The 69,385-nt window shown below is 54.2% G+C and overlaps 1 protein-coding gene and 1 non-coding gene across 6 annotated transcripts; both read left to right on the forward strand.

The window, feature by feature from the left end:
- Positions 1 to 302: 302 nt before the first annotated feature.
- Positions 303 to 55,714, forward strand: SRC (SRC proto-oncogene, non-receptor tyrosine kinase). Of its 5 annotated transcripts, XM_043883415.1 has the most exons (15): positions 304 to 629; positions 22,127 to 22,196; positions 31,887 to 32,022; positions 33,098 to 33,252; positions 34,594 to 34,872; positions 36,556 to 36,655; positions 43,926 to 44,024; positions 44,196 to 44,299; positions 46,392 to 46,541; positions 48,043 to 48,198; positions 50,292 to 50,471; positions 51,929 to 52,005; positions 52,744 to 52,897; positions 53,046 to 53,177; positions 53,480 to 55,714. In XM_043883415.1, the coding sequence occupies exons 5-15, from the start codon at positions 34,605 to 34,607 to the stop codon at positions 53,686 to 53,688; spliced, it is 1,629 nt and encodes a 542-aa protein (XP_043739350.1). In that variant the 5' UTR covers positions 304 to 629; positions 22,127 to 22,196; positions 31,887 to 32,022; positions 33,098 to 33,252; positions 34,594 to 34,604; the 3' UTR covers positions 53,689 to 55,714. The 5 variants fall into 5 exon arrangements, with proteins under 5 accessions (XP_043739352.1, XP_043739354.1, XP_043739350.1 ...); XM_043883414.1 differs by lacking the exon at positions 31,887 to 32,022; XM_043883417.1 differs by lacking the exons at positions 31,887 to 32,022; positions 33,098 to 33,252 and having other exon boundaries at positions 303 to 629.
- Positions 30,471 to 30,543, forward strand: TRNAG-CCC. Its single transcript has one exon. It is a non-coding gene; the product is annotated as a tRNA-Gly (tRNA).
- Positions 55,715 to 69,385: the final 13,671 nt, after the last annotated feature.

A 69,385-nucleotide genomic window follows, 5' to 3' on the forward strand; every position in this document is an offset into this window, starting at 1 on the left:
CCCAGTCCACTTGGTTGGTAGAAATAGATCCTAAAGTTGACCTGAACAGCTTAGCGTGGCACCTAGTAAGGAATGAGTGCTCCATCAGTGCTGCTGTTACTGATTATTAGTAATAATTTCATGAGAGGTAGATTTGGGGTCAGTTGGATGGATGGGTTGGGAGGAGTCGGGGAGGGCATTTTGGCTTGAGAGCTGATGGGTGGGTGCCCCATGGGTAGGGAGCACTCTCAGGGCGGGGTGGGGGGCGGGGCTTCCGTGCCCGGTTCCCCCGCCCTTCCATTCCCTGGCCCCGGGACCCCGGGCGTGGGGAGGCCGCGCGCGGGACTCTCCCAGGTCACCGGCGGGGACCGGTCCCGGCACGCTTCCTCCTTCCTCCCCCTCCCGGCGGCCTGCCGGGCCCCTCCTCCCTGCCCGCGCGCTCCCTCCCTCCTCTTCCCCTCCCCGGGCCGCCGCCTCCTCCTCCTCCTCCGCCTCCCTTTCTCTCTCGATCTGTCTCTCCCGGCCCGGAATCCATTCCGGCCCGGGAGCCGGAGCGGCCAGGCCGCCGTGTGCCCGAACCCCTGGCCGTCCGGCTGTCCGTCCTCCGGTGCGTCTGTCTGCCCGGTGCGTCCGCCTGCCCGCCGGTCCAGGTGAGCGCCCCCCGCCCCTCCGCTGGCCCCGGCTCCCGGCCCGCGTGAGGGAGTCCCCCGGCCGGGGACCACCCTGGCGTCCGATCGCTGGGCCGCGGGGGCTCCTGCCCCCTCCTCCAACCCTCACCCCTCGAGCCGAGCTGCGATCCCGGAGCGCAGGGCGGGCGCACCGGGACTTGTCTGGCGCGGCCTTTTGTTGTGATGCCGCGGGGGGGAGGGGGCTGGGTGGGGGGCGTAGGGGTCTTGTCCGCGCGAGGATCCCCCCTCCCGCTCACCCTCCCTCTGCGGGCCCCCTGAGAGCAGCGAGCCGGGCCTGAGCCCCCAGGCCAGGTCTAGGCCAAATCTGAAATCTGAACCAGTCGGCGCCGCCTCTGGCCGCCGCTACCCAGCCTGGCGCCCCCAGCCTGGGATGGAAGGTGGAGAGGGGCCGGCAGGGTGGGCCTGGGGGGCGCCGGGCAGGGGATGCCTGGCCAGGACACCAGGATCTCCTTGTCCTCGTGGGGCCTTGGGTAGGGCCTGGTGCTGCTGGCCTGGAAAGGACTGGGCCAAACTGTGTTTGGTCCCAGCTGCCCACAGCCCCCAGGCTCGTCTCTGGGCAGGCCCTACCTCTCCTCTTCTCAGAAGTTGGCAAAAGTTTAAGATTTCGCCACCAGGCTGGTCCATCCGCCTGCCTGGGCTGGGGTTGGTGGTGGGTTTGAGTCCCAGCGGGGGCCACCACTTTCTTGCCCTGCTGTGCTTCCTCAAGCAACTGCCTGCCCTCTCTGAGCTGGGGGCCCTCATCAGGTCCAGCGGCGAGCCTGGCTGGGCTGGTGGAAGGACTGGGTGAACAGAGGGGGCCCACCTGTGGGGTAGCAGTTCAGCCTCTGGGGCCTTCAGGCAGACTTGAAAGTGGACAGAGCCGGTGTGGCCTGGGCTGAGGCGTCCCCGGCTTCAGGGACACTGTCCAGCTGGGGCAGTGGTCTCTGGATCACCTGGGGTGACTCCAGGCCTGGCTTCAGTCAGCTGAGATCAGACTTGATTTCAAGAATGGAGCAGGTTGATGCTATTGCTGACCCTTATCTTGGCTTTCTGGCTGGAGAGACAAGACCTAGGCTTCTGGTCACACTGGGTTACCTGGGCCAAAGGACCGCCCCTCTGAGTCCGCTTGTGTGTGTGTGGTGGGTATCCCCAGGGGAAACCAGTAGGCACTTCTGCAGGTAGGGCCTTGGCATGTAGTAGGTGTTCAATAAATGAGCACGGTGCTGGATGAATGGCCTGAAACAGATGGGCATGAGATGAAATGGCTGGCTCTTGTGGGGCTTATCCCAGAAGAGGGTGGATTTGTGTCCCCAAAGCCACCTCCTAACCCCTTGAGGAGGAACCAGCTTCAGTGCAGTCTTGCCGCCCAGCACTTGAGACAACTCGCTTCTCCTTCTGGCTTCAGTTTTGTTCAGTATAAAATGGGCCCATGAGAATGATAGCTGCTAACATCTACCGAGGACCTCCTAGGAGGTGGGGACTTTTGTGTATCCCCTTTTCGCTGGGGAAGAGACTGAGGCTCTGAGAGCGGAAGTGACTTGACCGAGCCACACAGTTTGAAGTTGGAATGAGAGCCTAGAGCCCAGAGTCCCCCGGTCTGGCTGCCCTTGTTCCCTTCCCGTGATGGAGGAATGGGTGTTTCTCAGTATGGGACCAGGCACTCGACAGTGTTGGAAAAGACTCCGATGAGTGATTGTGTGGAGGCCACGAGGCCCTTTGGGTGAGGTGGTGTGCCGTGGTGATGTGGTCTTTCCACCCAAGGAAATGATTTACAATGTGTCACCTCTCTCAGCTGACTGCCTGCCTGGGCCCTCCTGTGTGACCCCTGGGCCTTTGCTCCTGAAGGTGTCCCCGCAGGGAGTGCCCTCTCCTCTAAGAGTTGCTTGTCTGCTTTTGCTCTTTAAGGCTTCGTTTAAGGCCCACCTCTTCCAGGAAGGCCTCCCGGCTTTCTCCTCTCCCCTAGCCTCTTCCCAGGTGTGAAGTATCCCCAGCTCATAGCCAGTTCCTGCTTTGGCTTCTACCCTGATTGTGACCTGGGAGTGGTGGGGTGGTGGGTGGGGGGAGGTTGTCTGGCTCTCTCAAACCCCAGGAGCCAGGAAGGAGATGGTTCAGTGGCCTGTGACCAACCACCCATTCCCTGAACCTCAACTGACCCCGTTTTCCCAAACCGGCTGAGATACAAGCATCCATGGCCCTGTATTGAGTACCTATGATGTTCTAGGAGCTTTGATCTTGAGCTGAGCAGTGTGTGATGGGTTAGCAGTGGGAGCTGTAGGAGACCTTGGGAGGCTTCCAGGAGGTGGTGACCAGGGGTGGGGGGGGAGCAGCATTTTCCTCAACAAGAAGGGGACACAGTTCTCTTTCTTCCTTTCAGTTCAGACATGTCCCAGGGCCCCTGGGGGAGGCTCTGGGACGTGTGTGGGAGTGGTCAGCCTGGGTGGGTCCTTGCTGGGGAATTGTGAACAGTCCTGGCTGCCCAGAAATGTAAGTCTAGAGGGTGAGCCAAGTATAATAGCAAACAAGTTACCAAGTAAATGAATATATAATCACAGAGGTGACAAGGGTTCAGAGAGAGAGGTGTGCGGTGCAGAAGAGTCGTGAAAGAAGCATGGAGGAGTCCGCCAGGCACGGAGTTGGGGGTAGGGCTTACCAGGCAGAGGGAACTCATGTGCAAAGGCCCTGAGGCAGGGAATGTGTGCTGTTCTGGAGAAACAATGGGAAAGCCTGTGAGTCTAGAGCACGGAAAATTAAGGCGAGCAGATGAGAGGTGAAACGAGGGGATATTATCAGCCAGGCTGGGCCATGTGGGGCCACATGGGCCTTGGGAAAGAGTTTGGCCTCCGTCTTCACACGAGGCGCTGATTGGTGTCCCCTGTGCGAACAGCTCCATCTTGGAGACCAGGGGGTTCAGAGCTGACCAGGTCACCTGGGAGAAGTAAATATGTGGGCTGGACTCCATGTATTCTGTGGGGGCCTAGATCAGGTGTCAAGAGGAGGAGGCATTGGAGGCTGGGCTTTGAAAGTAGAGTAGGAGTTCGGTAGCAGGAAAGCAGGAGAGGTTGAGAGCCGGGGTAGGGGCAGTGCCGCGCAGAGTGGCTGGAGGCTGGGAGCAGGAAGGGGTCGGCTGGGGAAATGCAGACTAAGGTGCAGTAAGGACTCAGGAGTCAGACACACCTGCATTCAAGTTCTGACCGTGCCTGCTTGCCACGTGTCCTTGGCTCGTTCATCCTATCTTTCTGAGACTTACCTTCCTTGTCTTGAAAATGGGAAGAATAAATATCTCCCTATGGGTTGAGGGTTCAAGGAGGGCTGTAAGCCTAGTGCCTGGAACCAGCTGGTGCTCAGTGGGACCTGCCTTGTGCGGTGTGAACACTGGGTGGGTCAGTTGCCCTGATGAGTTGACCCCTCCCCAGCTGTCCCGTGAAGGCTTCGAGGGGATGAGCTCGCTAATTCTGAAGGTGCTGACCTCAGAAAGGATATTGGTGGTCAAGGCCATCCGTACACTGGGTGACTAGAGTCCTGCCTTGCCCTGTCTGTGTGAGGAGGCTGAGTTGGGGAGAGCTCTGTGGGTCCAGCCTGTCCCAACTTTTGGAAAGCTTGCCTTCAGTGATATTAGCCCATTTTCCACCTGTGAATACTGAGACCCGGAGAGGGAAGGCACTTGGTAGGGTCTCCCAGTTGCCAAGTGACAGGGCTGAACCTGGGCTTGGGGCTCTGGGCTCCTAGTCCAGGGCAGGGCCTCCCGTGCCTCTGTAGGCCTAAGAGACCCTTCAGAGGCCTCCGCCCCCTGCGCTGGGCCTTTTGACCAGAGCCTCATTTCCTGCCTCAGCTGTGTGGCCACTCGGCCTCTATCTCTCTTGGGTTCCCCCAGCCCTTTACTTCCCCTCTGCTGCTCCTCCCCACTTATCTCCCTGGTAAACCACTCTGGTCTCCAGTTGAGCCCCTAGAGGGTTGGGGGCCACTTCCTTTGGGGGCACCTCAATTTCCTCATCTATGAAGTGGAATGGTATGAGTCACGGCTCCTGGGGTGTCCCAAGGGGACTGAAATAAAGTGTTTAGCACACATTAGCTGGATGAATAGGGGCGGGAACAGCTAGACACATGGTCGAGTCCATCGTTTTCTGGCAGCTAACACCCGCTTCCTGTGCCTCAGTTTCTGAAGCTGTAAAATGGGCATGGGGCTTGCACTTAGTAGGGCCAAAAGGAGGAGGAGGTGAGGCCATAACCTAGGCTCTCACCTGGTGGCTGGCTCTGCATCTCTATTTCTGGGGAGGGTGACCCCGGAGGTACCTCCCCTGTGTTCAAGGCCCCGTTCCCAGCTGTCTGTCCAAAGGCAGATCACTCAGCCTCTCTGAACCTCAGCTTGTGCACACCTCCCTCCTTAGGATTAAATCAACAAATGTCTCCCAGCAGTTGAAACTACTGGATGTCCAGTAAATGTTACGTCTTTCTTCCTTCCCCTCCCTTACGTGCATGCTAAAGTCACTTTAGTCGTGTCTGAGTCTTTGCAACCCTATGGCTGTAGCCTACCAGGCTCCTCTGTCCATGGGATTCTCCAGGCAAGAATACTGGAGTGGGTTGCCATGCCCTCATCCAGGGGATCTTCCTGACCCAGGGATCGAACCCGTGTCTCTTATGTCTCCTGCACAGACAGATGGGTTCTTTGCCACTAGCTCCACCTGTGAAGCCCTCCCCTCCCTTGGGGAGGACTCAGATGTTACCCAATCTAGGAATGGCCCGAGGTCTCAGATCCCCCAGACCTGGACTGCTTTGTTAAAAAACATGCTGAGGCCCAGTCTGAGGCTTCATGGGAAAGAGTGCTGTGATAGATTAGTAACGTCAGATATCACTGTGTATGTGCCGTGCGTTTGTCATTCCTGATCTATTCTGAGCTTCTCTTTTCACAGATGGGGGAATTGAGGCCAGAAAGACCCAGGACATAGTATTCAAGCAGGGTGAAAAATGCACATCTATCTTCATCCAGGGCTCTCCCCACCCAGCCAGCTTGTTCGCAATACAGCCCCACAATACACTGCAGGGGGCGGGGAGGCTGAGTCAAGGAGTAGATGCTTGGGGAAGATCCCGGAGCTGGAAGTCAGAACCCCAATTTCCCCGCTCCTTGCTGCAAGACCTTGAGCAAGTGACTTCCCCTCTAACCTGGGCCTCAGTTCCTCTCCTCCTTTTGAAACTGTCCAGCAAAGTTCCAGAATAAAATGAGAAGCCAGAGAGGAGAAGTAGCCCAGTGATCTTGTCCAAGTCTCTTTGTGATCCGTTCCTCAGGTTCCTTATCTGTCTGGTGAGGGCTCTTCCCTCCTGAGGTTCTGAGACAGGAATCCTAGCCGGGATTCTCCAGGGCCTGGCCCCGGCTGTGTCCTTATTGATGCTGGCTGGGCCTGGGGATGTCAGCGGGGCTGGGGGCTGTTGAGAGGTGGAGGGGGGGGTGGGTCTTTGGGGTCCTCAGACCTGCTGGGCTGTGAGGCAGATGCAGGCAGACTCCTGCTGCTAGGGGATGGAAATTGGGGTTGGAGTGGCATCTGGAAGCTTGGTCTACTCTCTCAGGGTCTGCTTATCTTCTCTCTGTCTTGTTTTGTTGTTTAGTCGCTCAGTTGTGTCCGACTCTTTGTGACCCTACAGACTGTAGCCCGCCAGGCTCCTCTGTCCGTGGAATTCTTCAGGCAAAAATACTGGAGTGGGTGGCCATTTCCTTCTCCAGGGGATCTTCCCGACCCAGGGATCGAACCCATGTCTCCTGCATTGGCAGCAGATTCTTTACCACTGAACCACCTGGGGAGCTCCTCTTTCTGGCTGCTTTATCCAAATTCTCGGTCTTGACTTTTACTCTATCTGATGTCAATGTCCAGGTCACAGCAAGGTGACTCATTCCATCCTTTGTGTCATCCGGGGATGGGAGGAATTTTTGTTTCTATTACACAGAAGAGGAAACTGAGGCTCAGAGAGGCCCAGAGCTGGAGCCACAATCACCCATCCGAGTGTGAGCCCAGATTTCTGGCTTCTGGTTGACGTGTAGCATCTGAGTCCCATTGAATGAGCTCAACTTATCTGAAGTCTTGCCCTGGGAATAGCATGGATGTGTGGCTGGGCTGACAGGCGATCCTGCCTCCCTGAGCTTCCAGCTCTGGCTGGTGGATCTCCACTCAGATCTTGAATCCTGGGACTTGCAGGGATCTCCCAGCTCCCAGGATCAGCATAGCATGGGTGTTCTGTGGACGCTACTTCCACTCAGAGTTTTGGAGCGAATGGGTTCTGGGTTCAAGTCCTGGCTGGGCCCCTTGTCTGCCGTGTGTAATTGCGGGGAAATGATGGCTCTGAGCATGAGTCTCCCCATCTCTGATGTGGGGGTGGCAGGGCCAGTGCAGCTTTGAGCAGGTGGCGTGAGGGTCAGGCGAGCCAATGTGTGTCTGCTCTGGCGCAGGGCCCGCATGCAGTCCCTGCTTACGGTTTCTGAGTGCCTGTGATTGTGAAGGTAATTCCGTGATGAGGCGGGAATTCTGGGTCTCTGCAGGCTGGCGGATCCAGGAACCCTGAGGCCTGAGACTGGACGCCCGTGTCCAGGCTTGTCCACTGGGGCGGGGATGGGGGCGGGGAGGTTAACTATAGACAGACGGGTTTGGTGGCCGCACCAATTGGAAGCCGCCAGCATCCTCCAGCCTCCCTGAGCCCACCTCCCGCCTCAGCGCCTGCCCTCCTGTGGCTTGTGAAGGCCTTTGAGTGTCCTGAGCCCTGGTATTCAAGGACTCGCTTACTGAATGGGTCCATTTCTCCAAAAGTGGCTGCTATTTGAGCGCTGCGTGCTTTGCATCTTTGCCCGCTGGGCCTGGAGTCAGGGACTGTCACCGCTCTTGTGATTTGGGGGAGACACGGCTGAAGCTGAGAGAGGCTGGAGGGGCCCAGGGCCCACAGCAAGGGCTCCTGGACGTGGCGGTGGTCTGGACCGCGCTCTCCCCTCCGTTCCGCCCTGTCGCCTCCCAGTTTCCTCTTTCACTCAGGTGACCCGTTAGCTTTTCTCAACCATCGGCTGTCTTCCTGCCGGCCCCAGGCAGTCCAGCGTCCAGGCTTTGACTCTGCGGGTCCTGCTGCCAAGCGTTCCCGCCCTCTCCCGCCATCTCCATGTGGCTGAGATGTCTCTGCCTCTGGAAAGTTCTGGCTGACCACCCTCTGCCCTAACCCAAGTCTACACTTTCCAAGCTCCTCTGTTCCCCTGCCCCCATTCTCTGTCTTCTCTCATGGCTCTAGCACATTCTACCTTAGATGGCAAGTCACAGGATTCTTCTTGCCTCTGAGGGAGTACAGTGATCGTCATCACTCTCAAGGGTGCCACGCTTTGCGGTTTACCAAGCACTTTTCACCATCACCTTTGATCATCCCCAGCAGGGCTGGGAGGGGGACAGACCATCTAATAATCTTCATTTGGGGAATTCCCTGGTGATCCAGTGGTTCGGACTCTGTCCTTCCATTGCAGGGGTTCAATCTCTGGTCAGGAAATTAAGATCCTATAAGCCTCGCAGCCAAAATAAAAAACCCAGCAGACTTCATTTGGCAGGATGAAGACATGGAGGTCTCAAGGCAGGATCATGCCAGGCACTGCTCTCTCCGCGTAGGCAGGCTGAACTGAGCCGCCCTCCCTGCATACGCTCTCAATCCTTCCAGGGAGGAACTCCTCCCTCAGGGCCCTGTGAAAGCCTTGACTTAGTAGCAAAAGGAGGAGCCAGAAGTTCAGAGAGGTTAAGTGATTTGTCCGCGATCACACAGCCTGGAAAGCTAGCAGGGCTCGGAGGGTTCCCTTTAGGAATTAGAGAAGAGGTAGGCTGTACCCCACTTCCTGCCCCTGCAGAGCAGAGAATCAGATACAACCCAGATCCTGGAGGAGCAGTGAGGTGTCGGCCCAGCCCTGAAGCTTCTTTCCTGATCACAGAGTTGAGCGCTCGCTCAGTGGCAGATGAATGTCCGTGTCCCGTCCCCACAGCGTCCCTGCGAGGCAGCAGTTCTGGCCCCATTTTACCAAAGAGGAAATAGAGGCTCAGAGGAGCAAAAGGACAGTGGCTTGGGTGCGGACCCAGGGCCTCCTGAATACTGCAGGCCTGCCCTGCCCCATCCTCTCTACCTCCTGCCTGACCCCTAACCTCTCCTCCAGCCCCTCCCCACTGTTCCTCTCGGGGCAGCGTGAAGGCCAGGAGACTCCTCTGGAAAGCGCCCCCACCGTCCGCAGCCCCACAGGCCTCTCCTCTGCCTCCATGCTAGCTCTGTGACTTTGTGAGTCAGCTCACCATTCCATGCCTCAGTTTCCCCATTTGAAAAACAGGCCTGATGGCAATATCTGTATCACAGACTTGTTCTAAGGATCAAGTGAGGCATTATGCGTGATGCTCTGAGCAATGCCAGCATGTGGGAAATGCTCAATACGTGTTGGCTGTTGCTTTATTATAATTTGTATCAAGCCTTCCCAGGTGGCACTAGTGGTAAAGAACCTGCCTGCCAATGCCGGAGACGTAAGAAATGCAGATTCGATCCCTGGGTCAAGAAGATCCCCTGGAGGAGGGCATGGCAACCTACTCTAGTATTCTTGCCTGGAATATCCCACGGACAGAGGAACTTGGCGGGCTATGGCCCATAGGGTTGCAAAGAGTCGGACAAGATTGAAGCAACTTAGAACACATGGGGAGGAATCACAGCTCCAGTCTCCAAATAGGAAATCTGAGACTCAGAGAAAGGAATAGTATCCACCAGGTCAATCCATAGAGGAATGTCACAGCCAGAGAGTTCCGGGGGCACATCACACTTTCCAGATGGGGAAACTGTCTACTTGTAGAACTCAGTTTTCTCATCTGTACAGAGGGTCTGTGCATATTTGAGGGGAGACAGTTGTATCACATTGCCCCAGGGTGGTTCCTCAGTCCTCAACCGCCCTAAGGGGAAGGTCAGAAGGATGTAGGGGCTCTTGTTCTATCTGGGGTTCTCTGGCCCTGAGCTATGCCAAGTCCCCAAGGCTGGGCTGACCTAGGAAGGTGAACCAGGCCCTGCCAGGCCTCCTGGGTGGTCCTCTGGCTGCCACCACCCAGGTCCCACCACCTTCCATCTGGGCCGCCTGCCTCCCCTGCTCTGTGTCCTGAGCCAATGGCTTCTCTTTTTGAGCCTCAGTTTTCTTATCTGTGAGATGGGGGCAGGAGTCTCTTCCTCATATGACTGTTGGGAAGATTTGATAAGCTCATTCCCCCCAGGGGCCCGCCTGTGTCAGACTTATTCAAAGTGCCCAGTCGGTGGCCACAGTGCCAAGGAGGGGCAGAATTCTGACTGACAGCCAGAGCAACAGATTCTGGGCAGAGGATGCAAGTGAGCAAAGACTGGGCGGTGGGGCAGTTTAGGGAGCACGTGGTGGGTAGGTGGGGGCAAGTGGGATTGGATTGGGACTAACCCTGCGGGAGGTGGGCGGGGTGTCTGCACCATCTCCGGCTGCTGTGGTGTTGACCTCCCCACCCGCCAAACTTTAGATCTCCCCTTGCAGCCTTGGGAGCAGCCACCTGCCCTCCCCACCCCCACCCCTGCCAGGTGTTCCCGGAGGCCCTGGAACCAGATGAGCCTCCGTTCTATTTGGGGACAATTCTGCTGTTCCCATTTCTCTCGTGTGCCCTAGTTTTAGAAACAACGTGGGTTTGGTTACCAGTTGGCCGTTGGTGGAAAGCCCCCCTCCCCCACTCCACCCCTACCTTAGACCTGTGGGCAGTGTGGGCAAAATAGGAGTCAGTCCTGCTTCTGGGAGTTGCTCCTGGCTTCTGCCCGTAGGTTCTCCAGGCAGGGAGTTGGCAGCTGGCCTTTGGACTATCTGCTGGTGAGATCTGGGCCTTGGGCTGGGTGCCGGGGACCTCAAAGAGGCACTCTGGGAGCACCCTACACCCCGGGGAGCCAGACACAGCCCCTGATCATGGCCCCACAACCAGGTAGATGCTATATGAACTGGGGCAGCTGTTATGATGCCAGAAGGGCTTTACAGAGGAGGTGATACCTGGCCTGAAGCTTAAAGTGTGAGCAGGAGCTCATGAGGGAAAGAGAAGGGTGAGGACCTGCCAGCAAGGAGAGACAGGGTGAGCAAAGATCTGGGGAAGTGGGGAGGTCAGATCCAAGGCAGTTAGATGGTGATGAGGTTGGTCAGGCAAGGCTTCGGACTGCGACTTCTGGGAGCAGGGCCAGCTTCTTACAGGAGGTGTGAAGGGAGGGTGGAGAGAAGGATCAGACTGGGCTACTGTTGCCAAGTGAAGGCAGCCCACAGAGGCTGGGGTTCAAGATAGGGATCAAGAGTCCCTAGCTGGGACAGAAGGGAGGGGCTGGCCTGGGGTCTTGGAGAAGTGAGTCAGGGAAGACTTCCTGGAGGAAGCGATACATATGACATCCCTGGAAGGATGGAATGGTTCTCTGGGAGCAGGTAGAACTTGTGAAAGGCCTGAAGGTACAGTGTGAGTAGCTCTGCTCTTGTTGGAGCTCAGAGGAACGCAGAGTTTTCTCCTGGCAGGTGGCTGGTACCAATCAATGGAGGGCTGGGAGTCCCTCCCTGGGGAGTCTACACACTGCCCATGGGCAGCAAGGAGAAGCCACAGAGGAGGGGGTGGTGGTGGTGATGGGCAGGACTGGTTTGCCTGGCCCTGCGGTTAGCGCCCACTGAGGGTAGGCGTCCCGTTGGCACTGTGGCCTTGGTGAAGTGGCCCTGAGGACTGCCCTGAGAGCAGATGGGCCTGGAGAGAAGGTGGGTGCCAGGGAGGCAGATAGCAGGACTAGGATTGACTGGGGAGCGGCGGGTGAGGGGTGGGGGAAGTCTGCCCCCTGGTCTGTCTGCCTGCCCAGCATTTCCCTGTGGACGCCTGCCTGGCAGGAAGTGGTGGAAACGTGTTGGGGCCTGGCCGGCAGATTGCGAAGACACCCTGGGCATGGGCTGGGCATGGAGCGAGGGTTCCGGGTTCAGAGCCCGACCCCCCCCCCCCCGCCCCCCCCGCCCCTTGTTGGGTAAACCTCGAAAGGGCAGCAGTCTTCTGCTAAGGGTGAAGGACCAGGTGTGGTTGCCCACTTGTACCTCCAAAAAGGCGCCTCCACCCTTCTGAACCCAGAGACAGGGCGAGTTGAGCGCAGGGGCTGAGGATGCTCGTGCCAGGTGGGCTTGGGCCTGAATCCTGGCTTTGCTCTTTGCTGGCTGGGAGACCTTGGCCAAGTGACTTTGCCTCAGTTTCCCCATATGTAAAAATGGGGGTCATCCTAGAATCTCCCTCCTAGGGCTCCCAGGGAGGATTAATGAGATTTTAGAAGGCTGTGCCCAGTACCATGCCAGCCCCTGGGATCTGGCTTTGGAGCTGCTAGCTCAGCTGACCGGGGGTGCTGGGACCTGCTGGATGGCTGAGGGGCAGCTTCCGGTCTGCCCCGGGCTCTCAGCACTGAGGACAAAGCCCCTTTGTGGTGGGACAGATGGAGCCTGGGACCACCCCCCTCTTTGGGAGCCAGGGGGCCATCTGCCCCTCCTCCTCACCCATTCCCCGGGGTGGGGGGAAAGGAGCTTCCTTAGACCGAGAGGATGGGAAATGAAAGTCAGGCTGTGCAGGAGCAGAGACTCCAGCTGCAGGGCCTGGCTGGTGAGCTTGGGCGGGCCCTTCCCTTTTCTGGGCCACCTTCTCAGAGCCCCGGGCATCTCTGGTAAGTCTCAGGCCTACGGTGTGTTCACTTATTCATCCATCCATCCCTCCATCCATCCATCCATCCATCTATCCATCATCCATCCATTCATCCATCTATCCATCATCCATCTATCTATCATCCATCCATCATCTATCCATTATCCCTCCATCCATCCACCATCCCTCTATCCGTCCATCGTCCCTCCATCCATCCATTTGTGCATTCATCCAGTAATTGCCAAGTACCGACTCCATGCTAGGCCCTATGCTTTGGCCAGTGTCCATTCTGACCGGATGGCCCCCAAGCATCCCAGCTGTGAACTGTTGTGACTGTTACACCCACTGCAGAGAATTCGGCTGCGAGTGAGACAGAAGTGGCCCCGGTCCTCCTCCTCAGACATGTACTCATCCAGCGTGTTATGTCATCACAGCCATGGTCCCCGCTAGAAGGAGAAGTTGAAGGTTCTCACTTGGGGGAGGTCAGAGAGGCCTCCTGTGAGGAGGTGGCTTTTAAAATGAGACTCAAAGAGAGAGCGGAATTGGCTGAGTGTGTTGCTGTTTAAACCGGTAGTTGGGACTGGCCTCTCTGAGCAGGAGACGTTTGAGTAAAGCCCCTGAAGGAAGTAGGCGCTGGTGGAGGGAATATCAAGTGCCAAGGCTCCAAGGCAAGTGTGTATTGGGTTCTTAGGAAAAGGGGAAGTGGCCAGTGTGGGTGGAGCAGGAGAGAGGGGGCGTGGGGCGGGCAGTGTCCACGGGGGGACCTTGGAGGCCCCCCAAGCCCACTCCAAGTCTTTCGTCTTGGAGTGAGGGCTGTGAGGGGCGTTAAGCAGGAATGATGGGTTCAGATAGACGTTTCAGAGACACTCTCTGCAGGCAACCGGCCAGCCTAGGGGGTTGACCTGAGGGGTGACTCTGGTGGGAGGGAAGGAGGTGGATTCAGGCTGTGTTTGGAGGTGGGAGTGACAGGGCTTGGAACTGGGTTTCGTGAGGCACAGGAAGAATCATCCTTCCTCTCTTGGGCTGTTGGTGATGCGGGGCTGAGTCTACACCGCACACCACCGGGCTTCCTGTACTTGTTTACTCCTCTCCCCCTGATCCATCTGGAGGCACGGAGGCCAAGCAGCTTCTCCGCCTTGTCCTGAGGGCTGGACTGAGTTTTCCGGCTCCTGAAGCTTTATTTATTTTTATTTATTAGAAGAGGAAATTTATTTATTTTTAAATTTTATTTTAGAAAACATTTTGGCCGTACCATGCGGCATCTTAGTTCCCAGACCAGGGATCGAACCCGTGCCACCTGCAGTGGAAGTCTGAAGTCTTAACCACTAGACCACCAGGAAAGTTCCTCCCTTCTGTGGCTTTAAACAGTGGTGTACCTTAGGCTTGGAGAAGGAAATGGCAACCCACTCCAGTGTTCTTGCCTGGAGAATCCCAGGGACGGCAGAGCCTGGTGGGCTGGCGTCTATGGGGTCGCACAGAGTCAGACACGACTGAAGCAACTTAGCAGCAGCAGCAGCAGCAGTACCTTAGGCTAAACTGGCAGGATCCTACCCATTTTATAGATGAGAAAACTGAGACTCAGAGTGATACACCCATGACCTGGGTTACACAGTAGGGGTAGGGTTAGGGCTTGGCCTCTCAGGATTCAGGAAGGCCTATGGATTATGGAAATATGGACCCTGCCCACCTCCTCCAATTCCAGCTATAGATTTCAGGGGGTACCTGAGATTTCTTTCCTACTTTGAGCTGTCTTCTGGAGAAAGAGGCTGCCTGTGTGACCTCAGGGGTGGGGTTGGGGACCTGGACACCAACTTGCCATGTGATCTGGGCCTCAGTTTCCTCTGCTGGGAAATGGGCACAGTGACAGTCCCTACCTCACAGTGTTGTTGGGAGGACCAGATGAAACAGTGCCAGGCACAGAGTAAAGTGTTCAGTAACTACCAGGTATATTTATTATTGTTGTTTCTGTGGGGAGTAAGGACGTGTGTGCAAGTCTAGGCTCTGGCCATGTCCACCCCAGGGGTGGGCTCTGGGGGAGGGCTGGAGTTGACAAGGTGGCCTCTTCTAGATAACTCTGCAGGTTGGGATGGAAGAGAGTCACTGGAACCCATGCCCAGCGCCACTTTCTAGCTGGGGAAATGGTCTGGACCAGCCCGGATTGGCCGAGAGCTGTGCTGCACCTGGGTGCGGAGCAGGGCTTTACACCAGCTTGCCTGCTGCCTTGTTGAGCTCCGACATCGCCTCCTTCCCCGTTTCGGGCTTCCAGGCTGAGGACAGGTCCTAGGGCTTGGAACTGGGTTTCATGGGGCACAGGAAGAATCGTCCTTACTCTTGGGCTGTTGGTGATTCAGGAAGGGACCCCGCCCTTTACAGAGCAGGTCAGGACCTAGGGTCTGGAAAGGGGGTCTCCTTCCTGTCCAGAAAGAAACCTAAAAGCCGCCTGGACTGGAACAGTTCCGTCTCCACGGGGCCGGGGTTAGTGGGAGCAGCACCATCGCTTGCTGAGCCGTCGTCCTCCCGGGCCGGTGGGTCCCCGCTCAGGCCGCGCCCCTCCGTCTGCCCGCCGTGCCAGCCCGAGCCTGCAGTGCCCACCCCGCCCCGGCCGCACTGGCAGAGCCGGTTTGAGGCCTGACTGCTCGCGCCGGGAACACAGGACCAGACATGTCCTGGCTGCCCTGGCCGGTGGATGGCCCCTGGCTCACGCTTCACTCACCCTGGCTCATGCAGCAAGCATCCTTGGTACCCAGTCTGTGCCTGAGCCGTGCAGGGCGGGGCTCGGGGCCTAGAGCTGTCTCAGCCTCGCGTGCTGTCCCGAGTAACAGAGGCTCAGCCATGGGCACAGGCCAGGCAGTGGCAGGAGAGCGCTTAGTCGGGGCATAGGTTGTGGGGCTGGGCAAGCCTGGGATGGAGGCCTGTATCCCTTTATCTTAGGGGGCACTGGATAGGACCCATTCATCCCTCCCTCCCTCTGATCCTCCCTCCATCCCTCGTTCCATCTCTCCCTCCTTCCATCCCTCCCTCCATCTACCCCTACCTCCCACAAATATTTACTGGGTGCCAGGGGGCTTCCCTGGTGGCTCAGATACTAAAGAATCTGCCTGCAGTGCAGGAGACACAGGTTCGATCTCTAGGTCGGGAAGATTCCCCTGGAGGAGGAAATGGCAACCCACTCCAGTATTCTTTTTTTTTTTTTTTTTCATTTATTTTTATTAGTTGGAGGCTAATTACTTTACAATATTGTAGTGGTTTTTGCCATACATTGACGTGAATCAGCCATGGATTTACATGTGTTCCCCAACCCGATCCCCCCTCCCGCCTCCCTCCCCATCCCCTCCCTCAGGGTCTTCCCAGTGCACCAGCCCTGAGCACTTGTCTCATGCGTCCAACCTGGGCTGGTGATCTGTTTCATCCTTGATAGTATACTTGTTTCAATGCTGTTCTCTCAGAACATCCCACCCTTGCCTTCTCCCACAGAGTCCACTCCAGTATTCTTGCCTGGAGTATCCCATGGACAGAGGAGCCTGGCGGGCTATAGTCCACGGGGTCGTAAAGAGTCGGACCTGACTGAGCGACTAACACACACTTTGTGCCAGACAATGTTCTAGAAGTGGGAGATTCCTTAAAGAAGCAACAAGGCAAAAATATGTGTTCTCACAAAGCTGACATTCTAGTCGGGGAGATAAAAGCAGAGCAAATAAAGAAAATACGCACATGGTCTGTAAGAACTTGATAGGCTCAGTCGTGTCCGACTCTCTGCGACCCCAGGGACTGCAGCACGCCAGGCTTCCCTGTCCTTCACCATCTCCTGGAGCTTGCTCAAACTCATGTCCATTGAATCGCTGATGCCACCCCACCATCTCGTCCTCTGTCGTCCACTTCTCCTGCTTTCAATCTTTCCCAGCATGTCATGGGTCAAACATAAAGCTGGGAAGACTGGCTGGGATAGAGAATGGGTTGTGATTAGCTGATTAGATAGGATGGTGAGGGATGGGGGCACGTGGGGAAGACTTCTCCTAGAAGCTCACATCCCAGGAGGGGAGGGAGGAGACAGGTCGTTCCCCGAGGCAAGAGAATCCAGGTAGAGGGAACAGACAGTGCAAAGACCATAAGGTAGGGGTGCACTGGAGTGTTGGAGAAACAGCATGGAGGCCAGGGGAACAGAGTGAGCAAGGGGGAGAATGGCAGGAGGAAAGGACAGAGGGATGGAGGTTAGGGAGGGTCTCCGGATCCTTCTGATGTTGACTCTTACTCCCAGTGAAATGGGGCTTCGGGAGGCTTTCTGAGGGCATCTGGTTGCTGTGTGGGAACCAGACCGTTGGGTCTGAGGATGGAGCCCCCAGACCAGAGAGACGACTACTGCGTTGGTCTAGTGAGTGGAGAGTGTGACATGGTTGGCCTAGCCTGGGGGCAGTTCATGGCAAGGGGTAGGGGCTCAAACATTGCTTTGCCTTATTTTCTTTCATATTCCTTTTTGGTTTTTTCTTTTGGCCATGCCCCATAGTATGTGGGATCTTAGTTCCCTGACCAGGGATTGAGCCCATGTCCCCTGCATTGCAAGACACATTCTTAACTACTGGACCACTAGGGAAGTCTTGACAGTGGTTGTTTTTAATATCTATTTTATAAGTGAGGAAATGGAAGCACAGAGAGGTAGAGTAACTTTTCCAAGGCCACATAGCTAAGAAGGGTCAGAGCTGGGTTTTGAACCCAGGCAGTCCAACTGTTAATCTCTGTGTGATGGAGGCTATGTGAGCCCAGAAAAATAGGGCTATCTCTCTCAGTTGAAGGCGGGCGGGGTCAAGTGTGGCCTCTTTAGAGGGCACTAGAGTTCATGGAGTTGGCTGGGGCCAGGGATGCGCAGCTTCAGGAGGAAACAGCAGTGTGCAAAAGTCTGGGGGCTGGAGCGTAATTCTGAGTCTAGGGAGGGTCAAGGGGTGGGGAGGAGAGAGCTTGCGGGAGCAAACCGCCACACCACCCCCATCCTTGGCCTTGATCCCATGAACAAATTGTAGGAGCTTTAATGGTTTTGGCCATCTTGCTACCTCTGTCCTTGGCCTCAGGCTTGGATGCCCTCTCCCTCAGAGACCTCCCAGAGGTCCCCATTTCATGGATGAGTAAAAGGAGGCCTGGATCTTCTGGAGGTTACATGTCCAGGGTTGCACCTGCGGGCTCTGAGTGTGGGGGGTTGAGTTCAGGGCCGGCCGTGTGGAGGTGCCTGGCCGCCAGCTGCTCCTGCCCACCCGTGTCCCTGCGGGGGCTGGGGCGGGGGTGGGGAGGAAGGGACACTGTGTGTTCCCAGAGCAGGGATGCAGCCAGAGCTGCTGGCAGGAGTAGCGGGTGCCGTGGGCAGGGGCCGGCTGGCAGCTGTCCCCCCTGAAGCCTGTTAGCCTTCAGCCAGCAGGGCTGGGGGTGCCGGGAGGCATGACCTTGGAGGAGCTGGAACAGAGCAGAACTGGTCCCCTCAGTGTTCCCTGCGGTCACTCTGATACTGGGGGTGGGGGTTTCTGTTAAAGAATCCTCGGCATGCCAGGGCCTCTGCCCAGGTGCAGATGCTAAGGCCTGTGAGTGGGTGGGACTTGCAGAGATCACATGGAGATTCGGAGGGAAGCCTTCTGCTTAGCCACATTGGGGCCAGGCCAGGTGGTACCTGGCTGGGTCCCTGAGACCAGCCTGATGTGTGGTCCTTTGGGCCCAGCATCTCCTCTTCCAGCTCCTCCTCACCCCAGTGCCCTTAGGCCTGGGGTGCCGAGAATCTTCAGTCCAAGCTTAGTCCCACACCATCTTTCGAAGGCCCACCTCCACCTTAATGTGGTCTCCTGGTCTGTCAGCTGCCCTCCCCATCCGCCTGCTTGGCAGCTTGGCCTGGACTGTGGAGTAGAAGGGTAGGGGGCGGTCAGTGAAGCCTCCCAATCCTGCCAGCCTCAAAGATGCTCCCATGGCAGGAGGACTGGGTGCCAGTGACCTTCCTCTCCGGTAGGGGCCTTGGAGAAGGGAGGTGGTAGGAAGTGGGGATGGAGACACCCACTGTGTGCCCATCTTTTCCCCCATTTTGCTGCTGGAAAAACTGAGGCCACATGACTTACACTGACCTGGCTCTTTGCCTTTCTTTAAATGGTCCCACCTCTGGGCCTTTGGTTAAGCAATTGCTTCTGCCTGGATCACGCTACCCCTTCCTCTTTTCATAAACTGCTTGCCTTTGGACCGCAGGTAAGATGTCCCCTCCTCCTGGAAGTCCACCATGATTTAGGTGCCTCCTTGGGAGCTGGAGATCACTGTGCTCTGACAGGATCGCTGTAGGATGAAGTCTTAGTAATCTGCCCCCATCCTGCTCAGCATGCTCCAGGGCCTGAGAAAATCTTCATGGGCTTCCCTCTCAATTTTTCAGGTCTTTCTGACCTAAATTGCTGGACGTGTCCCACTCGGGACCTCCTTCAGACCTCCTCGTGCCTGGGCCTAAAGCCTGCAGCAATCCAGTTAGGCTGGAACCCACTCAGTCTAGACCTCTCACTTAATAACCCCCTGCACATCTGACCTTCCTGCCTCAGGACCTTTGTGCTGTGTCTGCCTCCCGCATGGCCCTTCCCATGCCTCCTTGCAGGTGCAGTGGAGAGAGGGTGGGCTTTGGTATCCTTGGGCCTGGCTTGGCACCCTGGCTCTCCACTTCCTAGCTGGGGCAGCTTCCTGAGCCCCCATGTGCTGAGATGTAAAGTGAGTGATACATAAAGTGGTTCCAGGGCTGTTGGGAGTATGGAAGGAGTACTGTAAACCCCAAGTGGGAGGACATGAACCCCAGGTGGGATGACATGAGGGGGAATGGTGTAGGTCTCCACATCGCCATCAGCACTCCCCGTTCCACCCCACCAGCCCGCATTGGAACAGCCGATGGCGGGATATTTTTTAAAATTACTTATTTGACTGTGCTGCATGGCAGGTGGGATCCTAGTTCTCTGATCAGGGATTGAACCTGTGTCCCTTGCTTTGGAAATGTGGCGTCTTAACCTCTGGACTGCTACGGAAGTCCCAAGAGGTGGGATTTTTAAAAAAATATATTTATTTGGCTGCACCAGTTCAGTTGTGGCACATGGGAATCTTTAGTTGCAGCATGCAAACTCTTAATTGCAGCATGTGGGATCTAGTTCCCTGACCAGAGGTGGAACCCAGACCCCTGCTTTGGGAGCGCGAGTCCTAGCCACTGGACCACCAAGGAAGTTCCTCCCTCCCTCTTTTTTTTTTTCCTTTCTTTAATAAGAGGTGGGATTTTAATCACGTCATTTAACCTTTCTCTGCTTCCACTTCCTCATCTGTAAAATGGGTTGAAAAGCATAGGATACAGTAGGCACTAAATATGTATTAGCTATTGCTTCCCCTGTTATCTTATTAGTGTCATTATTCATATTCCCTTCTCTGAAGCAGGACGTTTTTCTATATTCTGAATCCACTTGTACAAAACACCTCAGGTGAGCAGGTCATTCTTTTGAAAGGCTGAAGGAAAAAAAGAATGAGAAGATTCCTGCTACACGTGGGAGGTCCCTGGGGAGGCAGGAAGGGGTGGCGGCTCCCTTCTGTGAGATCGGCTTGAGAGCTGGCCCCTCTCCCAGGCTCCCCCAGACTCAACTTCCTCCCCTGTGGACACGGCCAATGCTGGTGGTGCCTGCCCCGCCCCTGTAGGGCTGTTGCGAGGAGGCAGGGGGCATCAGCTGGGGACCCAGCCTTGGAGGTTCAGAGGGCTGAGAGGTTCATTCCAAAATAAGGGTTTTTCTTGGGCTGTGTGGACCCACCCACTCCCCGTGTCTTGGCCTCCATTCCCCTAGCTGGAAATGGACTGGCCGAGGGCCCTGCTTAAGTCCCTGGTGTAATAACTCCCTGCGAGAGCCCAGCTGGGACCGGTGCCCTTGGGGAGAGGAGCCACGGTGGCCCGGGGCCAGGAGAGCCAGCGTCCCCAGCTGGTCCTCTGCTGCCTTGGATAGTGGCCTGAGCACCTGGCTTGGCTTTTCTGAGCCTCTCTCTGTTGCCTCGTCTGGGAGACTGGGCTGATCTTCCCTGTAAAGCAGGGTCCCGGTGAGAACTGGAAAACTCAACAGTAACAATGGAAACTGTAAGGTAGCTGTGATGGTTGGAGCCCCGTTTATCCAGCATGGCCCGTGTGCCCAGGGCACATGTGGTTAGCTCCTTTGCCTTTGTAACTGTCCCGGGATCCTTATGGGTTTTCCATGGTACTGAAGAACCAATTCATTAGGAAAGACCCTGATGCTGGGAAAGATTGAAGGCAGGAGAAGGGGATGACAGAGGACGAGGTGGTTGGATGGCATCACTGACTCAATGGACATGAGTTTGAGCAAGCTCTGGGAGATGGTGAAGGACAGGGAAGCCTGGCGTGCGGCAGTCTGGGGTCGCAAAGAGTCGGACACGACTGAGCGACTGAACAATAGCCATGGTTCTGAAGGAGGCTCTGGTTGACTTGTTCGGAGTCCTCCCATGAGGCTCGGCAGGACCCCTCTTAACAAGGATGCTGCAACCCCCGCCTGGCCCCGGTGGGTACCCGATGGGGCTTTTTTTGCTCCCTTCCCTCCAGAAGCACGACTCAGATGGGCTGGGCCCCTCCCCCACTTCCTCCGCCTCCCCGCTCCTCTACCCCCACTTTCCCCACACAACCTCCGCCAGCCACCCCTCCCACCCCTGGTCCTGTTATCAGGACACATTCCTGGGCTGCCTGAGAACAGCTTCCACCCTGGGCCCTTTTGAGAAAGGGTGTGACTGCTGATACAGGCCCTGGCAGTGGCTCCCTTGGGGGATGGGTCCTGGGACCTGAGACTACGGAGCCCAGATAATCTGCCGGCTGATGCGGTCTCTTTTGAGCTCTGTGACCTTAGGCTAGTCACTTGACCTCTCTGGGTCTCAGTTTCCTCATCTGCAAAATGGGACTGACCACGTAGGGCTGCAGAAGGTTCACTTGGGCTTGTGGACTGTATGTACTTCTCAGCCTGGTGCCTGGTACACAGGAGTCTATCCATCAACCAGGTGCTGTTATCATCTGAGAACCAGTTGTCCCTCCTCTTTGTGATGGCATCTGTATCCACCTTTTGCTGAGCACACCATGGGATGGCCCCTGTAGGCTTCCTCTCCTCCGGGCCTCTGAGACACAGGGAGGGTGGAACTGGGAGGGGCCCTTTCCGGAAGTTGAGAAGATGCCGTGTGATCTTAGGTGGCCTCTCTCCTTTTCTGAGCCTCTTTTTCCTGGTCTGCTCTCTGAGCACTTGGACCTGGGTGTGGCTCTGCCCCAGCCCCTTGTCTCCACACACTCTGTAATTCCTCTCTCGGCTGGTCCAGCTACTTGGCTTTGTCTGTCTGTCCCATGACAGTGCCTGGTGCATAGTCAGTATCCAGCTGAGCTTGTTGAAGGAGGCAGTGAGTGCACGATTGAGCAAACACCCAGGGCTTTCTTACTTCCAATCCTTTGCCTGCGTGACTCTCTGCCGGATGCATCATCCCCAGTCATCTCTACTTGTGGACCTCCTTCTGGACTTTGAAGTCCTTCTCACATGCGGCCTCTCCCAGGAAGCCCTTCTGGTTTCTCGCAGGCGGAGGGGATTGCTGATGCTCTGAACACTTGGTCTGAGGCTCTCTGGTGGCACCTGTTACAATCCACCTTGGCGTCCATAGTGACATGTTAACAACCAACGCGGACCACGCACCTACCGCTAGGCGCCAGACACAAACAGTGGGGGCCCTGTGCATGCCTGTGGGGCCTTGTCTTATTTAATCCTTCACCACAGCCTTGCAAGGTGGAGACTATTATTAGCCCTCCCTTTGCAGAATCCAGAGGTTCAGAGAAGAAGTGACTTGCCCAGCTATGAGAGAGAGCGGCACCAGGATCTGAAACCAGGTAAGCCTGTATTTTTTCTTAAAAAGGAAAGAAAAAGCATTAACACACACAGTGAAAAATAATTCAAGCAGTACAGAGGAAGGCAGGGAAAAGCAAAGCCTCTTTGGCACTCAGATCTCCTTGCCGGAGGCAGCCATGGGGAGGCATTTCCAGTATGTCCTTCCAGGGCGTAAATGGAAGCATGTATGTTAAAAAAATAATAAAAAACCACAAATGATCACACATGGTGCAAACTCTAGTCTACACCTGACTGATCTTGACAGGGTGCCTTGGAGATCATTTTGTGTTGCTGCTTTCTTTTCCCTGGTTACATAGTATTCATTGTGTGGATGGAGACAGTGCTTTATTTAATTAGTGAAGATTGCTTTGCTTATTACAGATGATTCTGTGATGCATACCTTCCATTGTGCATTAGTGGCCCTGTGTGAGAAACACTAGATAATCCCAAGTCGCAGGGTCTGAGAATGTGTGCACTTGTAATTTTGGTAAATGTGGCCAGATGGCCCTTCATGGAAGTGATGCTGATGGACCTTTACACCCCACCCTCTGCTTCCCCTAGCTGTCTCCAACACAGGTTGCTCTAGAATTTGGGAACCTGCCAATCTGATAGATGAATCTTAATCGATGGCCTCTGGTGTAGTGTTTTGTTTTTTTTAATATCACACCTCTATTGGACTTCCTTGTGGCTCAGCTGGTAAAGAATCTGCCTGCAATGTGGGAGACCTGGGTTTGATCCCTGGGTTGGGAAGATGCCCTGGAGAAGGGAAAGGCTACCCACTCTAGTCTTCTGGCCTGGAGAATTTCATGGACTGTATAGTCCGTGGGGTCGCAAAGAGTTGGACACGACTGAGCGACTTTCACTTCACTCCGTTGGTACAGAATTCACATACCAGACAATTCACTTATTTAAACTGTGCAGTTTGTGTATGTATTTAAATTTTTATTGGAGTAGAGTTGATTTGCAAGGTTGTGTTAGTTTCCGCTATACAGCAAAGTGAATCAGTTGTACATATATCAGCTCTTTGTTTTAGCTTCTTTCCTCATATAGGTCATTACAGAGTATTGAATAGGGTTCTCTGTGCTATATAGCAGGTCCTTATTAGTTATCTGTTTTATCTATAGTAGTGTGTATATGTCAGTCCCAATTTGCCAATTTATCCCCGGCTGGAAGTGTACCATTTAATGGTTTTTAATATAGTCACAGAGTTGTACAACCATCACTGCAGTAAATTTTAGAACAATTTCATTACCCCTCCCCCCAAGAAAGAGACTGTGTAACCCATTTAGTCTGTCCCCACTGCCCTTCAAACCTGTCTCCCCCAGCCCTGCTGCTATGTCACTTCAGTTGTGTCCGACTCTGTGCGACCCCATCCCTGGGATTCTCCAGGCAAGAACACTGGAGTGGGTTGCCATTTCCTTCTCCAATGCAATAACTAATCTACTTTATGTTTCTATAGATTTGTTTATTCTGAATCTTTCATGTAAATGGAATTATGTAACATGTGGTCTTTTGGGTCTGACTTCTTTCACTTGGCATATTCTGAAGATTCATCCAAGTTGTAGCGTGTATCAGTACATCATTTCTTTTTCTTCCCAAATAATATTCTGTTATATGGATATACCACATTTTATTTATCCATTCATCAATTGATGGACATATGACTGTTTCCACTTTTTGGCTATTATGAACAATGCTGTTATGGACACATTCATGTTTTTATGTAGATATATGTTTTCTTTTCTCTTGGGTATATACCTAGGAGTGGGACTTCTGGATTATATAGCAACTCTGTTTAACCTTTTGAGGAACTGCCAGACTGTTTTCCAAAACAGCTACACCATTTCATATTCCCACCAGCAATGTATGAAGTTTCCAATTTCTCTACATCCTCTCCAACCACTTGTTGTTTTCTGTCTTTAATTATAGCCATCCTAGTGGGTGTGAAGCTATATCTCATTGTGGTTTTGATTTGCATTTTCCTGGTGAGGAAGATGTTGAGTATCTTTTCATGCAGTTATTGACTATTTGTATATTTTCTTTGGAGAAATGTCTATTTGAATCCTTTGCCTGTTTTAAAATTGGGTCATTTTGATGATCTGAGAGAATGGCATCGAAACATGTTATTATCAAGTGTGAAACAGATCGCCAGTCCAGGTTGGATGCAAGAGACAAGTGCTCAGGGCTGGTGCACTGGGATGACCCAGAGGGATGGGATGGGGAGGGAGGTGGGAGGGGGGATCGGGATGGGGAACACATGTAAATCCATGGCTGATTCATGTCAATGTATGGCAAAACCCACTATAATATTGTAAAGTAATTAGCCTCCAACTAATAAAAATAAATGAAAAAAAAAATTGGGTCATTTCTCTTTTTGTTTGTTGAGTTGTAAAACTTATTTATATATTCTAAACACAAGTCCCTTATCAGATACATGGTTTGCAAATATTTTCTCCCATTTGGTGGATTCTTTTTACTTTCTCTCTCTTTTAAAATTAATTTATTTTTAATTGGAGGATAATTGCCTTACAGTGTTTTTTTGTTGGTTTCTACCATCCATCAACGTGAGTCAGTCATAGGTATACACATGTCCCTCCCTCTTGAGTCTTCCTCCCACCTCCCACCCCATCCCACCCTCTAGGTCGTCACAGCACCAGGCTGAGCTCCCTGTGCTATATGCAGTTTCCCACTAGCTATCTGTTTTACACATGGTAATATATTTATTTCAATGCTACTCTCTCAATTCATCCCTTCCCCTCCTTCCCCCACAGTGTCCATAAGTCTGTTTCTCTTTTTTTTCCTTTTAAAAATTTTTTGGTCATGCCATGCAGCTTGTGGGATCCCTGACCAGGGATTGAACCCAGGCCCTCAACAGTGAGAGCATGGAGTCCTAACCACTGGACTGCCAGGGAATTCCCATCTTCCCATCTTTCTGGATGGCCCCCCCCCCTTTTTTTTAATAATTAAATTTATTTATTTTTAATTGGAGGATAATTGCTTTACAATATTGTGTTTGTTTCTGCCAAACATCACCATGAACAGCCATAGTATACCTATGGTTGATGGTGCACTTTGACACACAAAAATTTTAAATTTTGATGAAATCCAGTTTTATCTGTTTTTTCCTTTGGTTGCTTGTGTCATGTTTAAGAAACCATTGTGATCCAAGGTGTTGAAACTTATGCCTGTATTTTCTTATAAGATTTTTAAGGTTTGACCCTGTACATTTAGATTTGTGATCCATTTTGAGTTAATTTTTGTGTAGGGTTTTGAGGAAGGTGCTCAGCCTGAGTGTATCCAGTTGTTCCCGCAGTCTTCACTGAAAAAATTCTTCTTTCTCCATTGAATTGCCAGCCTTGTCAAAAATCAATTGACCATAAATGTGAGTGCTTATTTCTGGACTCTTAATTCTCTCCCGTTGATTTATAAATCTGTCCTCATACCAGTACCAGACCGTCTTAATTACCAGCGCTTTGCAGCAAGTTTTGAAACAGAGATGTGTGGTCCCTCAGCTTTATTTTTCTTTTTCAAGATTGTTTTGGTTTTTCTGGGTCCCTTGACCGTCCGCATGAATTTTAGGATCAGTTTGTCTGTTTTTGTAAAGAAGCTAGCTAGGATTTTTTTAAGGGTTGTGTTGACTCTATAGACTAGTTTGAGGACTATTACCATTTTAAAATGCATAGTCTTCTGATCCATGAATGTGAGCTCTCATTCTGTTTATTTAGTCCTTTAATTTCTTTCAACAATTTTTGTATTTTTCAGAGTATAAGTTGTGCACTTCTTTTGTTAATTTTATTTATAAGTCTTTTTTGATATTATAATTTATTTTCTTAATTTAATATTTGGATTGTTTATTGTGTTAGTCTATACATTTTAATTTTATACATTAATTTTGTACTTTGCAACTTGCTGAACTTGTTTATTCAGTTCTTCTAATCTTTTTAGTGTACTCAGGAATTTTTATATACAAAATTCTGACATCTATGAATAGTTTTACTTTCTTGTCAATCTGGATGCCATTTTTGTGTAGTTTAAATGTGATTGATCTGGAACTTATAGGCATGTGGTGTGAGATTGAAATCTAATATGTTTCCTGAAGGGAGATCATTGGTTCCAACTCCATCTTAAAAATAGCCTGCCTTTTCCTCACTGTTATGAAATGCCACCTTCGTAATATATTAAATTCCCATATGTTTGGGGACAATTTTTGGACCCTCTGTTCTGCTCCATTAATTTGTCTATTTTTGTACTGATATCACACAGTTTTCCTTATGTAACTTTTCAGTAAGTTGTACTCTCTGGTTGGGCTACTTGTTCTTTGCTACTCTTCTTTTTATGATTTCCTGGCTATTCTTATACCTTTACTCATAAACTTGAAAACTGACCTGCCTGATTAGAAAAATAATCCTGCTGGGATTTTCACTGAGATCACATTCAATGTTTAGATTTACTTAGGAAGAATTGATATCTTTGTAATGCTAAGCTTTCTTTATTTTATCTCCTGATTGCTGTTGATGTGTAGCTACGTTATTGACTTTTGGATATTTACATTTAATTTCCTTCCATTTTACTTAATTTACTTTTTCTTCAATAGTTTTATAGCAGATTCTCTTGGATTTCTCAGATATACGTTGATAACATCTGCAAATGATGATACTCATCTTCTGTTTTCCAATTCTCTTTATTCCTTCCATTTCTTTTTCTTAGCTGATTGCACTGGCAAGCATCTTAGACCTAAGTTAACTAGTAGACATGCTTGTCTTTTCTGGACTCTTTCCCTATGAAGTGGCTTCTGTAAGCCTTGGCTCCAATCAGTTCTCCCAGATACTCTGTCCAGGGTCATGCACAGGGCTTGGCACATAGTAGGAATTTTGGAAGCTGTTGCCTAGTTATAAGAGTGGTTAGAAAAGAGAGCAAGGATATGAAAAGAAATCTTCCACAGTAATGATAATAACAGCAAGTATTCAGGAAGTACTTCCTGTGTTCCAGGCACTGGATGAGTATTACCTCATGTTTTCCTCGCAAGCTTAATCACGTAGGTGCCGTTATAGATTCCCTTTTTTGATAAGGAGTAAACTGAGGCCCCTGGCGGCTGTGGGACTAGAAAGTATCAAATCGGCTTCTGAATCTGGCATTCTGGCTCCAGGCCTTCCATAATGCTGCTTCTTCCCTGGAGGATCCAGAGATATGGAGGGTGATGTCAGAGGCTGACCTCTGACCCGAGTTGCCTCTGTGTTAAGGAGGTGGAGTTGGTGGAGTGGTAGGAGCGCCTGGGGTAGTCAGAGCATCAGTGGGGCCCCAGAGGTACCTTCTGACTGCACCGCCCTGAACCTGAGCATCCCAGCTCGGCTGCACTCGCTTGCTGTGTGGCCCCAGGCAAAGTTCCGGCTTCTCTGAACTTTGAGCCCATCTGTAAAGAGGGTGTAGTTGTAGTCCCCCCTTCACTGTGCTGCGTGGACCATCGAGTGTGGACTGCAAGCAGAGTTCTCAGTTCTGCGCTCGGCATTCGGGGCCCTGCCACCCCCTCTTGCTCTGTCTTGCTCTGCTCCCGTCGTCGCCCGTAACGGTAATAACAGCAAATGACAGTGAGTGCTGTTTATTGAGCAATTATTCCCTGCCTGGCACGTGGATTCTCTCACTTAATTCTCAGATATTAAGTTTATTACCACCCCCATTTTATTTTATTTTCTAAAAAGTATTTATATCCAGACTCATCGTGCTGCCCTGGTGGCTCAGATCGTAAAGAATCTGCCTGTAATGCGAGAGACCTGGGTTCGATCCCTGGGTTGGGAAGCTTCCCCTGGAGAAGGAAACGGCCACCCACTCCAGTATTCTGGCCTGCAGAATTCCATGGACAGATCCTTGGTGGGCTACAGTTCATGGGGTTGCAGAGAGTCGGACACGACTAAGCGACTTATTGAGCACTTATTCTCTGCCTGGCACATGGACTCTCTCACTTAATTTCAGATGTTAAGTTTATTACTATCCCCATTTGATTTTTAAAAAAGATACTGATCTATTTATCTTATTTTTGCTGTGTTGGGTCTGAGTTGCGGTGCACGTGCCTCTTTTTAGTTGTGGCGTGTGGGCTCAGCCATTGTGCAGCGTGGGCTTAGTTGCCCCATGACATGTGGGATTTTAGTTCGTGGACCAGGGATCGAACCCACGTCCCCTGCATTGGAAGGTGGATTCTTAAGCACTGGAGCACCAGGGAAGTCCTACCCCCCTTTTAAAGATGAGGAAACTGAGAGGTGAAGTGACTTGCCCGAGAAGATTTAGCTAGTAGGTAGTGGAGCTGGCCCCATTGGGATTTGAATCCAGGTCTGACTGGAGTCCTCACTCTCAATTCCTAAGCTTTTGGCCTTCCTTCCACCCTTGGAGGAGGTGGAGGTGACATTCTTCAGTCAGGAAGGAAGGAGTGGGTATGCCCTGACTGAATTACAGTCTATTTTGGACTCTTCTGGATGTTGTGTCTCTATACGTGGCAGAGGGGCCCGGAGGTGAGAGAGTGTGGTGCCCTCCTGCCGGGGGCTGGGGGGCAGGGCCGCAGCCCCGCTTCAAGGGGCCGCGTGGACTCAGGTGAAGGGTTTAGGCCTCATCCAGAGAGGATGATGGGAAACGCTTATATGTTTCTTTAAGTCTCATTGAAAAAAAAAAAAATGATGAGGGAGTAATTTCTAAATGTCATGTCTGACTCTTTGCGACCCCATGGACTGTAGCCCACCAGGCTCCTCTGCCCATGGGATGCGCCAGGCAAGAATACGGGAGCGGGTTGCCATTCGCTTCTCCCGGGGGTATTCCCAATCCAGAGATTGAACCCAGGTCTCCTGCATTGCAGGCAGATTCTTTACTGACTGAGCCACCAGGGAAGCCCAAGTGATACAACACTTAACATAAAGAAGGGATTTTCCTTTCCCTTTTTCACACCCTTTGGATGAAATTGTGTGAAGAACTTGGACTTCTTCCAGAACTTTCTCTAAACCTCTATAGCACGTGTGTGTGTGTCCGCACATACACATTCACATGGGAATTTTCTTTACAGAAAGAATTGGAGTTTCTGTGTACTACATGCCAGGCACCCCACTAAGCCCTTGCCTGCATTGTGTCTTTAATCCTTCCACCAACCCTCTGACCTAGGTAGCACTATTGTCCCCATTTTCCAGATGAGGAAACTGAGGCCCCTAATGGCTCAGAGGACCTGCTACACTGCCATCTTCCTCTTTTCACTTGATAGTGTGTATCGTGAGCATCTTCCCAGGCCACACAGAGCACTCAGAAATTCTGTTTATTTAGCTGCACAGCTGCACACTCGGTGAATGGACCGTCCCTTATTTATCCAGTCCCCTTCTGATAAACACTTAGGTCGTGTCCGGTTTTCTGTGGACAGTGTTGAACAAAAGCCCCATTTGTTTGTGTGGATTACAGAGATGCCGCTGGCTTTTGGAGGAGGGGTCCCCGCTTCTGACCCAGGTCAGGATGACAAGGGCCTGGCCTCGAGGGAGTGGAGACAGGGTGAGGGGAGGGATGTGTGTGAGGAAGATGGGAAGGAAGGCTGCGTGAACCAGCCCTGAGAAGGAAACATGGTGTGCCGGGCAGTCTTAAAAGAGGATGCTAAGTCAGTTCGGGGCCCACTGAGCATGAAGCCCTGGGGACACTGATGGGGAAGTGCCGTAGGGCAGGGGTCCCCAACCTCCCGGATCTAATACCTGATGATCTGAGATGAAGATAATGTAATAATATTAGAAATAAAGTGCACAGTAAATGTAATGGGCTTGAATCATCCCGAAACCATCCTCAACCCCCCACCGCAGTCCATGGAAAAGTTGTCTTCCATGAAACTGTCCCCTGGACAGTGTTTGGGGACCACTGCCGTAGGCATCCTGGGGCTTGTCACGGTTATTGATAGCGCAGGTCCTCTGTCCTGAGCTTGTGGTCAGGAGCAGGTCCCCAGAGGATAGGGACCGCCTTCTTCTGGGAGCCTCACACATCCTCAGTATGGAGCTCTCCCCACTTCCTCTTGAACCCCAGGGATCTATCTCTGCCTGGGAGTGAGCAAGTGGCGGAAGAGATGTGTGGAGCTGGCCCTTCTCAAATGGGCAGCTCATGGTGACTTAGCGTTTGGGCCCTGAGACAGTGTCCTGCCTCAAGAAAGGAGACCATGGTCCAGAAGGGTGGTCGGTCCCAAGGTGACACAGCCCAGCAGGGACTGGACCCCTCCCTAAATGTGCTGTCCTTCTAGCACACTCTGCTGTGTCAGAGCTTGAAATCTTGGGTCTTCCCTGGTGGTCCAGTGGCTAAGACTTTACACTCCCAATGCAGGGGACCTGGGTTCGATCCCTAGTCAGGGAACTAGATCCCACGTGCCACGACTGAGAGCTGCGATGCAGCCAAATAGATAAATAAAATATATTTTAAAAAAATTTGAAATCTTAGTCTTTCTAGAGGAACGGGGCTCGGCTGCCTTATCCAGTCATGCCCCATCCGCCATGGGCATCTATCTGGCTGTTCGTGTGGAGGAGAGGTCCGGAAGGCAGGAGGTGGACCCCATGAGCAGCCCCTGATTCCTACCTGCTCGATGTGGTTTCATGTCCCCTCTTCTTTTCGTTCTCACCCTCGCTGTGTGACCTCAGGCAGGTGCCTCAACCCTTCTGTGCTTCCGCTTCCACATCAATAATATAGGGACACTATTAATGTCTACCTCCCGATTATCATGGAGATTTGATGAGTCAATATTTGCCAAGTGCTTAGAGCAGGGCCAGTTCAAGGTCCAGGCTCCAGGAGAGTTTGAATGTCTCAGATATTTGGTCTCGACAATGTGGCACTGCAGGAACAAAGCAGGATGCCAAGTGTTTAGTCTTTGCATTTAGTCTTTTGTCTCTTCCGCAAATATTTCAGAACATCTAGTGGGGATACGGAGATGGATCTGACCTGGTCCTGCCTGCAGGGAGCTTGGAGTCAAACACACTAGCTGGGTCCCTGGATTTGGCCTTATGTTTATATGACCCTGGAAGGAAGTCCACCGCCACGCCCAGGGGCCGGTCCTCTGGCGGCACATTGCCAGTGGGCCACAGTGTCCCCAGCATGTTCTGTGTACTTCCTCATGGATCCTCCCAGTGGCCCCATGACTGGTGTTATCCTCAGTTGGCAGGGGAGGAAGCGGAGGCACAGGGTCCCACACTGGGCTTGTGGGCCTGGAATTCACAGATGGTCTTCTCCAGTGTTCTAGCCCTTGACCTCAACCTGCCCACCTCTCTGCAAACACAGGGTACTTGTATAATCATTTGTATAACAAAAACCCAAACCCCGCCAACCATCAAACATTACAGTCAGAGGCCCCAGGCCACCTTAGTCGAGTCTTGAAGGCCCTCTTATGCTTTTTCTGAATGCCCCAATGGGGAGTGGTCCTCTTGGTCAGTGTAAGAACTTAGAGGCCAGGAGCTTTTTTCCTTGCTCCTTCCCAAGAGGGCACATGCATCCTCTTGGTGCTGGAAGGGCCTCTGAGGTGCAGCCCTGGCTGTCCCTCGCCCTCCATGGCACGTCAGTCAAAGGACCCTTTTTCTTGTCCTTGATTACCTCTAGTGACAGCAAGCTCACTCTTTATCATTTAGTTCCTTCTAAAGAAAGTTTCGGCTTTTAGAAAGTTCTTCATTAAAATTAAAAAATTACTTTTATATTTTTATTTCCTCTCAAAGTCCTGCAGACAAGTCCACTGTTAGACCATGCACCCCCCGAGACGGGACCTGGCCAGTCCATCTCTGTGTCCCCCTGTGGTGACTGGCAGAGGGCTTGCTGCACAGTTGGTGCTGTGAATACTGTCCTGGGGAGCAGGTGAGTGGGAGGTATGGTGGTTGGGGCTCAGCTTCCATCAAGCCGGGGGCTGTAGGCAACTGGGTCAGTAGGTCCCACAGGACGGCAACCATATGAGTGCTGCTGGGCATCATGACCTCAAGGGATTGAGTTGCCATAGAAATCAGCTTTCCCAGGCCCATTGGCATGTTGCTCCCCTGGTGATCTTTTGAGCAGGTCTCCCCAGGGCCTTCCCAGCCCCACATTCTCTGAGCTGGTTTGCCCCCAGGGAGCATGCAGGCCACACCCCTATTGTGTAGATAGGCAGCCTGAGTCCCAGAGGGTTAGAGGCACTGGCTAAGGTTCACCTCGGGAGGGGCATCGCACAGCTGGGCTTAGTGCTCAGGGCAAACAGTCTTGCCCAAGGCCCCAGCCAGTCTTGGGGACTTCTCCCCATTCATGGGTTCCCAGAGGAATCCTGGACTGATTCCAGGACCTGCTGCATCCCCGAGGGAGTAATTGGAGCTCACGCCACCAGTGTGTCCAGAATCAGTGTCAGTGATAGCTGGTGTGGCAGGGTGATCTAATGCATTTCCAGCACTCTGCCTTGCCTTCAGTTGTCAGTCATTTCCTGATGAAGAAACAGGGCACACAGAGAAGTCAAGTCATTTGCCTGAGGTCACACAGCCAGTTAGGGGCAGAGCTGGGATCCAAGAGTGGGGAGTCTGGCTTTGGAGCCCACCATGTCATACCCGGCCTCGCTCTCTTGCTTTGAGAAGAATGAAGGATATTTCAGGTCTGGGAAGCACTTAGCACTGGGCCTGCCAGAGTCAGAGCCAGATAAATCGTGACCCAAGTGTCAGAGTCTTGGCAATTTCTCTTTCTAAAATCGTTATTTATTTTGCTGTGCTGGTTCTTAGTTGTGGCACGAGGACTCTTAGTTGTGGCATGTAGGATCTGAACCTGGGGTCAGATCCCTGACCAGGGATCGAACCCAGGCACCCTGCATTGGGAGCGCAGTGTCTTAGCCACTGACCACCAGGGGAGTTCCTGATTTCTCTTTCTAATCATATCCCCTCAACAGTCCTGAGAAGTCTGCTTTATCCCTACTTTGCAGATGAGGACACTGAGGCCCAGAGAGGGGAAGTGACTTGCCTAGGGTCACACAGCAGGCAGAGGTGGAGCAGGGCCTCTAGTCTACGACCCCTGACTCCATACCTGGTGTTCGTGCTGTGACCTCAGGCTGCTTCCCAGGTCCCTGCCTTCCACCAGGTGAGGCGATGACCCATCGGGGCTGCCAAATGAGGGAGCTGTGAGGGGTGGCCATGGTAGTGGGGAGACCCTGGCCAGGCTTGGTGGGAGTCAGCACCTATGGATGGGGACATAGGGAGCAAAAGGGGGTGGTGGGGTGATGGTCATCACTGGGGAGTTTGCAACTTGAGTTTCTTTGTGTTTCCTGGTCTCTAGCCCACCCAGATTCTTGGCTTAGACATCTCCTAACTCTTGAATAGTCACACATTCACTCATTCATTCAGCTGTTTATTGAGCACCTACTATGTGCCACTTCTAGGTACTAGGAGTGCAGCAGTGTGTCTAGACAGACAAAAGCCCATAGAAATAATCATGTAATCACACACACACACACACGGTCACGTGACCCCATGGATTGTAGCCCATCAGGCTCCTCTGTCCATGGAATTTTCCAGGCAAGAATACTAGAGTGGGTAGCCATTCCCTTCTCCAGGGGATCTTCCCAACCCAAGGACATAACCTGGGTCTCCTGCATTTTAGGCAGACTCTTTATTGTCTGAGCCAGCAGGGAAGCCTCATGTTATCAAGAAGAGGCACAAAAGAAAGGGGACAATGAAAGTAGTTCGGGAGCACATCCCAAGGAGGTGAATTTTTTTTTTCCTTAAGAGCATTATTGAAGTATAATTGACATACAGTAAACTGCACATGTTTAAGGTGTGCAGTCTGATAGATTTTGACACATGGGTGCACTCATTAAACCATCCACATAGTCAAGATAATCCATCACCCCTAAACGTTTCCCTCCCACCCCCCACATGCTGCCTTTGGGCTGAGAATTGAACGACACATGAGTTACTCTGCTGAAATAGTCAAAGAAGAGCATTCAGGTGGCAGGAATAGCATGTGCAAAGGCCCTGGGGCTGGAGTGAGCTATCAGACATCTCTCCTTCCAGCTGCCTGCTATATCCCTGCCCTGGTTGCAACTTTTAGCACCTCTTTCCTTGGTGTGTGACAATTTCAGCCATCATGTATTCACTCAACAAACCCTCAGCCCTCTCCTGGGTGCCTGGAACACAGACATGCCTAAGATACTGTCCCTGTCCAGGAGGGATGGACACAGTGTCCATCCCTGATTATGAGGCATATCTTCTGTGCTTGACCCTATACCAAGGAAGCCCTTTATGAGTGCCATCACTATTCCCATTTTGTAGATGGAGTAACTAAGGTTCTGAAAGGTAACTTACCCAAAGATATCTCTTTGGGCCTCAGTTTTCCCATCTGTAGAATGGGTGGACGTGCAGGCTAAGGGGCCCAGGTAGCCTTGTCTGCTCCCAGAGTCCTTCACCGCAGGGTCCTCTCTAGTCTGCAGGACCATGGGCAGCAACAAGAGCAAGCCCAAGGATGCCAGTCAGCGGCGCCGCAGCCTGGAGCCTGCCGAGAACACCCACGGAGGCGGTGGCGGTGGCGGCGGCGGTGGGGGTGCCTTCCCCTCTTCACAGACCCCCAGCAAGCCAGCCTCCTCTGATGGCCACCGCGGCCCCAACACGGCCTTCGCCCCTGCAGCCGCTGAGCCCAAGCTGTTCGGAGGCTTCAACTCCTCGGACACAGTCACCTCCCCGCAGAGAGCGGGGCCCCTGGCTGGTCAGTGTGCCTGGGAGTGTGAGTGCTGCGTGGCCCTGGCCCCTTGGGCTGTGTGCCCTGGGGGGCAGCGATGCCCACTTTCTGGGCTGCTGTTTCTTTCTCTCAGTGATGGGGAGGAGTCTGGGGGTCACTTGGTCTTAGGGGATATTGGGAGTTTTTTGGAGGCTTTATAAACCGGAAAGTGTGCACACGCTATTGCCTTTAGGACTGAATTCTGATGCACAGTATAAAGGGCCCTAGAGAGAAAGGGCTGCAGCTGGAAACCGAGGCCCAGAGAGCCGGGGGCTTCTTGGGGAGACCCGGGGACAAGGTCTGAGGCTTTGCTTTTTACTCTGGTTAGCCTGGAGGTGGATCAGAACTGGAGGCGGTGAGTGGCCAAAGGGGCGGGGCAGGTTTTAGAGGGAGAGAGCGAGCTCCGGTCTTCAGAGGCCTGGACCTACGAGGTGCGCCCCTGCGCCCTCTGCTGGTACTGAGCGGGTATAGCGGCCCTGGGCGAGTGATGCTTAGTAACAGATGTAGATGTGGTTCTGCAGAGGTAAGACCCTCACACAAAATGGGCATTTCTACCGGGACACCTTCAGACAGACAGACACACACAGTCGGCAACTCATTCAGAGACACCCATATAGGACACGTGCACATCTTAGGCTTGAAGATGCCATCGTAAACACAGACACACCAGGGACACAGAGACACACTCAGGGACACAGGAATGGGCACCCTCCAGGCACAGACACACACCCAACGCAGATGCACACAAATACAAATGCACATACGCACAAACGCCTACTACTCCCAGATGGAGACACAGACATGTGCAGTCAGAGCCCTTCAGAAGTGCACACATGCTCAGCTAGAACCCAGGGACTCGCAGATGCACAAACGTGCAGTGAGAACACACAGACACACACCCAGGCGAGACAGACGGACCCACAAACACAGCCATTCATTCGTTCAAGAGACAGTTGTGGCGCCCCTCTTATGTGCCAGGTCCCTTCTGGTGTCAGGAACACAAGCAACATGTAAAACAGACAAAACCCTCCTGGGGAGGAGATGCGAAGAGCGAGTTGTGGAAAGTGTGCGGTGTGTTTGTGGGTGGTAACTGCTCTGAAAGAACACGGAGGACAGGGAGGGGCGTTGGGGGATGTGTGGGTGGAGGTTGTGACTTAAAACGGGGCACAGAGAGGACTTCAGGAGGGACAGTCACCTGCAGCCAGGATCTTCCCTGACGGCCCGAAGCACCCAGAGTCACAGAGAGTAACAGAAGCACCTCCCCAGGAGCAGTTTCCCCTCATTCACTGCTTCATTCACCCCATGGTTGTTTCTTGAACACCTGCTATGCGCCAGACTCTAGGAACAAAATAAAGATGCCTGTTACTGGGAACTTCGGGTTCTGGGGGGAAGACAGATACCAAACAGAAGCCAACACCCAGTGTCACCTAGAGCCCGTTGGGCTCATCACCTGAACCCACTCAGATGCCCGTGAGAGACCCACGTGCTTCCTATGTGCCCTCACAGGTGTGCCAGACATATAGACACGGGACATGCATAGAGGCACACTGTCTGTGAATGAAAGCAGGCCTCTGGGCTGGCAGTGGGGGACACACCCCCACCCCCAGGGGGCAGGGCTCTCCTCCGCCAGCCAGGGCCTTGGCTGTTCTGACACGCCCGTCTTCTGAGCAGGCGGAGTGACCACCTTCGTGGCCCTCTATGACTATGAGTCACGGACAGAGACTGACCTATCTTTCAAGAAAGGGGAGCGGCTTCAGATTGTCAACAACACGTGAGTGCCCCCTGGGACCCCGATCCGGTCTTGGACCAGAGCCACTTCTGAGCATCCCGGAGCCAGCTTGATGGGCAGCGGGCGGGGCTGGATGTCAAGGCAGCCGAGGTCCAAGGAACCTGTCCTGGGCATCCTGGGGTCTGTGGAGGTGATGAGGCGGGTACCCGGATGAGGTGGGTGGGGCTTCGGGAGGGCCCCAGGGACAGGGATCTGGGTTCAGTAACTGGTCCGCAGAGCACAGTGCTCCAGATCCCAGCACCCACAGAGCGGCGTGTGGTCAGCACAGGACTGGGCCCGGACCCGGGACTATAAACAGCAGGGCCTTTGTAGCTGGAGGCTGTGCCCCCAGAGGTGCTGGAGCACCTGGGGCAGCCTGGAAAGCAAGTCTTCAGCTGTAGAGGGAGGGCCCTGCATTGGCAGGGTTGGGGGACCCATATTAGGGACCCAACGTGAGAGGGGGTCAAGATAGGGCATGAGGAGGATGGGGGCATAGGATGTGGAGGGCAGGGCACCCTAGGGTGGCATCCATGTCCCCTTCCAGGGACTCCAGCCTTGGCATGGGGCATCCTAGGGCCAAGCTGATGAATGGGGGTGCTGGGGGCCCTGCCAGACTCTGGGGCCCCTGTGAGTGATGAGCTGATGAGGGGGTGGGGCCTCAGCCAGGGGGTGGGGAGTGCAGGCTGCGGGTGCCATGCCTGGGGGTGGTCACAGTGGGGGCGGGGCTGCCGACAGAGGGCGGGGCGCAGCTCCACACCGGGTCCTTCCTGCCCTTGGCCGCCTGCTCTCCCCTCTCTGCCACCTCCCATCCCTCCCCCCAGCCTCGGGACGCCCCTCCCCACTCCTGGCCGGTGCTTGCCCCCTCCAGCTTTCTCTCAGCCTCTCCCTCTCCGCTTCTCTTTCGCTGGCCCTAGGAGGAAGGTGGATGTCAGGTGTGTACACGCTCCCGGGGCGGCGGGCTGGGTGGGGGCGCTTCACTGGTGGGGGCGGGGCTGCATGCGCTTCCACCTGCACCCCCTCCGGCTTCCCCAGCTTCCGTCCTCACACCCTGGAGTTGGACCAGATCCTGACCTGCACCCTCAGGCTGAGAATGGGGAGGGTCCTCCCCTCACCCCTGTCACTCCCCGTCACAGCTCCTCCCCATCCACCTCCTGCTCGCTCAGCTGCCCCCCGAGTGCCAGCTGCATGCAGGGCCAGCGCTGGGCCCAGGGAGGCCTGGGTGGAGAAGGCCACGTCCTCCTGGGGCCAGAGTGTAGTGGGACTGGCCCTAGTCCGGGCCCTGTGGCCGGCGGAGGGCGGGGCTGGGGTCAGCTTGGGCTTTAGGGGGCCGCGCTTTGTGCCCCGCTCTGGTGGTGAGCAGGAGCTGGGAGGCTCAAGCTGGACCTCGAAGGAAGCACAGTGAAGCCGAGGTGCTGGAGGGGGGTGGTAGATGGCAGCCCCCCTCACAGAAGGGCAGCTCCTGGGAGGGTGCAGTGCTGGAGCGGGCTAGATGCCTTCAGGGCTAAGGAAGGGCGAGAAGCTTCTAGAAGGTAGAGTGGGGTTGATCCCGGAGCATCCTCGAAGGCCTGGCTAAGGAGGTTGGACATCTCCACCGTCTCCAGGCATTTCTTGCTTGTTCGTGCCTGCCTGCCGTTACTGCATGTTGTTCCCTGTGCCCGAAAGGCCCCTTCTCCCATCGGTCTGGCAAACTCCTATTCATCCCTCAAGATCCAGCTCAGAAGTGCCTTCCTTGTGAGGCAAAGGGGAAAAGAGGAGTAGGCATTTCTACCCACGTCCTTTAGTCTGCCGCCATCCCCCAGGCCTGCAGTGATGGGGGAGGGGCCATCGCCATATTGATTCCTCATGTGGAATGAGGAAACTGAGGCTCAGAGACGTAAAGGCCCTTGCCCAAGGTCACACAGCTACCGAGTAGCAAAGCCAGGGTTGGAACTTGGGCAGCAGCTCTCTCTCTTCTTTAAGCTGCTCTCCCAGGGGGAGGGGGCTTTCCCAGCTCCCCCAAACCCCTGCTGTCTGAGTCCCAATGCCACTCCAGTTCTCCTATGGTTCCAGCTGTTTGCATCTGCCTACCCCCAAAATGGGAGCTCGTTGAGGGCTGCTCTTGTACCTGCCGCATTTTGGGGCCCCCTCTCACCCCATGTTGCTCACCCCACTGGGGGTACCCGGGTGGTACTGGCGCACCATTTCTTGTGCCCTGCTTGTGGGCCTGGGCTCATGCCGAGCGCTTTCAGCTGCCTTGTTTTATTTAAAAGGCACCATAGCCCTGGGAAGTGGAAATGTTTATTGGCTCCATTTTACAGATGAGGAAACTGAGGCCCAGCGGGGTGAAATGACTTTCTCAAGGTCACACAGCTAGTAGTGGCAGAGCTGGGCGGGGGCGGGGGGGTAGGCATGACCCTGAGCCCTTGGAGGAGGGGGCTCTGTGCAGGTGCAGAGGAGCCGGGAGGAGGGAGGGGCCTGAGCTGGGGGGGATGCTGCCTCAGGCTGGAGGAGACTTTGAAGTGCTGGGGGGATCTCAACTGGCAGTGATGGGAAGGGCTTCTCAGGGGGCTCACAGCTTGAGCAAAGGTGTGACCAGAGGAGAGTTCTGGAAACTTTGATTTTGCTCTTTCACTCATCCTTTGCCAGCCGCTTTCCTTCCTTCTTCCTGCCTTCCAGGATGGACTGGGGGCTGCCAGGAGGGCCGGAAGTGATGGAGACCTGTCCATGGGAAGCCCATGGTGGGCAGTGAGGCGCCCCAATTGGAAGGTGGGAGTGGATCTGGAGCCTTTCCTCATATCACAGCACTCAGCTGCTCCTCTGCCTTAGAAGTCGGGTGATGGTGGAGTTGGGTGGACCTGGCATTAGAGGAAGAGGGTAACAGGATCGGGCATGGGGCAGGGGAGTACACCTGTCCTGCTTCCCTTAGTGGAAGATGGTCCACCCACGTGTGAGGTTTCATACCTCACCCCGGGACCACCCCGCATGTCCTTCTACCATTATCGCTTAAGCTCCATTATTGTGAGCCCCCTGCACCCGCCCCGCACCCTGCAGGAGTGAGGGATTTTCTGAGTCTAGCCTGGGGCTGGGCTGGGAGTCGGGGAGGGAGAGCTTAAGGCCGAGCCTGTTGGGGCTGGGCCAGGGCTGGCCGGGCTGGAGTTCTCACAGCAGCTGCCTGCCACGTGGTCCCGGACCTAGAGCTCTGGGTGCTGTGTGGCCTTGGGTCGGAGGAAGCCCATCTGAGGGGTGACCGCCTTGACCCCTGTCCTGGTGTCTCAGTCCCTCTAGGAGCCAGAGCTCCTCGGGTCTGACTCTGGGGTGCTTCCCAAACTGCTGTTTCCTCCCACCTGGGTTATTCCAGCAGCTTCTCCAGCAGGCACTGATCTCTGCCCCCTTGCCCTGGGCTCTTCGGTTCCACTCCCCGCCATGGGGCGAGGGACCCCTTCCTGCCCTCCTCATACGATCTGCTTCGACCTCATCCTGCTCTCTCCCCAAGGACCAAGCAGGGGTCCAGGCCTCAGGGCTCGGAAACTTGACTGTCTGAACTGTACCCAGCTGCCCTGGCTCGCCTGCAACCCCCAAATCGCTTCTCTGGTCACTTCCAACAGCCCAAAAGAGTTAAATAGAAGGATGCAAGCTGCCCTAGTTCCCCAGGTTCCAAAGCTGCCACCCTCCCAATCCACATGCCAGCCTGAATTAGCCACAAGGATTAGGCTCTAAAAAGAGGATCCTGAGCCTCAGAGAGGTGAGGTCAGTAGCCTGAAGTCACACAGCTAGTGACAGCACTTGGGGTGTAAAATCGTAGTGTGGGGATTCCTGGTCCAGTACTTTCTTTTCTGGCCACATGATGGAAGGTGAGGGGTCAGGCAGGGATGCGTGATTCCCTTCCTTCCCTTCTTCCTGCCTATCTGTTGGGACCCAGGCCCCAGAAAAAGTGTGAGATGCAGTAAATGTGCTCAACATGTGAGGTTAACACCACTGTCACTTCTGAGCTCAGATCAGAGTCCCCACCAGACTGGACTGATCTGGGAAGCTATGGGGCCCCTCATTGTGATGGCAGTCCCTGGCCCTCAGCAGAGCCAGCTCACAGCCACCTGAGGCAGGTTTGAACCTCCCAGACCATTGGCAGCGGAAGATGGGGCTTGATATTTCCATTTCACAGGTGGGCACACTGAGGCTCAGATGATAATCACAGTAATCCACTTACCCAAACTTGATGGCTTGATGCTGACTGATTTATACACTTTGCCTGCAAGGGAGATTTTGTGACTATCATCTCCTTTTTATAGAGGTGCTGAGAAGGTAGGGAACTTGCCCTAAATCACACAGCAAATCCTTATCCGAGACTGGAACTGAGCTGCATGCAGGTTTTTAAAACCGTGTTGGAGAGTGGGGAGGGGTACCATAGAGATGCGGATTTCATTCTTTTTCTTTTTTTAGCCAAATCAAGAGACTAACAGCTCATGCACATCGAGCACCTACTGTGTGCCAGGTATAGTACTGGGATTTCACATCCTCAGAGGGAGGCATGAGTATCCCCATCCTGCAGATGAGGAAACCGAGGTAGGGCCAAGGTCATACCTGCAAGTGCTGAGCTGGGCTGGCGCCAGGATGCTTGGATTCTGGCGCTCAGGCTCTTCGAAACCTCTCAAGCCGGGGCCAGGCTGAAGCTGGACGTTGGATCCTTAGTGAGATTTCAGCATACCTACATCCTTGTCCTTGTGAAATAAACCCCCAAATTGGACTGTGAGCCCAAACTCACACATGGGCTGGTATCGGGGAGCTGGAGGCTCAGCTGGCCCAGCCTGGGTAATGTCAGCAGAGCTGAACCCCCACTTCAGGGGCTTCTGGGGCTGTGCTTGGCCAGCCTCTGGGCACATGCTGCTGCCAGCCTTCCACTGTGAGTAGGTGGCTGGGGCCTTTCCCAAGGCCAGCCAGCTCGCAAACTCTGGCTTTGTCAATCTGCCCCATTTCGTAGTCTCTGACCTAGACCTTGACTCAGTCCCCTGCCCCCAGCCCTGCTGCCTCCTCCTCCACCTTCCCCTGGTTTCCCTGAGGGTCTCTGAGTCTGAGGGGCCTGGGGAGGGCACAGGGGTCAAGGGGGCTGGCCAAGACTGGCTGTGGGCCCACAGGGGCCTTGGTTCTCTCTCTTGCTCTGCTGTTGATTTGCTGTGTGTCTTTGGGCAAATCATCGCCCTTCTCTGTGCCTTATTTTCCCCCTTGGTGAAATGAAGGCTTTGGACTGGAAAATCTCTGCTAGCTTTTGGGAAGTCTCTACCCCATTCTGTGCCTCATTTTCACCAACTCTACAAAGAAAGTGCTGGGTTATTCCAACCTGGGTGCTGTGTGTCCTTGGGCTGGTCCCTAGACATCTCTGAGCCATCTTTTCTTCATCCAGGGGCTGAGGCCTGCCTTTTTTGCAGGGTGGTCTTGAGGGTCAGATAGGACAGACAGTGTGGGATCCCCCCATCCACTGTGGGTACACAGAGAGGTAGATGGAAGTCCTGGGCACCTCCAGGCTTCTTTCCTTGAGGTGGGCATCGCCACCGTACTCTGGAGCCCTCCGTCTCCTGCCAAGATTCCCATGTGAGCCTGTGCCCCGGCCTGAGTGTGCGTGTGTGCAGTGATTGTACTGCTGAGTCAGCCCACACAGCACCAACCTCACTCCATCCAGAAGGGACTCACACTCTCTGGTCGAGCCTGGGGCCCACCTGGCTGACTTTGGGATGCTCACCTGTACTCGTCTCTTCTCAGAGAGCTCCTTTAGCCCCACTCTCTCCTGGCCTCAACTTCTCCATCTTCAAAACAGGCTGAAGCGCACAAGTCAGGGGCAACTCAGAAGAACCCGGAGCCAGGGATCCAGGTTCAAGTCCAGACTGTGGCAGTGGGCAAGGGCCTTTTTCTCTTGGGATCCTGATCGTGGGCAGCAGGGAGCACATCCCTTGGCTGTGTGTCTCCTCAGGGTTGTGATGAGGTCAAAGGCAGCCTTGGGGTGAGAAGCTCAGCAAGGTATCAAGCTCGCCAGCTCCCTGCAGGGAAGGATTCCTCCTCATCTGGGAGTTAGGAACCTGGGCCCGGCCGTGTGACCTTGAGCAGAGGCCCTTGCGTCTCTAGCCTTAGTCTTCCCATCTGTGCAGTGGGAATTGGAGGGGGCTGGGCCCTATTTCCCAGGCAGCCCTTCCCATCGGCCTCCCCTCCCTTCCCATCGACCCTCTCCCTGCCTCCATTGATTGCTTTGGATGCAAGGCCCCTGTGGCTGCCGCCTGGCTCCCCCCGCCCCTGGCACCGCCTGGCCCTCCGCTCTCCCCCTCGCTCTCTCTCTCTCTCACCACCCCCATCTCTGCCTCTTCTTTTCTATTGGGCTCTCGCTTTCTCCTCCCTCCTCTGTGTCTCTGGACCCCCGCTCCAGCCAGACCTGGTTCACATTCAGATGGCTGCAAAGGTACTTCTGCCCCTTCCCCGCTGCCCCCCAGACCCAGGGGACCCACCCTGCTGGGGCCTTCTCCTGCCCCATCACCCTGTCCCCATCACACTCCCTGCCTCATGGGGAAATCAGTGTAGAAGGGCCCTGGGCACTGGGGCTCTGCCACTTCAGCTCCCTCTGACATGACTCGCTGTGTGATTTTGGGCAAGTCCCAGCCCCCTCTGGCCTCAGTTTCCCCATAGCTGGGTAGGCTGCAGGAGGAGGCCTGTAGTTTTTAGTCAAGGAGCCTGGTGGGTGTGACCCGTGATTTGTGACAAAGGCAAGCATTGCTCCAGCTGCAGTGGCAGCTCTGCAGAGAGTGCCTGGATTGTCACCAAGCCCCCAAAGGACCACCCTTTGCCTCCACTCAGGTCTTGCCAGTTCCCAGGCTTGGGCTTCCAAATCTCAGGGCTTGGGGGGGTTTTGAAGGTCTGATTTGCCATCCATCTTGGGCAGGAAGCTTCTCCTGTTACAACTTGCTTGCTCCCCAGAGACAGGGAGCTCCCTCCCTAAATTGCAAGGCAGGCTCTTGGCATCTTGAGAGGGTTTGGGGTATCTGCAGGGCACCCGATCGCTTCCCGTCTCAGGACTCTGCCCCTGTGAATTTGGGCCTCATTGTCTGAGTCAGCTTTGGCCAGGAGGCTTCTGGGATAGGGAGGGGAGGAGTCCCAGGCCAGCTCAATTTGGCAGGGGGCGAGTGGCCTGATCTCTGTGTTCCCTGCACCTCACTCAGCCTCGTGAGGCCCCACCACAGCACCTCTGAAGACTGCACGCCCCGGGGCCCATTGCTGATGGTTTCCTTCTCCTTTGCTCCCTCCCTCTCCCCCTGCTCAGAGAGGGAGACTGGTGGCTGGCCCACTCACTCAGCACAGGACAGACGGGCTACATCCCCAGCAACTACGTGGCGCCCTCTGACTCCATCCAGGCCGAAGAGTGAGTATTGACTCTGGCCTCCTGCTTGCTCACCATCATCGCTGCTGGTTCAGAGCTTCTCTCCTGGGCTAGAGTGGGGGGGCTGGCTGCCCCAGCCACATCCCAGGAAGAGATATGGTGGGTGGGTGGAATTCTAGACCACCAGCACCATCCCCCTCCCTCCCACCCCAGGTGGTACTTTGGCAAGATCACCAGACGGGAGTCAGAGCGGTTACTGCTCAATGCGGAGAACCCAAGAGGGACCTTCCTAGTGCGAGAAAGCGAGACCACGAAAGGTATGAGTTCTTCTACTGGGAATTGAACCTTTTGTGGGTTATTTGAGCTGGGTATTGAGGAATGAATAGGAGTTTGGTATATGGAGTGGGATGGGAAGAATCCTCCAGCTGGAGAAAAAGCCAGGATCAACAGCAGGGAGGTACATTTGAAGAGCACTAAATTATCTGGGGTGAGCAAAAGATGCTGCAAAAGGTGCAAAAGGTTTCTCAGATAAGGAATGGACACAGATTGTCAGGAGGCCTGAGGGTCAAAGAACCAAAGGCTGTTCCCAGGGAGGGTGCTGATTCAATGGCTCCCTCTTCTTCCCCTTCCCCAGGGGCCTCAGGGGCTGGACTGGGTACTGGGACCTAGCTTTGCCCTTCTCCCAATAGTCCTGGCCTCTGTTCCTCTCCTGTCCTTCCCCTCTGCCAGAGAATGATCACCTCCTTTCTCTCCAGCCCCTCTGCAAATGGGTTGCAGACTCCATCACCATGGTGACAAAGCTCCTGCTTCCTGTGGGCCTGGGGCTCAGTGGGAGATGGGAAAGAGCGTTCATGTCATGTGTGTGCATTTATGAGCGGTCCTATGGCTGTGCATGCCATGTGTGGGTCCAGGCATGTGAGTGTGTGCACCTGGGGTAGAGTTGTCTGTGTGATGCTGTGTGGGAGTGAATTGTTATGGGTTTGTCCTTGTGCCTGGGGGCCTGGAGAGCGTGAGCCTGTGTGAGCATATGGCCACCGGACATGGGCATGTTTGTGGTGTGTGCACACGTGATCAGGGCTTGGCCTTAGATTTAGGGCTGTGGCTTCCATACGCACATGGCTGGGCCATCTGCAGAAAGTCATGGTTGTCCAGTGCAGGCTTTAGAGAAACAGGCACAGGTTCTGTGTGTGTCTGAATTGCTGGGTGGGTGAACTGAGGCTAGCTGCTTTCCCTCTCTGAGCCTCATTTTCCCTTTTTGACACTGGATATTGTAAACCCCACCTAAGGATTGTCCAGAGGTTGTGGGGGCTGTGGGGGCTTGGGCTTCTAGAATGATGCCTGTATGCTGTTTCCTTAGAAGGGCTTTCTCTGGCCACTGGAGCCTTCTCTCCCACCTCTGGGGCTCAGTCTTTTTCCCTGATGCCACCCCAGGCATCTTTTAGGCTCAGGTTAACAGGCCTGTTGGGCAGAAGGAAACTTTTCGAGTCCAAAGCTTTTCTAGGCTCCAGGGAAGCAGGGAGGGGGCCTCCCGGACTGGCCCAGCTGAGCCTTGGCAGCTTTCAGGCCACGCCCAGTATGTGGTCTCCTGCCCAGGGCAATGGAGAAGGCAATGGCACCCCACTCCAGTACTCTTGCCTGGAAAATCCCCTGGATGGAGGAGCCTGGTGGGCTACAGTCCATGGGGTCGCGAAGAGTCGGACATGACTGAGTGACTTCACTTTCGCTTTTCACTTTCATGCATTGGAGAAGGAAATGGCAACCCACTCCAGTGTTCTTGCCTGGAGAATCCCAGGGACGAGGGAGCCTGGTGGGCTGCCGTCTATGGGGTCGCACAGAGTTGGACACAACTGAAGCGACTTAGCAGCAGCAGCAGCAACCCAGGGCAGCCCAGCCTTAGCCAACCACTGACTCCTGCCTGAGCCTGGAGTCTTCAGGGAGGAGCAGGGCCTGGACCCCAGTGCAGTGGGCAGACCCAGAGAGGAGAGGCAGTTAGGCCAGGGACACACAGCTACCTGTGAGGCTCCCTGCAAACATTTACTGAGTGCCTATTGTGTACCCAGCCTTCTTATATGTGGTCTCTCTGAATCTGCCCAGCTGCCTGGGGAGTAGCCCACTTGTGCAGAGAAGGAAACTGAGGCCCAAAGAGGGCAAGTCACTTGCTCAGGTCACAGAGTGGGGATCATATCTGGGCTTCACAGGTCAAAGGTGCATGAGAGATTCTTGAGTCAGGTGCCCTTTGTCACTTGACTGCCCCAGTGGCCGCCTGGGCGCTGGGTGCTCAGAGACAGCTTGGACCAGACCTGGCTCCGTCCGTGCCTGCTGTCCGTCCTGTGTCGGGGAGGTGTGCTCAGCGCTGCGGCCGTGGGCGAGCGGGGTGGTGGTCATGCCCCTCTCCGGCCTGTCCTGCAGGCGCCTACTGCCTCTCGGTGTCCGACTTCGACAATGCCAAGGGCCTCAACGTGAAGCACTACAAGATCCGCAAGCTGGACAGCGGCGGCTTCTACATCACCTCCCGCACCCAGTTCAACAGCCTGCAGCAGCTGGTGGCCTACTACTCCAGTGAGTGCCGGCCGGCTGGCCGCAGGGGAGGGTAGGCCCCGGGAGGGGGTGGGAGGTGGGGGTTTCCATCCATATTGCAGACCCTGAGCTGGGGGCTTTGGAGCCAACCAGGCCCAAGACTCCCGTCACCCTGAGGATGAAGGCTCCTGTTCCCCTCCCCCTTCTTCCTTTCCCCTTTCTCCCTCCTTCCACTCCCCTCCTCTCGTGCCCCTTTTCCCACTCCCCTCCTCCCATGCCCTCCTCCCTGGTTTCCCTCTGCCCTCCCCACCCCCTCCCACCCCTCCAATCTTATTTCGCCTCCTCCGAAGCTGCCTGATGAGGAGGGGGCTGCCTGGAGAAGTGAGCCGGGAAGGAGCGGGGCATAGACTGGTGTCATTTGTCCCTGCAGCCTTAGGACCGGTTAGAACCGGTTACTGGGAGACAAGAAGGGGGCGGCTAGATCGATCGCAGCAGGGAGGAGGAGAGCGAGTGGCAGGCGGGGCGCTCACACGCGCAGGTTGTGGGCGTGGGCTAGGCCGTGTGTGCAAGGCTGTGGCCAGTCCGTCTGGATGTCCAGGGCTGCCTGGGGGGACTCCAGTGGTCATGGCCTATGTGCTCCCAGGTGGACAGGTCCTGTGGGCACCTGGGTGTCTGTGGCATGTGGCCATGGCCTTTCACGTGTGGCCTTTCCTGAGAGCACCAGCTCCTTCTCCTCTGTCAGCTGAGCCTCTTGGCTCCCTCAAGGATCTACCACTGTCCACCTCCATCCCTTTGGCAACCACTGCATTTATTCTGAACCCAGTTCCCCCAGATCAAAATGCTCCAGGGGTTACCTTGGAATTTTAGGAGAAAGACACCCATGTGGCCTCAGGTTTTGGGTGGTCTAAACCCAACTGGCCTCCATGCCTTACCTGGGGCCCTCCTTCCCCTACTCACTCCTTGGCAGCTCTCCCCAACCCCCTTGGCCTCCTTTCGGCTTCTCCAACCCACTGGCTTGTTCCTCCCTCAGGGCCTTTGCACATGCATGAGGCAATGTGCCCTCTGCCCAGAGGGCTGTTCCCTAGTTGAGCACTCACCCTCCTGCAGATACAAGCCCAGGTGCCACCTCTTCCAGGAAGCCTTCCAGGATTCCACCCAACCCACCTGCTACTGCATGTACAACTCCCCTCTGTCACACTCGTGGTCCTGGGAGGTGATATGGGAAAGTTGGGTACCCCCCTGGACTGGGAGCTCCATGAGGGCAGGCTTCCAGTGACTCCCTGGCACCCCCTTAAAGTCAGATGAATGAATGAATGAATGAATGAATGACTTGGGGAGCAGATGCTTGAGGCAGTGTGGACCCATGTTGAGGGCAGTGCATACACACAGGTATGGACGCCTGGCCTCGAGGGTGTCCTGTGTGGCCCCGAAGCCTGTGTGCATACAGTGTGTGAGTCTACACACACACACACACACACCGTGGGACACAGCGACCCTGCGCAGATGCCAGGCCTGAACCCCACCACCCTGTCTCTGTCTTCAGAACATGCTGACGGCCTCTGCCACCGCCTCACCACTGTGTGCCCCACGTCCAAGCCGCAGACTCAAGGTCTGGCCAAGGATGCCTGGGAGATCCCCCGGGAGTCACTGCGGCTGGAGGTCAAGCTGGGCCAGGGCTGCTTCGGAGAGGTGTGGATGGGTAAGGCCGTGCCCCCGGCGCCCCCATCCCTGCCTTGTCCCCACTTGAGAACCAGGCAGATGTCTGTCCCATGTGGCTGCTCCAGGCCCCACAAGTTCCCCAACCTTTGCTTCCACGATCTCATCACCTCTGTGAACTGTGGGCCCTACTCTCAACACGGAACTCCTCCATTGGTGGGCAGCGGCAAGCTAGGGCCCCAGCAAGCCACACCTCCGTCTGCCATGGTACCTGTTTTCCGAGAACTGCTTGGGGCTGGGCATCGTGACTCCCCAGTGATGTGGCCTGTGGTCTGGGCTGGGTGGCTTCCTTCTGAGCCTTGATCTTCCCACCTGTAAAATGGGGCTGGGGGACTGAGAGAATGCCGGCCCCATGTGCATCCCCATGTTAACTTTAGCCGTGGGAAGAGAAACCTCAACTCCTAGATGGAGCTCCGGGAGGTGCAGGGTCTAGAGCACTCCTGGCCTGTTAACGATCTGTTTAACTCTGGAGAAATGGCCAAACCGTCCTTGAGAACAAATGCCATGCACCCCTGACAAAACCCAGGCCCCCTTCTGCTGACTGGTTTCTGCAGACATGGGTCGTGGAGGTCGTGGTGTGGGAAGCCTGGCCATTGTGAACCCGCACGTCCGGTGGGGAGATGACCATGTGTGGTTTTCAAGGTGGTTCCCTCTGAGCTCCGGTGTATCACTGCCTCCACTTCCTTCCCTTCAGAGGAAGAGATAATGGAGGAGAGCAGAGGGGCTTCCTGGGCGGCTTACTGCAGGGACAGAGGCCTGCAGGCTGGAGGTCAGGCCAGCTCAGGAAAGGGGAGCTGCTGACTTTGAGCTGGGGAGAGGGGGCGGGGATGCGAAGCACAGGCACAAAGAAGGACCTGATGGGACTTCCCTGGCAGTCCAGTGGCTGAGACTCCATGCTGCCAACACAGGGGCCCAGGTTCAATCCCTAATCAGGGAACTAGATCCCACGAGCCACAACTAAGAGTTCACATGCTTCAACAAAGATCAAAGATCCTGTGTGCCACAACTAAGACCTAGCGCAGCTAAATGCATAAATAAATATTAAAAAAAAAAAAGAGGACCTGAGTAACACCAAGAAATCCACAGCATCAGCCGTTCTCGTGGCTGCAAAGCTCATCCCTGGCTTGGCTGTGCAGTGAAGTCAGTGGGGGAAGGCTCTTGTTCCTCTCTGGATGATCCAGGCAGACTTCTGAAGACCCTGGTACATATCTCCAGAGGGCCTGTGCTGGCGGACTGCAGACATGGGCCTGAGTCCCAGCCCTCAGATGGAGACCCAGAAATGGTGAGGCATGGGCCTAAGGCCACTCATCAAAGGAGCCTCAGGCCTGGCTGGGACCAAACTGGGATTAAACACACTGGTTTAAAACATAGCTTTTCCTGAGCCATCACAGTTTGAAAAGCCATATAATAATAAAATGACAGCTGCAGCTGTTAACTGTGTGCTCACAGTGGGCTTAGCAGCCCTAGCAGCCGCATAGGTGTATATTATAGCATCCCCATTTTCCAGATGAGAAAATCGAGGTTTAGAGGGGCACTGACTCGCCTGTGGTCTCACTGCTGACAGTGGGCAGAGGTGGGAGCCAAACTCCTGCTAGTCTGACCTCTGAGTCTTTGTACTCTGTGTGAGGCTTTAATTACTTTTTGGCGAGTGTGGCTTGAGACAGGTTCTTGTTCTGGTGGCCTTGTTCTGAGGCCAGCTGTCTCACCCCCAGCCCCCACCACGCACACGCGCCATCTGTGAACACCTAGGCCACCTTTCGGTGTGTTACCCAGAAGGAACATGACCACCCCGAGGAGGGCAGTTGAATTGACGAATGGGCTGCTTTTGGAGACATTTCTCATCATAAAGCGTCCTAAGAACAGCTACTGTTTCTTGAGCATGCCCTGTGAGGAGCGTCCTGCCCATTTTGCAGATGGTGACACTGAGGCTCAGAAAGGGGCTGGGCCTTGGCTGAGCTTGTCACCTGGCCTGGGAGCCCAGAGCTGACACTGGTATCCAGACAGGCAGATCCTGCATCCCTGTGGGATGGGAATGGGGGTCCACCCCTGAGGCAACCTGCATGCCTGTCCACACAGGGACCTGGAACGGCACCACCAGGGTGGCCATCAAAACCCTGAAGCCTGGTACGATGTCTCCGGAGGCCTTCCTGCAGGAGGCCCAGGTCATGAAGAAGCTGAGGCATGAGAAACTCGTGCAGCTGTATGCCGTGGTGTCCGAAGAGCCCATCTACATTGTCACGGAGTACATGAGCAAGGGTGAGGGAAGCCGGGACGGCCCTGGTGGGGGTCCTTACAACAGGGCAGGTGGGATGTGCTTAACTTCCCACCACATCTAGAGTGTGTGCCTTTATTTTTTAAAATTTTTATTTATTTATTTTTAACACCAAAAACACTTTGTGTTGGGGTATAGCCGATGAGCAATGTTGTGACAGTTTCAGGTGAAAGGCAAAGAGGTTCAACCATACATAGGCATGTATCCCTTTTCCCCTAGGCCTCCCTCCGTTAAGCTCTCCCATCCACCTGGTTCCAGGTTGGCACATAACACTGAGCAAAGCTCCCTGTTCTATCCAATATGTCTCTGTTGGTTATCCATCTAAAATATAGCAGTGTGTACATGTCCTTCCCCAAGTCCCTAACTATCCCTTTCCCCCAGCAACCATAAGTTTGTTTTCTAGGTCTATGAGTTAGAGCGCATGCCTTTAAAGGTGAAACGAATGAAAAGAATCAACTTCCCATGTCCATGGAACATTAAACTGCAGGTTGCCTTTCTCGGTTCATTTTTCTTTTTTTAGTGATGTCCCACAATGCATCAGTGTCCCCCATCTGCTGCTTTTTTAAAGCTGTTTGCCATTTCTAGGGCTGGCAGGAAAACTCCCCAAGTCCTCCAAGCTGAGCCACATCTGGGTCAAGTTCCTGGCCTGACTTTTACTAGTTTTGAAAATAATTATTTTTCAAATTTCCACTTTTGGAGGTATAACTTACCACTGGTGGTTCAGTGGTTAAGACTTTGCTTTCCAGTGCAGGGGATGTGGGTTTGATCCCTTGTTGGGGAGCTAAAAATCCCACATGCCTCATGGCCAAAAAGCCAAAACATAAAACAGAAGCAATTGTAACAAATTCAATAAGGACTTTAAAAATAGTCCACATTAAAAAAAAAAATCTTTGGAAAAAAAACAACACCCATTTTAAATGTATAGTTCAGTGAGTTTTAATGAATGGATATGCTGTGTATCTCAGCATAGTCGAGATAAACACCTCCATCACCCCAGAAAACACCTTTGTATTCCTTTGCAGATAGTATCCTACAGTCCCAAACCCATTCAGCCACTGATGTGCTTTCTGTCTTCACAGATTTCTTTCTTCTAGAACTTCATGTATGAAATCTTTTACATCCAAGAGTTTTCTTTCTTGTTGTGTATGTCAGTAATCTCTTCCTTTTTTATTGCTTAGTAGTATTCCATTATAGTATGGCTATGCCATTATAGTATGCCTGTACCACAGTTCTGTTCTCCTAGAGGTGAACGTCTGGTTGTTTCCCATCCTGCTTGCCTTTTGAGTGACAAACACAGACTTTATTCAGAGATGGGTTTACATAAAATCTGCTGTATGGTTAAAGCAAGACTGGCCTGCCCCAGTGGACAAGATCTTGGAATCACTGCTTTCTGGCCCAGGGAGGACAGAGCAGGAGCTAGAGCTACTTTCTCTCTGCCCAGGAAGTTTGCTGGACTTTCTCAAGGGGGAGACAGGCAAGTACCTGAGGCTGCCTCAGCTGGTGGACATGGCTGCACAGGTGAGTCAGCCCCTCCCATCTCCTACATCTGGCCTTGAGCTCTCCCGCCCACCTGGCTCTGCCACATCTGGCTCTTGAGTGCCCCCTCCCAAGAAACTTGCCTTGATTGCCCTCACCCTCACTGATCTCATCCCATGAGATTACTGGAACCACTTACAGATGCTGTTGAGTGGTGGTTCGGGGCAGAGGAAAGAGCTCTTACCTGGGCATCAAGAGTCGCTGACTTGCTATGGGAACTTAGACCTCAGTTTTCTTCTCTGTCAAGGTCATTCAGTCACTCAACAAACATGTGTTAGTACTTGCTTGTAGGTGGTGCTCAACAGCCACTTTTTAATCCTTATCACAATCAGGGGAGGTAGGGATGGCTATTATTCCATTTGACAGATGAGAAAACTGAGGCTCAGAAAGGGGACTTGAGACAACTGGCAGGATCTGGCAGTCATCTGTGTCTCAGGGAGCATCTGGGGTCTCTTTTCATGGTCACCCCACTTCCCTGGCTGCATCTTGTCTTGTGGCACCCTCTTGCCCTATGCTCCCTCCTTAGGCCAGGCACTGGTTCCCCTTTTTGGGTCAATAGGGTTTACTGTAAACTGCTTTCATTGCCTGCAAAACTGGTAAGGGCAGGGCATTTGGTTGGCTGTCCACTCCTGGGGATGACCCTATCCCTGGGCATGTGCCCTGTGGTCTGGGAAGGGCACAGGGTGGCCTCTGAATCAGGCTCCTGGGTTCTGCCTGCAGATCGCCTCGGGCATGGCTTACGTGGAGCGGATGAACTATGTCCACCGAGACCTCCGGGCTGCCAACATCCTGGTGGGAGAGAGCCTCGTGTGCAAAGTGGCTGACTTCGGGCTGGCTCGACTCATTGAAGACAACGAATACACAGCCCGGCAAGGTGGGCAGACTCCCAGCAGATGCCGTGGGGAGTCACGCCCCTTCTCTGAGCCTCAGTTTCCTCCTCTGTCAAGTGGGGACCAGAACGGTGCCCGACAGAGAGGTCATGATGTTCTCCTGAACTCCCCCGACCGTTCTTGTTCCTACAGGTGCCAAATTCCCCATCAAGTGGACGGCTCCGGAAGCTGCCCTCTATGGCCGGTTCACCATCAAATCAGATGTGTGGTCCTTTGGGATCCTGCTGACGGAGCTCACGACAAAGGGACGAGTGCCCTACCCTGGTAAGAGAACTCCCCGCCGCCCATCTTTAGTCCTTCTGCCCCTGCCCTGGTGACCCCCCTGCTCAGGAGATCTTGGGCACGTAAAAGCCCCTCTTGGGCCTCAGTTTCCCCATCTGCATAACAAAGAGGTGACCCTCTGACCCTAGGCTCTGTCATTGTTCAGGGCTCCCAGGCTTGGGGAGGGCCTTACCTATTGTCACAGCAACTCTGCCCCGAAGCAGGAACCCCTCTTGGTTGTCCCCATCAACGTCCCTCTGCTCCACTTGCCTCCCCTAGCGCCTCACGCCTCCCTCTGCCCGCAGGGATGGTGAACCGCGAGGTGCTGGACCAGGTGGAGCGGGGCTACCGGATGCCCTGCCCGCCTGAGTGTCCCGAGTCCTTGCATGACCTGATGTGCCAGTGCTGGCGGAAGGACCCAGAGGAACGGCCCACCTTCGAGTACCTGCAGGCCTTCCTGGAGGACTATTTCACGTCCACCGAGCCCCAGTACCAGCCCGGAGAGAACCTATAGGGCGGGGCTACCGGGCCAGACTGCCTTCTCGGCTTGGGTCCTGGGCTGGGTGGCCCCTGACGCGGGGTCTTGCCTGCCTCAGCCTGCCCGCGTTCCCTGGAATTGCCAGTGACGAGGCTCCGCCCTCTTCCGTGGCGGGGCGGGGCTTGGGGCCGCCCTGGGGGCGGGGCCTAAGGCTGCCAGTGACTGTGTCCTGGCTCCGCCCACCAACACACCCCCTCCCTGCGTTCTCCCCTGGAGCTCTGCGTGTCTCAGCGGGGGGCCCTGGGAAGAAAGGCTGGGGCTGAGGGTGCCCTTTTCTTAGCCTCAGCCCACCCCGCGCACTGGCTCCTTCCCACTTCCACGCCACCCCAGGTCTGTCTGCAGAGCTGGCCAAAGAGCCTTTCCAAAGAGGAGTGATGGGCCCCTGGCCCCCGGCCTGCCTGCCGCCCTGGCCCATGCCGTCCGTTTCTGAATCGCCTGTTTGCGGAAGGCTCCTGGGTTCAGCCCTCTCCGTTGTGGCTCTCAGGCTGGTGAGGCCTAGCTTGACTTGATGCTCGTGGGTGGGGGTGGACACCCTCCTCAAACCCTGCCCTTCTTAGGCTTGAGGAATCCTCAGAGATCATTAATTCCTTGTCCCCGTATTATCCATGGGGACACTGAGTCCAGAGAGAGGATGTGACTTGCCCGAGGCAGCAGAGCACTGCAGGGTTGAGGTGGGATTGGAACCCGGTGCTCCCTTTGTCTTCCTCAGGAACCAACGCAATTGTCCTTGGACGCATTGTGGACAGACTGGGGCAGCCCAGGGGACAAGGGGCCTGAGAATGGCTCAGAGATAGCAGACAGAGTCCTGCTGCCCCTGCTCGCTCAGTGGGGCTATTGTGGGGGGAGAAAGTGGAGATGGATGTGGGGCTGAGCTAAAAATGAAGGGTATAAGGGTAGGGAGGCAGGTTTCAATCAGAGTGTGGTTGGTTTTTTATCTTTGGCACTAGCCAATCATGAAAGGGAGCTCACAGGCTCTGGAGGCAATCAAGCAGAAGTAGAAGATCCAAGTGGTTGCGAGACCCTGGCCTCAGGACGGAACCCCAGGTCCTCCTTCCCCCAGTTGGTCCTGTGTCATTTCAATGCCTGGCCTCTGCTCTCCTCTCCAAGTTGGCACCCTTAAACCCATGAGTAGGGAAAGGAGTGCGTAGGCTGGGGTGAGAGAGGACAGATTGTCTATTGCCACATACCAGGACTGGCTGTGTGACCTCGGGCAGCCCCTGCTGCTTCTCTGGGCTTCAGTGTCTGCCTCCATATGTGGCCATGGCCTCTGCAACTGCTCCACGCCTGTCCAGACCCTATGGCCTGGCATCACGTGGTGATTGGTGAGTCTAGCCCATGGCATCAAGAGACCGTGTTTTGGCCCTTGGGTTCTGTGGTGGCTTTTCCCTGGGCCTCATCATGCCCTTCTTAAATGGGGCAGCTGACAGTTTCGTAGGCATTCTGCCAAGGGCCCCTGTGTGTGTGTATGTGTGTGTGTGCACGTGTGTGTTCCTCCATGTGTGTTCATATTTAACATGTAAAAATGTCCCCTCCTCTGTCCCCCAGCCATGTACATTTCACCCCCAGCCCCCCATCATAGCAATAACGTTCCTGCTGCCAGGGGTTCTTGAGCCAGCCAGGCCCTGCCAGTGGGGAAGGAGGCCAAGTGGTGCCTGCCTATGAAATTTCAATTTTTCCTTTCATACATGTGTATTACCCAAGTCTTCTCCTGTCTGTCCCAGTCAAAATCTGGGTTCAGTCCAGCGTGCTCTCAAATCCCCTTCCAACTGCCCAGCGCCCTTTGTATAAGGTATCCTAATACTGTCCTTTTGTTTTTTTTTTTTAAACAAACAGTGTTTTGTAGATTTCAGATGACTATGCAGAGGCCTAGGGGACCCCCCGGCTCTGGGCAGGGCCAGGGGGTCCCGCATTCCATGGCCCAGGCCTGGGGGGGGAGGGGGGAATTTGGAATTGGTTGTAAATACTTTGCATATTGTCTGATTAAACACAAACAGACCTCAGAGTTTGGCCAGTGGTTTCTTGAGTATCTATTGTGTGCTGGAGCATGACAGGGGGTGGGATGGGAGGACAGGCTGTATCAGAGGGGCCTTTGTGCAGGCAGCATCTGTGGCTTGACGGCTTCAGGCCAGGGAGGGACATAATCAGATTGGAGACCTCTGGAGTGTGGCTGTGTGTGAACATCTGTTCCTGTGTTTGGGGACTGACCATGCCTTGCAGCAACCTTGCTTGTGTCTGGGTGAAGCCCAGGACTCTCCCAAGTGTGAGCAGTTGAGGACTCAGATGCCCTGGGTGGATGGTGGCTGTTGACACTCTGGGGGCCCCATGGGGCTGTCATGCATTTGGGGAGTTGTGGATGTCCCCACGGGGAGCTGTGGCTGTGTGTATGCTGTGTGTTTCTCAGGAGTGCCTGGGAGGGTGGGGGTGGTGAGACTGGGTCAGCAAAAGCCCTGGGTATTCTGGAGAAAACTCCAAAGACTCCTCCTCTGTTCCCTTGTCCCCTCCACCAGGGCACACAGCCTGGAAATTCATTTGCAACAGTTTATAGGAAGAAATGTACTTTTTATCAGATCACACACCTATCCATGTGAGTTACCTCTGGCCTAATGAAACTGTTTAATCTGTTTAATTAAAATCAGATTTCAAAATTGGGATGTTTCTCTGTTTGCTCTTATGTTCACAAGCCAAACACTACAATGTCCGGATCTGAATGGACATCTGGAGACTCCATGGGTGTGCGTGTGTCTTGGGAGCAGAGGTAGGAGCATGGGTGTGAGTGTGTGCTCCTGGGAGTGTGTCTTTGTGCTCATGTGGGCCCGCCTGTGGGCCTGTTTGCTCATGAATGCCTGTGCTGGTATATGGACATGTGTCCAGGTGGCCTGTGAGTCTGGGCTCCTGGGGTTGTGTTCGCAAATGTATGAACCTGCTTTTTTTTCCGGCCGTGAGGGTGCGATTTTTGAGTACTGTGTGGCTATCACTTCAGGAGGTTTTGCCTCAATCTGTGGGCTCCTGGAGCCAGGACCCCGAATTGAATGGCGGGGTTCCTCTTGCCTGCATGGTGCATCGTGTGTGTTCACATAGATGCTTGTGGGCTCAGGACGTGCACAGAATGTCGGCCGCTTGGCCAGGGCCCACACACACGGTGGTGGGGGGGTGGGTGCAGTGCAGGGACACGTGCAAGCAGCCCGGGATGTGCCCCAGCCCCCAGTGGGGACAAAGCGCCTGTCCTTGGCATCCTCAGTGGAATGAGGGTTGGGAGTGCGCCTGTGCGGCGCGGCACTGGGCAGAGTGTCGAACCCGGGAGAAGCCCCAGCCCCTATTCTCTCCATGTGATTCAGTGGCCTGTGTTTCTTTCTTTTTCTGTGTCTCCCCAGCTCTCTCTCTGGCTCTCTATCCTGACAGTTTTCTGTGCTTCTTTTCCTTCCTTAACCCCCCACCCTCCCCGCACACCACCATGCGCTCTTCTTGGTGTCTGTGTGTCTATATGTGTCTGTCTCTCCTGTTGCTAGTTGCTCTTTTTCTCTGTGCCTCGAGGCCATCTCTATTCCTCTAGTCTCTCTATGTGTTTTTCTGTCTTGGATTTTTTTTTTTTTAACCAATCTCTCAAAGCCTCTGGTTCTTCCCCCAAGCCCTCCCGCCACTCCGTTCTTCTGTCCAGGCTGTTTCCACGACTGAGAATGCTCTTTCTTGCCTCTCTGCAACCTGGCAAACTTCTATTCATCCTTCGAAACACATCTCAGAGGCCACAGGTCACCTCCGGAAGCTCTCTTTGACGCCCCTGGAACTTGCAGAGGTTGTCACAGTGGTTCACACAACTCCCTCAAGAGAATGAAAACAGGGCTGGGGAAATTCTGGCCGAGGCACCCAAATCTGGAAGATAGCAGAGGTGCTATCTGCTCAGGGAAGTGAGGTAGAGGTTCAGTCTGTCTCTCCCACCTATTATCTCTGGTTCCTGCTCCGGTTTTGACTTTCTCACTCTAGGCTTCTGTTCAGTTTGCTTTTTCTCTACCATTCAAGAGAGAGACAGTGAAAAGGCTCAGGACGTCCACTCTGCTGGGACCACCGTCTCCCCCCCTCCTGCCTTCTCCTCCTCTGATGCCGTCTTCAGGGGATTGGAGACCCTGGGACCTCCTCACCCCTCCGCCTTCCCCTCCAGTTTTCAGGGGTTTTTCTTGTTCCACATGCATTTTCCTCTTTTTGAGGAAAATAAGATGTTTGCAGAAAAAAAAAAATTCCTCACAGCAGGGTAGGGAAGATACAGAAAAGCACATACAAAAAAAAAGGTGGTAATTGGGACTTCCCTGGTGATCCAATGGTTAAGACTCTGTGCTTCCACTGCAGGGGGCGTGGGTTCTATCCCTGGTCAGGGACCTGAGATCCTGCTTGCCATGTGGCAGGAAAACAAAACAAAACAATACGGTAATTTGTGCTATGTACCCCCTCCCACCACCTAGAAAGGATGGAACATGTTTCTGGGTATGTGTCCATCTGCGACTGTCGCTTGTCCTCTACCCACTGGCTTCAGGATCTCCTTGTCTCTTTCTCTCTGTTTCTTCATCCTTTGGCCTATTGTTACTGGCTGTCACTCTGGGCTCTTGGCCTATGGATTCTTTCAGACATTCATATGTAAAACTTACATTAAAGATGGACCCTGAGCCCAGTCCTACCAGGCAGCCTTGGGAGTGTAGGCACTCCCCTGTGTATCTGTCTCAGCTCCACACACCGCCTCTTTTTCTCTATTTTCATTGACCTCCTTCCCACCAATTGCACTTCCAATGTGTGCAGTGTGTGTGTGGTGTGTGAGGTATGTGGTGTGTTATGAAGCTTGTGTGTTCCTGATCCTTCCAGGCTGCACCCCGCCCCCCAATCTGCTGTTGATCCTTTTGCTCATCTTCTGCTCCTTTCATCCCCTCTCTCCTGAAAGTCCAACCAGCCCTTGTGCTGGAAACACACACGTACAGACATACACAAGGTCCCTCATCTTTTTCTCCCATCTCTGTCTTCTTTTCCCATTTTTCTCTCCGGGGCTTCAAAAAGCTCTGGTTTGCAGAGAGGAAGGCAGAGAGAAACCTGCAGGGAGAGATGGGAGATGGAGGTAGAGGGTGGTGTGGTAGTGGGGGATCTGGATGGGAGATGAGGCTGTGTCCATCTGTCTGTCCATCCCACTCTCCCCAGCCCTCTCTCGCTGGGGCTTTTACCACCCACTGCCAGACCTGTGCTTCCCTCAGAGTATGTCCAGTGGGACCCAGGGCTCTACCTTCTGCCCATCTGTCCATCCGTCTGTGTGTCTACCTTTGTTGCCCTGCCTCCCCCTTGCTGTGGTCATTAAATGCCTATCTCCTTCTCTGATTGTCCTGTCCCCATGTATGTGTCTGTATATGTGTGTCTATCCGTGTGTCCACGGCTGGGTCTCTGTGCCAATGGGTCTGTCTTTCTCTACCTCCCACCTCCATCTCCCTGCAGATTTATTAAATATCCTTCTCTTCTTCCCTTGCTGGCCGTTCTCTCGATGTATATGCCTCTGTGTGTGTGTGTATGAATGAACCTCCCCCCGCCCCCTTTCCCCTTTCCCATTTCTGGGGCTCCTAGGACTTGGTTTTGAGGGTCACTTTCTGCTTGCTCCCCATCCTGGCCCCAGACTCAACCCCTGCTCCCTCCAGCCTCCATCTCAAGGCCTCCCTCCCTGATGGTTTCCCTGGCAACCATCCCCAGGACACTGCACCCTCCACTCCAAACTCAACTCAACTCATATCTGCTCCCTCCCTGGTCCTGGGCCCCACTCAGCCATCACTCAGCCTTGCTCTGCTGTGGTCTTTCATTTTCTCTTCCCACTTCTGGCCCTGCTCAGAAGAATCCTGTCTCTGGTGGAGGAAGCCTCATCTCCCTCACGATTGCCTGACATGTCTTTCCTTCCTGCAGCCTGGACGTCCACGTCCTCTGGCAAGGCCTCCTGATCGCCCCTTCCCTGGGTTCCCTAGGCTCCAGCACTCCTTCTGTAGGGTCTTTCTTAGCCTTTGCCTCATGTTACCCCATCCCAAGCTGGTCACCCAACCAGGGCTCCATGATGACTTTCATGGGCCCTGATCAATTTTGCCTTCGTGGACCCTTTGCTCCACAAAAATACCAAAAAATGGTATTTTACAACATTGATATAAAGTGGAATATGTTAACATTATATATGAAAACATTTTCTTTGAGTTAAAGTTCATTTTTTTCTCCTGATTTTGAAAGAAATTAAAACATTTTTCATGGGCCCCTAAAGGGATTGTGGGCTGTAGGTGTACTGAGCGCTTCTCTGTGCTGACCCTGGGCAAAGGCTGTTGCTGGCAGGCTATATGTCCTCTGCACCTTCTACTCCCTCTGGATCTTATGGGCTCCACCCTGCCCCCTGAGGTCTGCCCCTGACTTCCATATGAGAGCATCAAAGCCACATGGTATGTGTAGCACCCCCGCCCCCTGAGTCTCTATTCTTCCCTGTCCATTTCTCTCACCCTGACAGGTTTGTCTTTTGCTCTGGGGTCCCCTGTTCATTAATTCATTCCCCCAACACAGATGTGTGGCCCTGGCGTCTGTGTGAGTCCAGGGAGCAGGGGTCTAGCTCCCTGTCTGTCCCCCAGGCCACCTGCCTCCCAGATCTGCTTATTGAATTTCCAGTGTGGGCTGTCTCCCTGCAGCCCCCCTCTTGCTGAGTGCTGGGGGTGGGTGTTTCATTTCATTCCCTGGGCTCTTCAGGCTCTGCATAAAGCACTTGTCATGAAGCAGCTGCCCTCCCAGGTGTGTGTCTGTGTGCGTGCGTGTATTAGCCTGTACCCACCAAGTGCTTCACCCCTCACCCACTGCCCGCCAGCTTCCAGGGCTCCGCCCCACCCCCGTACCTCCTTCTAGATTATTCCAGATGTGCCTGCCACATCTTTCCATCCCCCGCCCAGGGCTCTGCCCTCCCCTTTTGCCTGTGGCTTTTCCCTTCCACATTCATCCTAACGCCTTCCAGGTCTGCTGTCACTCAGGTGTGTAAGCATTCATTGTACACGTGGCCACTGAACACCTACTGTGTGCCTGATCCTGGTTGGGGTTCAAGGGTGAGAAAAATCTGCTGGGGAGCAGCCATCGACCAGGCATTTAGTGTCCAGAAGGACAGATGAGCAGAACAGATGCAGAAAGGCCCGCGGTCTGCAGAGAGTAGAGCCGGGGCCCTGAGCTTGAATGGAGGGTCCGGAGGGCCCCCCCTAGAAGGGGGCTGAGTGAGGCCCCAGGGCAGCAGGTGGAGAAGCTAGGGAGGAGATGCGGGAAGGGGAAGCGCTCCTGTAGGCAGGAGGTGGGAGCTGGCGGGCCGGGGTGGGACAGTCACCAAGCCCCTCTTTTCTCTGCCCCTGGTTTGCCCCTTTTCTGGAGAGTGTGATTGTGTGCTGTGGGGGAGGGGCCGAGAGCGAGTGAGAGGGAGACAGACAGACTTACATACCGATCCCGAAGCGGGGAGAGAGGCACCTGGAACCCTGCACTCCCCGCTCCTTGCCTGCTCTCTCCTTCCCCCTTCTCTGGGACTTCTTGAAACCTTGTCTTTTCCCTGGGCTTCCAGCAATTGTTCATGTATTCACACGCCCATGTGGTGTGTATGGGCCATGCGTGTGTTGTGTATGTAGTTCAGCATGTGATGTGTTGTATGGTGTAGTATTTGTGAGGTGTGGGGGTTGTGGTGTGTGTGGTGTGGTATGTGTGGTATGTTACGTGTTATGTGTTGTATGGTTTGGTATATGTGTGTGTGTGGTATGGCGTGTGTTACATGTGATGTGTGTTGTATGTGTGGCATGGTGTGTGTGTGGTATGGTGTGTGTTGTGTGATGTGTGTTGTATGTGTGGTGTGGTGTGTGTGGTGTGGTGTGTATGTGGTGTGTGTGTGGTATGGTGTGTGTTATGTGTGATGTGTATTGTATGTGTGGTGTAGTGTATGTGTGGTGTGTGTGGTATGGTGTTATGTGTGATATGTGTTGTATGTGTGGTATGGTGTGTGTGTGGTGTGTGTGGTATGGTGTGTGTTATGTGTGATGTGTGTTGTATGTGTGGTGTAGTGTATGTGTGGTGTGTGTGGTATGGTGTTATGTGTGATATGTGTTGTATGTGTGGTATGGTGTGTGTGTGGTGTGTGTGGTATGGTGTGTGTTATGTGTGATGTGTGTTGTATGTGTGGCATGGTGTGTGTGTGGTATGGTGTGTGTTGTGTGATGTGTATTGTATGTGTGGTGTGGTGTGTATGTCATATGGTGTTATGTGTGATGTGTGTGGTGTGTGTGTGGTATGGTATGTGTTATGTGTGATGTGTGTGTGTGTGGTGTGTGTGTGGTATGGTGTGTGTGATGTGTGATGTGTGTGTGTGTGGTATGGTGTTATGTGTGATGTGTGTGTGTGTGGTGTGTGTGTGGTATGGTGTGTGTGATGTGTGTGTGTGTGTGGTATGGTGTTATATGTGGTGTGTGTGTGGTATGGTGTGTGTTATGTGTGATGTATGTGTGTGTGGTATGGTGTTATGTGTGATGTGTGTTGTATGTGGTGTGTGTGTGTGTGGTGTGTGTGGTATGGTGTTATATGTGGTGTGTGTGTGGTATGGTGTGTGTTATGTGTGATGTGTGGTATGGTGTTATGTGTGATGTGTGTTGTATATGTGTGTGTGGTGTGTGTGTGGTATGGTGTGTGTTGTGTGTGATGTGTGTGATGTGTGTGTGTGTGTGTGGTGTGTCGTACTTGCTTCCCTTGCTGACCCCCTGGCTGCCCGCTGAAGCCAGCCCGGGCTGTGCTGAGGGTCCCTGCCCTCCATTCAGGCATCTCTCTTTCACTTATCCCTTTGCTCATCCTGCCGCTCTGGTGGCCCGGTGCCTCTCCGTCTTCCGCTGACCTTCCTCTCCTCCATTCAGCCTCCATCTCCGTTTGCTCTTTCCAGATTCCCCTCTCTGAGTCTCCCCTCTAGTTCCAGCCATTTGTGTCCCTCCCGCGTCTGTGTCTGTCTCCTCTCCATCCACACCCGCCTCAGCGCCTTTCTCCTTTTCTCTGTTTTCCTGACTTCATCTCTGTGTCTCTGGCTTTCTGTTTGCTTTCTTCTTTCTTTGTCTCTCTCTGTCTCTGCCTCTCAGTTTTAGGTTAGCTCTACGTGTTACCCGGGCTTCTCCGGTGGCTCAATGGTAAAAGAATCTGCCTCCAACGCAGGAGACACAGGTTTGATCCCTGGGTCAGGAAGATCCCCTGGAGGAGGGCATGGCAACCCACTCCAGTATTCTTGCCTGGAGATCCATGGACAGAGGAGCCTGCTGGGCTACAGTCCACAGGGCTGCAAAGAGTCAGACACACCTGAAGTGACCGAGCACGCGTTCACTGTGTTACCTGCATCCTCGTAGTTTTAGGTTAACTCTCTGTGTTATCCACATTAATTCATTTTTTCTGCCAAGATGTGACTTCACGGTTGTCTGTGTGCATGTGTGTTTGGGTCCCAAAACATGTCCCCCCACTCACTTACCCACCACCCCACCGCAAACACTTGTGCGGGGCCCTCAGGCTTGTGCGTGTGTCCGTGTGGCCGAGCCGGGCTCTGACTCATCTGACCCCTGAGCCTCTTGTGGAATTCCCAGTGTGGGCGGACGCCTCCCTCACTGGACTCTGGGGGTCCCTGCCGTCAGAGGGGGCTTTGTTTCCTTTCGCATCTAGGCTCTTCCTAGATCACTCATAGTAAAGCGGCTGCTCCTTCCCTGGCAGGTATGTGTGTGTGTGTGTGAGAGAGAGAGAGAGACACGGAGTGACTAACGGGCCCAGTAGCCCCCTGCCCTGGCCCCTCTCGTTCGGGTCCTTGGCTTTTGTGCTCATTCTCTGAGCGGTGTGCATTTGTCCCTCTGTTCAGTCAGCACTCTGCTGGGTGTGAATGTGTAGCTGCCCAGTCTCTAAGGCGGTTCTGAAAGCTGCCCTGGTCCTGCGTGTGGATTCACAGAGAGAGGTTGTGTGTGTGTGTGTGGATCTGTGTGTGACAAGCCATCTGTCACTGTGTCCCCTCGGCCACTTTACCTAAATCCTCTGCTCCCACGCTGAGGGGTAGTTCCTTTGTATTTTCTTTCAGTCAGCACACACTGAACACCTCCCGTGAGTGTGAGTGTGTGTGTCAGTGAATGTGTGTGACAGATTCCCCTGCACCCCTTGCTCTCTGCTCCCCCTCCTTTTCTCCAGCTCCGTTTTGCTCTTTCCACACATGCCAGCCTGTTTCTCTCCCCACTCCCCTCTCTCTCTCTTTCTCCTTCTCCACCCATTTCTGAGACTCTGTCCAGCGTTTCCTTGCGCTCTGGGCCTGAGCACACCCCTCTATCCATCTGCCTGTCTGTCCGAGCGTTACTTCTGGGCCCTTTTCCTACCTACCCCCTGCCTGGCTCTACTGTGGTCCTCGTCCTGCTGGGCTGTCTCAAGGCCGCCTCGCTCTCAAGCCCCAGAATTGTGAGCTCCAGACCTGATCTCACTGCTGCTCCCGGGCCCCTCTGCAAGCCCGGCCCCGGCACCTCTCAAGTCCACCCCAGACTCAGCACCTTCCTCGCCCCCTTCTCCCCCACATGCTTGCTTCACCCCCACTTCCGATGACCCGTCCTGGCCAGGCTGTTTCACAGCCGGTGGTGGACACCTGCCCCGGGAGCCCCCACCCCTGGTGCCTCCAGCTCAAAGGGCCAAAGTTGGCGATTTCTTTCCTGCCCTGTGGACCCTGCTCCCAATTCAGGTCTCTCTGGGGTCTCTCTCCCTTTCCATGTGGGTTTAGGCATTAGGCTTTCTCTCTCCGTCACATTAGCTTTTTAATTTCTTTCTCTTCAGACTTTGTCAGGGTTTGTTCTTACCTGGACATTGTTACATAGCGCGCGCTCGCGTGTGTGTGTGTGTGTGTGTGTGTGTGTGTGTGTGTGTGTGCGCACACGCATGTGCATCTGTTCCTCTCTTGTTGTCTGACATTCATCTTTCCTTCCCTCCCCTATCAACTCTTTCTCTCATTAGAAAAAATTGAGGTGTAACTTGCATACCATAAATGTACAAATCTTAAGTGAAAAACCTTGATGAATTTTACATGGGTCTGCACCTGTGGATCCACATCCTGGAGCAAAAAACAAATCATCTCAGCCCCCAGCAGCCCCCTTCTCCCTCAGGACCATCGCCAACCGCCAAGCGAACTGGTTATTCTGATTCTCTTACTGTTTATTCTCATTATTTTAAATACAAAACGCGATCGGGAATTTATTTTTTCTCACTGTGTATACGTGTGACATTCTGTCTATCCGCTTCGGAACTTTCTCAGGCGTAGCTTTCCTTCTGAGAGTCCCTCATCTTTGTTCCTTCATTCGATCAACAATTATTGAATACCTCCTGAGACGGGCTGTGTGTGTCTAACCCACTCCCTCCCTCCCTCCCTCGCTGCTCCCTCCCCGCTCGCTCCGCTCTAAGTCATTATTGAATTCTGCTTCTATTCTGTGCGTGTCACTGCAGGAGTGTATGTGTGCATGAGAGTGTGTTTGTGTGTGTCCTGCTTGCTTCCCCCACCTCTGCCTCTCTCTCCTCCTCTCCCACTCCTGGGGGCTCCATCTAGAATTTTCCAGGTGCGCCTGGCTCTGTTTCTCCCTCCCTCTCTCCTCCTTTCTTCCCTCGCTGTCTCGGAGGGTGGGTGAGCACTGGCTGGTGCTGTGCGTGCGTGCGTGCGTGTGTGTGTGTGTGTGTGTGTGTGTGTGCCGGGCCTGACTCCCTCACCTCCTGCCCCTCGAAGCTCCCCAGACCTCTTTGCAAACTCTACTAGCTCCACAGACAACTAGCTGCCATCGGGGTCTCTAGCCGAGCTGAGCCCCAGATCCGTCCACCCACCACTGGTCTGTCTCCCCCATCCTGCAGAGCACCCCTCCTGTTTTCGGCCGTCCCAGAGCTGTCTCTCCGTGCCCCTCCCTCTCATTCCCTGGCTGTCAGCATTGTGTTCCTGACCCCCTGAAATGGCTTCGCTGTGGCCTCTCCCACTCTCCAGCCAACTCGGGTCTGACTCTGCAGACAAGTCCATTCTCTGAACCCCGAGGCCACCGGGTCGCTTGACACTACCCCTCCCTGCCTGCTGACTCCTCCTCCGTGTCTGGCCCTGTCACCTGTCACCTGTCGCCATGCTCCAGCCTGCATTTGACTGCAGGAGAATTTGGTCAACAAACACGGTTGCTGTTCCACGACGGGGTGGTGGTGGGGGGCGTGAGGGAGACAAAGGAGCCCTCCACCCCTCAGTCCCCCTGCTGTGGGGTAGAGCTTAGAGTCCAAAGGGTATCCGTGGCCGGGCTCCCTGGTCTGGAGGGGAGCCCCTGAGCCTGGTTGGGCTGCAGTTCAGGCACCTGGCCTCATCTCCCTCTTCTCATCTCCACCGGCTTCCCTGTCCTTCCATCTTGCCCTTGTGGGTGTCCCTCCCGTCTCTCTCCACATGTCAGTGTGTGTGTGTGTTCCCATCTGACTCAGGTTGAGGGTCTGTGTGTCTCTGTCCCTGTGAGGTCTGTCTGTTTGTCCCCGTGCACTGGAGCGTGTGAGTATCTGGTCATCCAGTCTATGTGTCTGTGGATGCGTTTGTGTATTTATTTGACTGTCTGGTGTCCGTATTTGTGTGTATATGTATATCTGTTTCTCTGGGTTTGTGTGTTTATCTGACGGTCTGTGAGTCCTGACCTGGGATTCTGAAAGTCTCTGCCCCCGAGAATGGGAGTGTGTGCTGGTCTCCTTGTGTGTGTGCGTCTGTGTCTCCTGTCTGTGTGCGGTGTTGCATGTGTGTGTGATGTCCATCCGTGTGTCTCAGGGACAGTCCTTCCTGGTTGTGTCTCCATGTGTTGTGAGAATCACTGTGTCTCTGGCTGTGTCTCTCTGAGTGGAGGGGTCTGTCTGGATGATTTTGTCCATGTGTCCTTTCCTCCCTGTCTGGGGGCTCCTTGTCTGTCTGTCTGGCCCCAGATCCCCCCAGCGCCAGGCTATCCAGCTCACGTGTCTCCCTTCCCTTCCTCTCCCTTCTCTATGTCCACCCTCCTGGGGGCTTTGTCGGGGTATCACGTCACGGTCTGTGCCTGGTGGCTTGAGCGTGGGCTGTGTGTCACATCTCACGCCGCGTGGGCCGACAGCGTGCGTCATCCCGAGCCCCTGGTGGAGTGGGGGTCTCGCCTGGCCGCTTCCGCTTTTCCTCTGCCTCCCTGCTCTCCCTTGGAGCCTTTCTCGAGCTTTCTTCTCCTCTTTCTGCATCTGGCCTGTCTCTGTGAGTCTCTCCAAAGCACCTTGCTCTCGTCCCTCCTGTTGCTTTTCTGTTGCTGAGGGAGTCTGCTGGGGAAACTTCCAGGGTTTAACCAAGTCTTAATCAACCAACCCTGCGGGGGGGCAGAGCCAGCAAGGCTGGGGCCTGACCGGTCCTCCTTGTCCTTCTTATTCCTCCTGTTCTCATTAGGGTCCGTCTCCCTGAGGGACACTCCTCTTCAGAACCAAGGCACCCTCTGGCACCCACAGGAACGGCCCTTGGCTGCAGACAGGGCTCCGCTACCCCCTACTCCCCCCAGCCCCTGCCCGCTGCCTCTCTGCTCCAGCCACCCTGCCCTTGCCTTTCCTTGAGTGAGATGTGCCACCCCACCCCAGGGCCTTTGCACGTGCTGTTCCAGATGCTCGGGGTGCGCGCTTCTGAGATCTGTGTGCTTGCTCAACTCTCAGATCTCTGCTCCATCGTTCCCTCTTCGGAGAGACCTCCCTGATGACTGAATCTCACACCTCCGTTTTAGCTTTCCTTACCTTATTTTGCTGTCTTTGTCTTCAGAGCACTCTTCACTGCAGCTGTCATCTTTTGAAAAGTTTTTATTTATTTTAAACCTTTTATATATATGGGAGTATAGCCAACTAGGAGCTTCCCTGGTGGTTCAGATGGCAAAGAATCTGCCTGCCTTGCGGGAGACCCAGATTCGATCCCTGGGTCAGGAAGATCCCCTGGAGAAGGGCATGGCAACCCACTCCAGTGTACTTGCCTAGAGAATTCCATGGACAGAGGCAGCTGATGAGCTACAGTCCACGAGGTCGCCAAGAGTTGGACACGACTGAGCAACTAACACACACACACACACACACACAGCCAATTAACCAACAATGTTGTGAGAGTTTCAGGTGAACGGGAAAGGGACTCAGCCATGCATATACATGTATCCCTTCTCCCCCAAACCCCCGCCCATCCAGGCTGTCATCGAGCAGAGTTCCATGTGCTATACTGTAGGTCCTTGTTGGTTATCCATTTTAAATATAGCAGTATGTACATGCCCATCCCAAACACCCCAACTGTCCCTCCCCTCCAGGCAACCATAAGCTCATTCTTGAAGTCCTGCAGCTATCATCTTATCCATGAATTTCTTGGTTTATTTTCTTTTTCTCACACCATCCTCTCTGACACTGTGCTGTAGGCCCCCAGAAGAGGCAGGGAGTGTCTGTTCGTTGCTGTGTCTGCAGGTTCAATGTAACAGGGAATGTTATGCCCAGCCCGGGGAAGGCCTTCAGTAGCTGTTCTCTGACTCATCGAACAACCTAATGTATAAGCCCTGCCTGGTTGGGATGCGGGGAAGTGCCTCTTCTTGTCCATCCAGTTCCAGGGAGGCAGCCCCCAGCTCCAGCTTTGGGGACCCCATCAGCTGTCACCTGTGCCCAACTGGTCCCCAAGTCCCGGGACCTTGGCTGAGTCCTCCCTCCACCCCAGTGCCCTCTGCTCACAGCTCATCAGCCCCACTTGAGTGACTGATGCCCGCGTCCTCTCTGGTCTCCTCTGATCTGGACTCCCCAGGCTGTGTCTCCCTTCCTCCCTACCTGAGCTACCTACCATGGCCACCTCTTGAATCTCACTGCCTTTCCCCTTTGCCAGCCTGTCCCCTGCTGCCCCTTGGCTGGCCAACCATCCCCGGTTCCCCAAGATCAAACTTTCTAGACACCAGCTCTTTCTCCAACACGCCTCTGACCACGTCTGTCCTACCACGTCTGTCCAGCATCATTCACCCCCCCCCCCACCCCATCAAAATCCAGGCGTCGGCTCCCACTGTCTCTCTAGCTTTGTCGCTCTTCCAGCTCCCCCACGCCAGCTGCCCAGACCCCTCCCGTGGGGTTCTCACTGCTCGTCCCCAGTGTTGCTTCCTGACCTGCCTCAGAGCTCCAGGAATCAGATCTAAGTCATCTCCCCCACGGCACCCCCACCCCCGGTGGAGTGAGTGTCTTCAGGAAAGAAGGGGCTTCCTGAATAGCTCCTGCCCCACTGTGTGCTGATGGCGTCCTTTTGTCAGTTCAGGCTCTGGGTTGCCTGTGCCCAGGATGGTTCCTCCCCCTGGGGGGACCCTTGCCTACTCCTCTGAGAGCCTCCCGCCCTATGTTCTCTCCTACCTTCCTCTCTGAAGCATTAGGTGGCTTTATGCTCCTTTCATGCATCAGATGATTTGTTGTGTGTGTGTGTGTGTGTATGTGTTTTGTGTGTGTGTATGTGTTGGTCTGTCTGTCCATCTGACTGCCCGCCACACTGTACTCCTTGCTTCCTGTCTGCTTCAGCTCCGGGGGTCATTGTCATTCTTTGAACGTGTCTCTCTCTCTCTCTCTCTCACACACACACACACAGCAAGAGAGGGAGAGAGAGACAGACAGAGGAGCCCCCTGCTCGGCCCGG

Source organism: Cervus elaphus, chromosome 23 (assembly GCF_910594005.1).
Source record: "Cervus elaphus chromosome 23, mCerEla1.1, whole genome shotgun sequence".
NCBI lineage: Eukaryota > Metazoa > Chordata > Mammalia > Artiodactyla > Cervidae > Cervus > Cervus elaphus.

Excerpts from the sequence above, each read along its gene's own strand:
- SRC (XM_043883417.1), top strand. The coding sequence starts at position 34,605 with ATGGGCAGCAACAAGAGCAAGCCCAAGGATGCCAGTCAGCGGCGCCGC. Across the intron at positions 44,025-44,195 it reads GACTCCATCCAGGCCGAAGA|GTGGTACTTTGGCAAGATCA; the intron begins GTGAGTATTGAC and ends CTCCCACCCCAG. Across the intron at positions 46,542-48,042 it reads GCTGGTGGCCTACTACTCCA|AACATGCTGACGGCCTCTGC; the intron begins GTGAGTGCCGGC and ends CTCTGTCTTCAG.